This window comes from Triticum dicoccoides, chromosome 4B, assembly GCF_002162155.2.
Source record: "Triticum dicoccoides isolate Atlit2015 ecotype Zavitan chromosome 4B, WEW_v2.0, whole genome shotgun sequence".
In the NCBI taxonomy this organism is placed as follows: Eukaryota; Viridiplantae; Streptophyta; class Magnoliopsida; order Poales; family Poaceae; genus Triticum; species Triticum dicoccoides.
The window spans coordinates 48018654-48090742 of record NC_041387.1 but is presented as its reverse complement, the minus strand read 5'-3'; positions in this window follow the sequence as shown (position 1 = coordinate 48090742).

The following is a 72089-nucleotide window of genomic DNA, read 5'->3' as shown; positions in this document are numbered from 1 at the left end:
TCCACTCCACTGCTTCAAAGAAGCCGACATGTTACAAAGTTTGCTGCTAATCTGCTCAACAGTCATACCATCGGCTGATCCTTTCCACATTGCCTCAAGAGAAGAGCCAAAATCTTCTTACTTCTCCCAGTATACCTCATAGCGAAACAGTTTTGAGACCATCTGCTGTGGAGTGGTATGCTCTAGTTGCAACCTGATCGGACAATGGTCCGACGCCGCCCCCGTTTCATGGTGCAGGGTTGAATGTGGAAAGATTGAAAGCCACTCCATATTTGCTAGGGCTCGATCCAGACGTACCCTACAATATCCGCCTCCCGAAGTTTTCTTTTCAAAGGTCCATCGTTTACCATTATATCCTATATCAGTAAGAGCACATATATCAATCGCATCCCTGAATCCTTGAATTTGTGACCGCCTCCGTTGTCCTGCCCCTACATGCTCATAATTGTGAAGAACTTCGTTGAAGTCTCCTATACACAGCCATGGTAGGGAACTCACTGACACAAGCGACTTGAGAAGGTCCCAAGTCTTGTATCTCTCCGCGACTTGTGCTTCGCCATAAACACAAGTCAAACGCCATTCCTCCTGATTTGGAACGGAAACAGATTCATCAATATGGTACTCAGAATAACCAAACACATCAAGCTTTATTCCATCATTCCAGAACATACCCATGCCTCCACTACGGCCAACACTACTAACTGCATAAGCATAATTAAAACCTAAAGTACCAGCAAGGTTTTCGACACGTGCTTTCGATATTTGCGTTTCCACTATGCATAGCACCGTCGGGGCAAATTTCTTCGCGATCTCGCGAAGCTCGCGAATTGTCGAGGCTTTGCCTGCACCCCGACAATTGCAACATATGATACTCATTGCTCCCGGCGGTACTCCACAAAGGAGCCCGCCGATCTATGATTGTCTGCCATGTTACCTTTCATCCTGTCATCACTTATCACTTCACCACTGCCTCCCGCATCAATATCCAGACTCCTGCATTTGCCATCGCCCTTCTTTGGCCTCTTAACTTCCTTCCTCGGGGAAACATACACTGGAGGTGGAGGAGGCACTCCCTTTGGGGTTTCCGCAGCCACAAGTGCTGTAACCACCCCCTCTGCAGTTTTCCCTCCTTCTACATTATCAGCTGGCTCCGAACTAGGAGCAATGATGCTGTCCGCCGAGAAACGTTTGAGCGATGTCCCTGCAGTCTCATTATGCATGTCCACCATTGTGCTTTTGGTCACTTTTACCAGATCAAGACCTTCCGGGATACGACCCTTCTGCTTCTGAATTTGAGCCTGGGTTTGCTCACTTTGGTGTGGATTGGGCGCATCCTCTTCCCCTTCATCTTCCTGCGATCTCCCCATCGAACCAGAAGCGGCTACAGGGGTTTGCGGTGGCCTAGCGTTAAAACGCCAGCTTTGGTTCGGGTTGTACTGATCCCTCCCCCTCCCACGTCCCCCCATTGCATAGCCTCCTCTACCTCTCTGCGAGGTAGTTCCTCGCCCTGCTGTACGGCCCCTTACATTTTCTGCCAACACAAAATCGCCCCATTCAAAGGTTGTTTCATCATGCACTCCGTCTCCACACTCCTCATGCCAATGACCAAATTCACCACAGTGGTAGCAGAAGATAGGAAGTTTCTCATACTTAACTTGATATTTGACCCTCTCCCCACCTTTCCTTGCTGTCACAAATCTTTTGATTTTTGCATTCACATCAATCTTGATCCTGACTCTTACGAATTCACCGAAGAAACCAGCAGGCAATTTCAGCTGCACCTCCATCACCTCACCAATCCGTGACGCCATCCCCTTCACAGCCGGCTCAATCAGAAAGTTATCCGGCATGCGGTGGATCTGAGCCCATACTTCAATCTTATCTAGCTTGAACGAGTCTGGGTTTTTGAAACCATCATATTCCTCTAGAATCACCGCTTGGTCTCGGAATAGCCATGGTCCTTCAAGCATGGCTTTTTTCCAATCAGCAAGACAGCCAAATTGTGCCGTAAACAGATTCTCCTTGATCCTCCTCCATACAACCGTTTTGGCCGGATTCCAGGCCGCTCTCATGTCACCGTACAGTGCATTAGGGCTGAACGTTTTTGGCGTATGCACCCTCGCGATTGCCAGCCACTTCGCCGGCTCCATCTGATCCGGTAGTTCTTCCTCCCAGACAAAATCGTCCTCTTCTTCTTCCTGCAAAGTGAGACGAGCGAGTAGATCCTCCGCCGTCTCCTTCATCTTCTCCCTCTGAGTTCCTCTTTTATCCGCCATATCCGCGGTCCGATCTAGGGACAAAACCCCAGCGCTCCCAAAGAAATTCAGCTCTGTCTAAACCTCCTCGAAGGATCGCCCCGACCCTCCCGAGGCGGGAGGGAGCAATCGCCCGCGAGAATTGCGTCGCGAGGTAGAATTCCGGCGTAGATCGCCGGAAGACGTCGAAACCCTAGGTTCAAGCCCTAGGGGACTTACGAGCAGGCTCTAGAATCTAGATTGGCAGGCCCGATAGCTGCAAATGCTTCAGCGAGAGAAACTTCATGCGTAAATAGTCGCCACGGGCTTGCAGCCCCAGAAACCTTCTGTTTTGGGCTGAAAATTTACGCATCGAGGCCCAATAAGAATGCCACTCCTCTATAGGTGGCTATATGGCGTAATGGGCCGCCAGCCCACTCTGGCGATACATGACACGCTCTACTGAGCAGTTTTTTTTGTTTGTTCGTTTTTTCAGTCGATTTTGCTCCAAAACCCGGCTGTGTGAACTTTTATTAAAAATACTTTATAAATATATAAGAATCTATTAAAAATAGGAAATGTTTAGAAAACACAATTTGTTGAAAAATGTTCACTATGGCCTAAAAAATTAGTCTGTATTAGGAAAGTTTAGTGTATCATCATCATCACTAATATTAAAGAGGAGTTGGTAGTCTCGCCACACCTCCTCCAGTCCTCCTTATGCTAGGTTTTCCTATTTTTTTCTCAATCGTTCTCCCTATAAGTTTCCACTTTTAGGCCTTTTCCTCTTAATTTGTTCGCCGCCACGTTATCAATTCTTACCAATTTTCTCATAAGCTGCCAATTCGTAGAAAACAATCAACACTTGCCAATATTCTCATAAGTTGCCAATTATTAGAGACCAATCAACACTTGTAATTTTCAACTAAATGATACGTCTCCACTTTTTGTTTGTTCCCTCTTAATTCGTTCGCCTCCCCATTAACAAATCATCATCACTTACCAATTTTCTCATAACTTGACAACTCTTAGAAAACAATCAACACTTACCAAATCGTTTCAGTTGTTTTGTTTGCCCAACCTTCCGTAAGAGGTAAAACTGCACTTCATAGTTTCTTCCTCCTGTTACGATCCTCGCACACAAAACAAAGAAAGAGAAAACGAAGTTGGAACAAGAAAAGAGGAAAAAAAGGTCGTGGAGAATCTGATTTACATGTACCATCTGTTGAGGGAAAAGGGAAGACACAAACGAGATCGTCCACACACAAAAGGCCACGCAAGATCAGCTTGCCCGCTCGCCTTCCTCTTCTATGCTGATCTCGTCTATCCCAACACTACAACCCACTCCTCCTCCCCAATGCGGCAAGAAGTGGACCCGCTGAGGCAAGGTCGCGTATCCCGAAAGAGGTCGGATAGCATCGTCCGAGACCTAGTGAACGTCGGAAGTCTCCGGCTCGCGCATGCAAGCATCATAGTGACACCATCAAGCAGGAGCAATGCAGGAGATCGATCAATTGATGGGATGCTGGGGGTTGGGGCATCCTGATCAGCTTGTCGTTCACCACTCTCATTTTTTATAAGTGCGCCGCTGCCTCCCGCAGGCTGGCTCGCATCGTGCTGGTGGGTATGAGCAAGGCAAGGTGCATCTTTCTCTTTCCCGTCCATGGCGATGGCCAGGGGATAGTTCAAATCCTCCACGCGAAAACCCTAGACGACATGAGCATGTGCAACATCTCCATCGCCTCACCGAGGTGTAACACCCTGAATTTTTGTCCCTTTCCTTTCTTTCTTTTAAATCAATTTGGTTTCATTTAAAGTTTGATTTGAATCTTATTTGGATTGGCTTTCTTGGACTTAGCAAATTAAAAACCTAACCAGAGTCACTTCACTAGTGGTCACCCACCCCTAACACTTTAACATTTTGACCCCTGCCCATTTCCCAAACTTTTTCAAGTATATTTTCTTTTTATACAAGAATGTGTGCCCTTGAGCACTTGGGTAATGAAGCAACTAACATGTTTGCCACTCAAAATATTCCCAATAAAGGGTCATAATTTCATTAAACAAATAAACCCTAGAAATAACACTAACCCCCATAGAAACTTTTCAACTGAGCCCCCATATTCAAAGTGTGTTCTGGTTCAACCTTAGGTTTCTATAGCAAGTACTCTCTAACTTAGTGCAAATGACTCAAACTTGGCACACACACACACACTCACCCTAGCATCCAACCACAACGCACCAAAAATCCGGAATTCCTTACAAGACATGAACACTACCTACACACAACCCCTAAGCTACCAGACATGCTGCACTACCAAAATGCACCCAGGCCCCGGCACCATGGTGACCATGGTGTTGGCATGCCAGAGCGCGCGCTCTATGTGTCAGCTCGCTACTAACCCGACGACAACGTCATCTTCCGCCGTCCTCGGCATGCCCTGCCTCGCAGGTAGCCATGAACGTCCCCATTCATCGCCCACGACTGCCCACGACTAGACCACCACAGGCCGCTGGAGGGCACGCGTTGCACCGCCTGTGACTATCTGACCTTTTCGTCTTCCAATGCCCATGCGACCATGCCCCCACGAGCTTGCTTGAACTCCCAAGACACCCACAGACCCCTATCCACCACCTGCGCACGCCCAATATGATGCCAACTCCTCGAGCTTATCCATGACGGCTCGGCCAGCCACTGGCCTCAGTCGTTGCTATCAAAAAGGCCCAACCTGCCCCTCCTATCGATCGCCCCTCACTTCCTTCCCTCCCAATCGGGCTACCATGGCCAGAAGCAAGGCCAGGCAAGCCTCCTACCGCCTTTCGAGCCGCCTCACTACCGCTTGATATGTCTCCAACGTATCTATAATTTCTGATTGTTCCATGCTATTATATTATCTGTTTTGGATGTTTTATATGCATTAATATGCTATTTTATATTATTTTGGGACTAAATTATTAACATATATCCCAGTGCTAGTTTTTGTTTTCCCCTTGTTTTTGAGTTTTACAAAAAAGGAATATCAAACGGAGTCCAGACGGAATAAAATTTACCATGATTTTTCTTGGACCAGAAGACACCCACGGAACTTGGAGATGAAGTCACAAGAGTCCTAAGGGCACCACAGGCCCTCAAGGTGCGCCCTAGGGAGGGGGGCTGGCTTGTGGGCCCTTGGGAGTCCACCGACCTCCCTCTCAGCTCTATAAATTCACAAATATTCCAATATCAATAGAAGCATCCACCAAAATACTTTTCCTCCGCTGTAACCTTATGTTCCCGTGAGATCCCATCTTGGGGCCTTTTCCGGCATCCTGCCGGAGGGGGATTCGATCACGGAGGGCATTACATCAACTCTATTGCCCTTCCGATGAAGCATGAGTAGTTTACCACAGACCTACGGGTCCATAGTTAGTAGCTAGATGGCTTCTTCTCTCTCTTTGATTCTCAATACCATGTTCTCCTCGATGTTCTTGGAGATCTATCCGATGTAATCTTATTTTGCGGTGTGTTTGTCGAGATCAATGAATTATGGATTTATGATCAGCTTATCTATAAATATTATTTGAATCTTCTCTGAATTCTTATATGCATGATTTGATATCTTTGTATTTCTCTTTGAATGATCGGTTTGGTTTGGCCAACTAGATTGGTTTTTCTTGCAATAGGAGAGGTGCTTAGTTTTGTATTCAATTTTGCGGTGTCCTCACCAAGTGACAAAGTAGGGGTAGCGAGGCACGTATTTGTATTGTTGCCATCAAGGGGTAAAAGGTGGGGTTTTCATCATATTGCTTGAGTTTATCCCTCTACATCATGTCATCTTACTTAAGGCGTTACTCCGTTCTTATGAACTTAATACTCTAGATGCATGCTGGATAGCGGTCGATGTGTGGAGTAATAGTAGTAGATGCAGGCAGGAGTCGGTCTACTTGACACGGACGTGATGCCTATATGCATAGTCGTTCCTTGGATATTGTCATAACTTTGCGCTTCTCTATCAATTGCTCGACAGTAATTTGTTCACCCACCGTATTATTTTCCTTCAAGAGAGAAGCCTCTAGTGAAACCTATGGCCTCCGGGTCTATTTTCCTTCATATTTTTTTAGATGTATATACGAAAAATACTAAAAATACCTTGCTGCAATTTATTTACTTTTATTTTTTTTAATGTTTTAGTAATCTTTTATATCTATCTCTAGCAGATCTCACCTTTGCAAGTGCGTGAAGGGATTAACAACCCCTTTATCGCGTTGGGTGCAAGTGTTTGATTGTTTGTGTAGGTACATATATTGGGGACTTGCGTGTTTCTCCTACTGGATTGATACCTTGGTTCTTAACTGAGGAAAATACTTATCTCTACTTTGCTGCATCACCCTTTCCTCTTCAAGGGAAAAATCAACGCAAGCTCAAGAAGTAGCACCGCTCAATCCCCCCATTGCCACTTGTCGTACCTAGCCCACCATAGGCCACGCCACCACCACCACTAGGCCCCACACTCCACTGACCATGACCCGTAGCTTAGGCGCTTTATTTCATGACACATCGCTGGAGTTCACCAATGCCCGAAGACTACCGCCACTGGAAAAGATGGGGGCGACACTGTCTCAACACTTTCGGAGAAGCCACGAGTATGAGCATGGCTGTCGTCATCAAGCCGTTCTAACGAGCCCGCCCACGAGCACCGATGTGACCTCTATGCTGGTGAACCGCTGTCAGTGAGCCATTGACCCCTCGTTTTGTTTTAAAACTGACGGATGGGACACACTCGTCAGCGACTCTATGTGCGCCCGTAGCGGTATGTTAGTGGATGCGTATTTCTGAAATACGCCTTCGATGTGGCCGCCTATGGTTTTTTGGTTTAAACCATTTTGAATTTTTTCAATTAAATATGTTAACCAAACTTTAAACACCTCTAACTTTTAAACCATAAGTCGTATTGAGTTCATTCTTTTATATTATTTTTCTTTTGTGATTCTTTATCAGCTGATTTTTTGGCATTTGTTTGACTTGTCTCGATTTTCTGGACAGAAAATTTACTTGTGTTATTTACAATTTGCTTGAAAATTTATTTCCAATGGGAAATAATTCAGGAGGTGGAGACGAGGAGTTGCTTGACACTCCATTTGAGCAAGGAAAGCCACCATCTCCATTTGCTTGATGCAATTGCAAGGCCATTGGTTCCAACTTGCAATTTTATTAAATTTTAATTGTGGTTTTAGTTATACTTGTGTTAGATTTACTGCTTTATTTTGTTGCTTATGCTTGAACGTAGTTGATCATTAACAGTCACTGAATAGTTTTTTAAGTAGTGAAAAGTGTGGTGAAATAATGATCATGGTAGATGAAAGTGGGATTACTGAGAGACCAACCGTAGTGATAGAAGTGATCACCATTAGGAATGACTTTAGCATTAGAGGCAATCACTGTTAAGTACTACCTTCCGTCCTGGTTTACTAGTCACCCTCGTATTTTGGGTCATAGTTTGACCATGATTTCAAATAATAAAATATAAGTTATACGTAGCAAAAATAGTGTCACTGGAAACTACATTCGAACACGAATCCAACAATATAACTTTTGGTGGCATGCATTAACATTTTGCTAGTCAAATACATGGTCAAACTTTGACCCAAAATACGACGGGGACTAATAAACCAGGACGGAGGTAGTACCGATTATAACTTAGACATGATCATATTGGAGTACTTACTTTAGTGTTACAAATGATCATCTCCAGGGAAAGACTTTAGGAATTAAAATGACTATGATTTGATCGTAACGATATTAAAATCATGATGGGTTAATTGAAATAGAATTTGGTTCATTTAGTTAAACCTTCATGGATGGTCAATTCGTACTACCACTGAACCGGGTCTTTTTCATACGACCACATTTGCCTTTGTGGGAAGGCCCTAGTTCATTTATAGTTATGTCTCTTACGCATGTCACCAAATAGGGATGGCTAGATGGTTCATATCCCCTTAGCCAAGGGATTGTCGTCTAGTCATGATAGCATGGGTTGGTAGGTTGTGCATGTAAAGTTGATTGAATCCTAGAGTGGATGAGTTGTGCCATGGGGTGGTAGGGACCCGGTTTCTCTCACTCGGGGCTAGCCCGCGGGAGGTCAGTGATACGGTAGGTGGGCCATGTTGTAAGTGGGATTTGTTGGACTGTGGTCTATACTATTGATAAGTATACAATCTCTACAGAGTGTTTGAATCTATTCGAATAGTAGAGTCCCCGGTAATGGGACTGATATGTCTCCGTCGTATCTATAATTTTTGATTGTTTCATGCCAATGTTATACAACTTTCACATATTTTTGGCAACTTTTTATACGATTCATTGGACTAACCTTTGATCCAGTGCCTAGTGCCAGTTCCTGTTTTTTGCATGTTTTTTGTTTCGCAAAAAATCCATATCAAACAAAGTCCAAATGCGATAAAAATTTACGGAGAATTATTTTGGAATATATGTGATTTTTGGGACTTGGAATCAACGCAAATGAGGGCCCATAGTGACCACAACCCACCATGGCGCGCCAGGGGGTGCCCGGCGCGCCCAGATGTCTTATGCCCTCCTTGAATGTCGATTGGGGCCCTTCTTATGGCGCAAGAAAGATAATTTATGGAAAAAATGTGTAAAAATTTCAGCGCAATACGAATCTCTGGGAATTTAGGAAATGGTGAAGGGACCAATCTAGGGAACGCAAAACAGAAGAGAACAGAGAGGGAGATCCAATCTTGGAGGGGCTCCCGCCCCTCCGCCACCATGGAGGCCATGGACCAGAGGGGGAACTCTCCTGCCATCTAGGGGAGTCCAAGGAAGAAGGAGGAGGAGGGGGCTCTCTCCCCCTCTCCCCCGATGGCATCGGAGTGCCGCGGGGGCTAGGATCGTGACAACGATCTACATCAACAATCTTGCTGCCGTCAACACCAACTCTCTCCCCCTCTATGCAGCAGTGTAACACCCCTTCTCCTCACTGTAATATCTACTTAAACATGGTGCTCAACTCCATATATTATTTCCCAATGATCTATGGTTATCCTATGATGTTTGAGTAGATCCATTTTGTCCTGTGGGTTAATCGTGATCTTGGTTGGTATGATTGTATATTTTATTTATGGTGCTGTCGTACGGTGCCCTCCGTCTCACGCAAACGTGAGGGGTCCCCGCTGTAGAGTGTTGCAATACATTCATGATTTGCTTATGGTGGGTTGCAAGAGTGACAGAAGCTTAAACCCGAGTAGGTGGGTTGTTGCGTATGTGATAAAGAGGACTTGATACTTAATGCTATGGTTGGGTATCATGACCTTAATGATCTTTAGTAGTTGCAGATGCTTGCTAGAGTTCCAATCATAAGTGCATATGATCCAAGTAGAGAAAGTATGTTAGATCATGCCTCTCCCTCATATAGAATTACAAGAATTATTACCGGTACGTGTTATCGATTGCCTAGGGACAAATGACTTTCTTGTTGACAAAAGCTATCCACTTTTATTACCTTGCAATTTATTTGTAGTTTTATTCTCGCAAAATACTCGTAGTTTTATTCTTGCAGAATAGTTTCATACTTGTTATAGGTAAAGCAAATGTAAAGTGTGCGTAGAGTTGTATCGGTGGTCGATAGAACTTGAGGGGATATTTTTTCTACCTTTAGCTCCTCGTTGGGTTCAACACTATTATTTATTGAAGAAGGCTACAAACAATCCCCTATACTTGTGGGTTATCGGGGACACCGTTCGTATTGAGTCACACTACTCGATTACCCCATGAGCAAAGTAAACTTAGTGAGGGTTAGAACTGAGAGACATCAGAGAGAAGTTGGTTTGATCACGAGATGGTCAAGAGAAAGGGAATCGAATGATAGGGGATCATAGAGAGAGTTGGTCCAAGGAATGTTTAACAAATAGGAAAAGTATCCCCTATAGTTAAATTTTTGTATTTAACTTGCTTAAATACCATGTTGTTGCTTGCTTGCTTATTTTTGAATTGTTTGTGAGGTTGCGAGTACATCCAAAGTACTCACCTGACTTATCATGCCAGATGCAGGAGATGCTGTAGAGGAGTGCCCTGAGGATCCCAAGTACGCAAACTAGGATGTGTCCCAGCAGTGTCCCTTTGGATAGGAGTCCCACCATCGTCACAATGTCATGCTTTCCGCCGTATTATACCGCTTCCACCATTAGTATTTCAAGGAGAAGTCGGTCGAAGAATAAACGTAGAGAGTGTAGCCACTCAAGTAGTACTACCTTGCTTCACAAGAGTATTGAAAGGATCGATATGGTTGAATAGAGGGGTGTGTGTGTGTGTGTGTGAATAATCAACTACCAATTTTTAGCTCTTTTGAACAAATTAGGCTTGACAATAAAATAGGTTGTCTAGATATGCAACTAGGTGGACAACCTATATGAAAAGCACAATAACAAGCTCACAAGCAAGCACAAGATACAAACACAATATAGCTTGCACAAAGTAAAGGATAGAAATAACCACAAGTGGAGTCAGTGAGGACGAGGATGTGTTACCGAAGTTCCCTCCCTTTAGGGGGGGGGGTATGATATGTCTCCAACGTATCTATAATTTTTGATTGTTCCATGCTATTATATTATCTGTTTTGGATGTTTCATATCCATTAATGTGCTATTTTATATTATTTTTGGGACTAACCTATTAACCTAGAGCCCAGTGCCAGTTTCTGTTTTTTCCTTGTTTTCGAGTTATACAGAAAAGGAATATCAAACGGAGTCCAAATGAGCTAAAAATTTATGGACCAGAAGAAGCCCACGGAGCATCGGAGTTGGGCCAGAAGAGTCTCGAGGTGACCACAAGGGTAGGGAGCGCGCCCCTAGCTTGTGGGCTCCTCGGGAACCCCCATGACGTGAAACCGATGCCAAAAATTCCTATAAATAGAGAAACCTCCAGAAAGGAACCTATATCGGGAGTTCCGCCGCCGTAAGCCTTTGTAGCCACGAAAAACCAATCGGGAGCCCGTTTCGGCACCCTGCCGGAGGGGGAAACCATCACCCGGTGGCCATCTTCATCATCCCGGCGGTCGCCATGACGAGGAGGGAGTAGTTCGCCCTCGGAGCTGAGGGTATGCACTAGTAGCGATGTGTTTGATCTCTCTCTCTCTCTCTCTCTCTCCCTCTCTCTCGTGTTCTTTATATGGCACAATCTTGATGTACCACGAGCTTTGTTATTATAGTTGACTCATATGGTGTTTCTCCCCCTCTACCTTGTGATGAATTGAGTTTTACCTTTGAGGTTTCACTATTATTGAATTGAATACTATTATGGATTTGAGAACACTTGATGTATGTCCTGCGTGGGATATATACCCGTGGTGACAATGGGGTGTTCTATTGATTCACTTGATGTATGTTTTGGCACTCAACTCGCGGGTTCCTGAGGTGACATTGGGGTAATCTATGCATAGGGGTTGACGCATGTTTTCATCCTTGTTTCTCCGGTAGGAATATTGGGGCACTCCTTGAGGTTCTTTATGTTGGATTGAATATTATGGATCTGAAGTTGTTTGATGCATATCGTATAATTGACCCACAGATACTTGTGGTGACATCGGAGTATCTAGGTGACATTAGGGTTGATTGATGTGTGTCATATGGTGTTATTTTACTATGAACTCTCAGGTTGTTTGTGACACTTATAGGAATAGCTCAATGGATTGATCGAAAAGAATAACTCTGAGGTGGTTTCGTACCCTACAAGCAATTTCATCTTCTGTTCTCCTTGGTAGGAACTTTGGAGTGACTCTTTGTCGCACGTTGAGGGATTGCCATATGATTTAATTATGTTATCATTGTTGAGAGAACTTGCACTAGTGAAAGTATGAACCCTAGGCATTGTTTTCAAGCATTGCAATACCGTTTTTTGCTCACTTTTGTTGCTAGATACCTTGCTATTTTTATATTTTCAGATTACAAAAACCTATATCTACCATCCATATTGCACTTGTATCACCATCTCTTAATCGAGCTAGTGCACCTATACAATTTACCATTGTATTGGGTGTGTTGGGGACACAAGAGACTCTTTGTTATTTGGTTGTAGGGTTGTTTGAGAGAGACCATCTTGTCGGTGTACAAAAGTATGGGTACTTCTGTACCCCTTACTAGTGCACGGGCAGTCGTATCCACTCGTGCGGCAGGGCTTCGCGAGGCATAGGGAGGCAAAACCCCAAAGACTACCAAGGCAGATACTCGAAGAACAAGAAGCAGAGAGCAAGCTTGACCTTCCCTGGCAACACCCTTGCCGGGGCGACCTGCACAGCGCCAGCAAGACCATCACCCTTGGAGCTGAGAGCTCTGATACCATCGACAATGTTAAGACCAAGATCTGAGAGTGCATGCTTGGTAGCATGCAGATCCTCATAAAGATTGCAGCCCAAGGGTCCATGTGGGACCACAAGACGAAGACCCCCGGCAAGACCCTTGTCGGGGTCAACTCCAAGACCCCCGACAAGCCTTCCCGGGGACGATCGCTGGGCCGCGGCCAGACCCACGCCTGGCAAGGGCCCGCCACCTCACCACCACTCTAGTGCAATGATCGGCGGGCCAACTAAGCAGGCGCCTGCATGGCAGCATGCAGATCTTCGTGGAGGCTCTACCATTGTGCCAACACAGCAGCTAGTTAGCCAGCATGGCGCTGCATGCCTCGTTAGCCCAAACGCGTGTCGAAGAAAGGAGGAGCAGTGACAGACGGGATGGATTCTATTGCCGTCCCTGATAAAGCTAGAGGGCACGTAGGCAACGCATTAAATGTGTTTGTCCTACGTTGCCGAGCGATAAGCTCGTACACCATAGCTTGGCACCTCCTGGGTGCCAGTGTGGCAACCCCTTTACGTATAAAAGGAGGCCCAAGGCATACAGAGAGAGGATTCAGACACATTATTGGCCATGCCAATAGGGATGGCCATCGGGATGCAAGTCCCTCGCGGTGTCGGACTGACGAGTCGATGCGTATGGACAGTGGAAGGGCTGGGGGCGCCGCAACCACGATGCACTCCCTTCCACCACGGCCGGCTCACCGGGCTGATGCCCATGATAACGTGTCCACGGCATCGTCAGACCCACAGACGCGTCGTGACCAACATCAAGTTCTTCGAGAGCGCCTCAAGGAGGACGCCCGGACTACTATCGAGCGGCAACGGGAGGCACTTCACCAATTTGATAGGCGTGCTGGGCCTACTGCGTACAAGCCTGCGCCGGGGGACGCTGGCGACTTGCCCTATGCAATAACTTGTCAAGCGTTCACCCATGATCTGCGGCAGTTCCAGTGGCCCAACACCCGCGTGTTCAAACCGGAGGTCCCGGAGAAGTATGATGGCAAGACTCATCCGTCCGACTTCTTGAGTGTTTACACCATTGTGATGCAAGCTGCCGAAGCACGAGACGACAAGGTACTTGCCAACTATTTCCCTTTCGTGCTCAAGCCCAATGTCAGGTCATGGTTGATGCATTTGCCAATAGACTCCATCTCCTCTTGGTCCGATCTGTGCCACGAGTTTGTTGGTGCCTTCACGGGCGGCCACGTAGCTCCTGGATAGGCGAGTGATTTGCATGTGATCCCCCAGAGGGACAGCGAATCCTTGCACAAGTACATACATAGATTCAGTCGTGTGTAGTACAACATCCCCGACGTTCATCCCGCCACTGTCATCAGCGCGTTCCATCAGAACATGCGCAATTGTAAGATGCGTGAAGAGCTGGCGATGAACAAGGTTGTAGATGTTGCCGAACTGTATGTTCTGGCCGACGGATGTGCCTGAGCTGAAGAATGAAGAAAGTACCCCGGCGAGGATGCCAATGTGGGAAGTGACTCTGAAGATGAAGACGTCGTCGCCCCGGTGAAGAAGGGCCGACGATGTAACATGAAGCACAAGGGCAATACCGTGCTTGCCGTAGAAGAATCCGGCAATCCCGAGGTGGATTACCCCGGCAAGGAGATCACCGGGTGCAACGCCTACTGGGCCTTGGCGGCTGCTGGCAAGTCGGAGGGCTCTGACAAGCAGTACTGCAAGATTCACTGTACCAAGGGCCACGACCTCCAAACCTGCTGCCAAGTGGAGCTACTGATGGAGAAGCAAAGGGCTGAGTATGAGAGACAAGACAAGGAGAAGGGCCAAGGAGGCGCTAAAGGATCCGGCAAGAAGCGCGGCGGCCGAGGAGGGCGCGGCAACAAGGAAATACAACAAGAGAGGCCTGCTCGAGGCCATGACAAGAAAGAGGAGGATGACGATCACGATGATGATGATGAATCCATCGAGCATGAGTTTCAGAAGGCAACATAAGTCATGTGTGTTGGTGGAGGTGCCTCGTTGCATTCCTACCACCGCCAACTAAAACAATGGGTGTGAGATTAATGCAACGGAACCGATGGTCGACGCCCAGAAGCCACTAAGGTGGTCCCACACACCTATCATTTTTGACACCGAGGATCACCCTAATCGCACAACTGCGGTCGGGTGTTTGCCGTTGTTGGTATCACCAAGAATACGCAGCCTCAAGGTGACAAAGATGTTAGTTGACGGTGGGGCCGGCCTGAACTTGATCTCGCCCAACATGATCAAGAGCCTGCAGATCCCTGACGAAGATCTTGAGGAAACGGGTACGTTCCAAGGGATCAATCCGGGGAGGAGCCAGCCCAAGGGAAAGGTCATGCTACCAGTCATGTTCGGTGGCGACCTTAACTATAGGATGGAGAGAATCATTTTCGATGTTGCCGAGATCCCGTTGCCATATAACGGGATCCTTGGCCGCCTAGCCCTGACCAAGTTCATGGCGACATCACACTACACATATAACAAGCTGAAGATGCCTGGCCCAATGAGCATCATCACCATCAGCTGCGATAAGAAGGACGCACTCATCTGCGCTGATCAGCTCTATTGAGAGGCGATTGCAGCATCTGCCACCAAGGCACCTGCTCCCAACACCGAGAAGAAGACCAGAAAGGCCTCGACCGCCAACAAGACTCCTGGCTCCGACAAGGGTTCCTGCATTCACTCTGGCAAATGCGCCTCTTCGGAGTGTTGTGTTCCCATTGAGGACGTGCCAGAGAGGTCTACCGGCAAGAGCAAGAGGTCTAAGGTGGCCCCGCCGGAAACCAAGAAGGTGTCCGTCAAGGAGGATGGCACGGGAGGAGCTTTTACCATAAGCTCCACCCTTGATAGCAAATAGGAAAGCACACTTATCGCCTTCCTGCGGGCGAATATCGACGTGTTTGCATGGCAGGCATCTGACATCCCCGGCGTTCCCAGGGAGGTGATTGAGCACCATCTTGCTATGTGCCCCCATGCACGGCCCGTCAAGCAGAAGGTCAGAAAGCAAGCTTTGGAACGACAAGAGATTATCATCGAGGAGATCAGGAAGTTGGAGGCGGCAGGCTTGGTCAAGGGAGTACTCCACCCGACATGGTTGGCCAATCCAGTAGCAGTACGTAAGGCAAATGGGAAGTGGAGGCTATGTATCGACTATACTGATATCAATAAAGCCTGTCCAAAGGATCCTTTCCCATTGCCACGTACCGACTAGATAGTGGACTCCACTGCTGGGTGCGACATGCTGTCGTTCCTTGACGCTTACTCAGGATATCATCAGATCTTCATGATGAAGGAAGATGAAGAAAAGACTGTGTTCATCACCCCATGTGGTACGTACTATTTTGTACGGATGCCTTTCGGGTTGAAGAGCACTGGTTCGACGTTCGCCCGAGCGGTCCAAATCGGTTTTGAGCCCCATCTCCATAGGAATATGGAAGCCTACATGGATGATATAGTGGTCAAAACCAAAGACAAGGCCATGCTCATGCAGGACCTGGAATTAACCTTTGCAAATTTGCGCAAGATTAACCTCAAGCTCAACCCAAAGAAGTGTGTGTTCGGCGTCCCATCCGGCAAACTTCTTGGGTTCTTTGTGTCTCAATGTGGAATCGAAGTGAATCTCGAGAAGATCAAAGCCATTGAGCAGATTGAGGCACCCCGATGAGTCAAGGACATCCGTAGGCTTGCCGACCGCGTTGCCGCCCTGAGTAGGTTTATCTCCAAGTCTGCTGAGCGCGCCCTCCCCTTTTTTAAAATTTTGAAAAAGGCAGATCCAATGAAATGGACTTCGGAGGCAGAGGGACCGCTGCAGGATTTAAAGAGGTACCTCTCCTCTACGCCAATACTAGTCGCGCCCAAACCACAAGAGCCGTTATTGCTGTACCTGGCAGCAACAAATCAAGTGGTCAGCGCTGCGCTAGTGGCGGAGAGAGATGCTGAGGAAGAGACAGCGGCGGCGGCAGAGCCATCGGATGAGGAACCAAGGCCGGCAGGGCCCGATGCCGGCAAGACAAAATCCCCGGCAGAGCCCGGTGCCGGCAAGATAGAATCTGTGCAAATGAGTGAAGTAAAGCAGAAGAAGAAGGTGGTGCAGCACCCAGTCTACTTTGTTAGCTCCCTCTTGCACGAGGCTAGGCCAAGGTACTCTGGCATGCAGAAGTTGCTTTTCGGCCTTCTTATGGCCTCAAGAAAGCTACACCACTACTTTCAAGCACACGAGATCACTGTCGTCACTCGCCTCCCATTGCAACGAATCTTGCACAACCCAGATGCAACTGGGAGGATTGTGGAGTGGGCGTTGGAGCTGTCAAGCTTTGGGCTCAAATTTTGAACTACTTCGACGATCAAGAGTAGGGCTTTGGCAGAGTTCATAGGAGAATGGACGTCCATGCCCGACAAAGAAGTTCAAGATACCACCCTCCTCGGCAAAGAGGCAAGTAGTCATTGGATTATGTACTTTGATGGGGCCTTCTCGTTACAAGGTGCTGGTGCCGGCGTGCTGCTCGTCACGCCCACCAAAGAGCGCCTCAAGTACATGGTCCAGATGCACTTTCCCCGGGAGAGGTCGACAAACAACACCGCATAGTACGAGGGGCTGCTCGCCGGTCTCAGGATCGCGGCGGACCTCGGAATCAGGAAGCTTATTGTTAGAGGAGATTCACAACTTGTCATCAAGCAAGTCAACAAGGATTATCAGAGCCCGCTGATGGAGGCTTACGTGGATGAAGTAAGGAAACTGGAAGAGCGCTTTGATGCTTTACAAGCAGAGCATGTTCCTCAAGCAGAGAACAACATTGCCGATGACTTGTCAAAGCGCGCTGCCCTCAAGCTACATGTGGAACCAGGTACCTTTGTGCTTCAATTAACTCAGCCATCTGTTGAACCATCAGCAGAGAAGAACAAGCAAACGAAGTCGGGCCCTGGCAAATACTTTCCCGCAGAGCTCCCAGGAGCCGCCGGCAAGGAAGTTACCGGGTACCCCAAGCTTGCCGGGGAGCAGCAGCCTCCGGCAGAGTCCCGAGCTCTTACCGTCGAGACAGTTGCCCCTGCAGCAGAAGACATGCCTTTAGTCCTTGCCGTCGAGCCTCGGGCTCCGGCATGGGCACAACATATAGTCCATTTCCTCCAAATAGGGGAGCTCCCTGAGGAGCAGGAAGAAGCAGAGAAAGTAGCCCGTCGGTCTAGCATGTACCAGTTCATGGATGATGTCCTTTACAGAGGGAGACCGAACAACGTGAAATTGAAGTGTATTCCTGGGGAGGACGGACTGGAGCTGTTGGTAGAGATACACAGAGGCATATGTGGCTCCCATATAGGGTCAAGAGCCCTTGCCGGCAAGGCATTCCGGAAAGGTTTCTTCTGGCCCACTGCCCTCCAGGATGCGATGGCACTAGTAAGCAAATGTGAAGCGTGCCAGTTTCATTCAAAGAAACTTCATCAACCAGCTCAAGCCCTTCAGACAATCCCTCTCTCCTGGCCATTTTCGGTCTGGGGGCTCGATATACTGGGCCCCTTTCCCCATGCCGCCGGGGCCTTTGAGTACTTGTACGTTGTGATTGACAAGTTCACAAAGTGGCCGGAAGTAGAGCCAGTGAGAAAGGTGACAACGCAGTCGGCCGTCAAGTTCTTCAAGGGACTCGTTGCCGTTTTGGTGTGCCAAACAGAGTCATCACCGACAACGGCACACAGTTCATGAGCCGCACCTTCATGCAGTATATCCCAGACCTTGGCAGCAAAATTTGTTTTGCTTCTATAGATCATCCAAGAAGCAATGGCCAGGCGGAAAGGGAAAATGCTGAAGTGTTGCGAGGCTTCAAGCGAGAACTTTCGACAGGCTGCGCAAGTGTGGAAGGCGCTGGATTGATGAATTGCCAACAGTTCTTTGGTCGATCAGAACGACACCAAATCGAGCCACTGGCCAGACACCCTTTGCCCTGGTATACATGGCAGAAGCAATTCTCCCCATGGAACTCATATATGGGTCACCTCGAGTGCTCGCTTATGATGAGCTTGAGCAAGAGCAGTTGCGCCAAGATGATGCAACGCTCCTTGAGGAATATCATCGTTGAGCTGCTGTGCGAGTCGCTCGCTATCAGCAAGCCTTGCACCACTACCATAGCCACAAGGTTCACGCTCGAAGCCTTGAGGAAGGCGACCTTGTTCTTCGGCGTGTTCAGTCCGCCAAGAATTCAAACAAGTTGACGCCAAATTGTGAAGGCCCCTATCGGGTAATACGAGTCATCAGGCCCGACGCAGTCCGCTTGGAGACCAAAGATGGCATTCCAGTGAGCAACTCCTGGAATATCGAACATCTTCGCAAGTTGTACCCATAGGGCGCGGTTGCCGGAAGCTCCGGCAACCCCCTTTTGTACTAGCCTTGCCGGAAAGGCATGTAACCCTATGTACAGAGCCAGGCACATATCCTATGCACAGTCAGATAGCTTCTAGTATGTACAGTTTCCTGCTAGTTTCCATGTCTATATACATATGTATGCATGCCTTGCTTTCCCATGATATTGTGCTACTTTAGGTTCTAACGAGTATTGGGGAACTATCAAGGCTCCATGCCACTGTCCTTTCTTCTTTTATGCCACCGTGACAACGCTCCAGCAAGAAATTGAGAAGACCGCCCAGCATGTCGTCCTCGATAACCCAACCAGATAAAGTTCATCTCCTGCCCATTCATGTTCTAACTTGTGACTTGTGCATTAGAAAACCTCGCCGCTCTGATTAGACTTAGGTGCTCCCATCCCCGACTCGAACACTGTTTCGGCCGGGGTGGTTGTAGTAACCTTTAGCAAAAAAAGAGATTGGCAGGGGGCTGGACCCTGCATCTATAACCCGGCAGATGTGATTCTCTGGCAGGCACCGAGGGCGCCGACAAGGTAGCTTGCCGGGGAGACTCATTTATTTTTATTAAAGGGGCGTTTCGCCTCTGCATGAATGATTACGTGCATGAGCTCCTGGCAAAAGCTTATCTTTTTCATTGATATGCTGATACATGTACAAATATTACAGAACATAAGTATGGGCTCGGAAGATTACATTTTCTAGAAAGTTAAAATTCGGCAAGTGCCTATAAATTGAGAAAAAGATAAGTGCCCCATAATCCCCGTTCTCGCCCCTTTTCTCCCAGGCACGACAGACGAAGAAAGGTGACAGGCATGGGGAACGGGGCGATGGAGAGCTTGGCGGGGAAGCCCGTCGACCACCGACGCCAGAGCCAGCATGACATGGAGCAGATAATGGTCCTGCCACTGATGGTCACCTGGAGTCAGAGTCATCGTCCTCCCGCCCCCTACCGTCGTCATCGCTGGTGCTGTCCTCCTCGCCACTATCATTCGAGGAGGAGCTTTCGTCGTCAATGGAACTCTCCATGCAGCACCCTAAGCGGATTCCTGACCTCCCAAAGACCTTGATGGAGAGCCGGCCGTTCTCCATTAACTTAAAATGGAGAAGGTGCCCCTCCGACAAGCTATGGTCGCGTGAAAAAGTTTTCCACCCGTGGCGGAGGTACATGACATGAGGGCGTGGGAAGCCAACATTCACCCACGTGCTGCCATTCCCGCAGCCCCTCATGTGTAGCCTGAAAGCCTGCAACGGATCCTGCTCCATCACTCATGCGAACGGGGTAGGGAGATGAATATGGCCGCTCACGCGCTTGTACAGGCGGATGAAGAACTCGAGGGGCTGGTCTCCAACATGGCCATCCATCGGAGGAGGGGCCGCCAGTGGAAGCGCAGCCGGCGCGCCGCCCCTTCCTCCTCTTTCCCGAGCACCGCGGCGGCCTCCACCTCGTCCTCTTCCTCTCCCCTCGTGGCGGGCTCCGCCACCGGAAGCTCCAGGGGAGGAGGAGCGCGTTGTCGAGAAGAAGCCCTCGTCGCCACCATCGAAGCGCCGACGCCCCCCTCACCATGGCGAATGGAAGAAAGATGCCAAGAAGGAGGAGGAGACGAGGACGAGTGTGGAGAAACACCGTCCCTCTCCCTTTTTATAGAAAAGCAAAGTCGGAGCCTGGCCATCCAGCCCAAGGGGCAACCGCCCGGCACGACCAATACGACCTCATGAAGTACAGGGAATCAGAACCGACCTGCTGCTCCAAATAGCGGCGCCTAGTTTCCCGCCTTAGCATTAATTCCCATGTCCATCGCTTGCCCTTGCCAAAGCATGCGGGACATGTGGCAAGTGAGTCAGAGGCATGGGAACAGGTGGGGCGACCATTTTCCACCCCGTGATCGTGGGGTGTGGCGCCATGCAGGTTGCGACCCAAGTACTCTTAGTAAATGAGTAGCACCCCTGCAAATCCCTGTTTTTAATAATAAGGGGAGCACGGGCCGCCTCTTTACTGTCAACTATGGATGACGCAAGCATGCTGAGGCCATCCCACGCATGACCCCCACGTCACGCGCCCAATGCAGGTCGTGGGGAAGCGTCATACGTCCATTTTGCATAATGCTTTTATATCAATATTTATTGCATTATGGGCTGTTATTACACATTATATCTCAATAATTATGGCTATTCTCTCTTATTTTACAAGGTTTACCATGAAGAGGGGGAATGCCGACAGCTGGAATTCTGGCTGAAAAAGGAGCAAACGCTGGAAACCTATTCTGCACAACTCCAAAAGTCCTGAAACTCCACGAAACCACTTTTTGGATTTATTAAGAATTTATGAGCGAAAGAAATAGGCCAGGGGGCCCACACCCTGTCCAGGAGACAGGAGGGCGTGCCCCCCTATAGGGCGCGCCCCCTATCTCCTGGGCCCCCTGGTGGGCTTTCGGCGACCATCTTCTGCTATATGAAGGGTTTTGTCCTGGAAAAATTCGTGGGAAAGCTTATGGGACAAAACTCCGTCGCCACGAGGCGAAACCTTGGCGGAATCAATCTAGGGCTCTGGCGGAGCTGTTGTACCGGGGACACTTCCCTCCGGGAGGGGTGAGGGACACTTCCCTACATCGACGGTATGGACGACGATGCCGGAGACGACCAAGAACCAGCGCCTACTGGGCACTGGAAAGCCACCTCATCATATGACATATACATGGTGGATATCCCAAAGGATGGGAATGGCGAAGGAACAACGGAGGATGACCCCTCCAAGAAACAGCCCAAGCGCCGGCGTCAGCGGCGCCGCTCTAAATCCCGCCACAGCAAGAATAGAGATTCCGGCACCAGAGATAATAATACCCCAGACAGTGCCAAAGACAACCCCCTCCAGCAAGATTCAACACAGGAGGACGGAGAAGCCAGCCCTCATGAGAGAGCGGCAGACGAAGAGGTAGAGGATGATAATTACATGCCTCCCTCCGGAGACGAGGCAAGCCTCGACGACGACGAATTTGTCGTGCCTGAGGATCCCGTCGAACAAGAGCGTTTTAAACACAGGCTTATGGCCACGGCAAACAGCCTCAAGAAAAAGCAGCAACAGCTTAGAGCTGATCAAGATCTGCTAGCCGACAGATGGACTGAAGTCCTTGCGGCCGAAGAGCATGAGATTGAACGCCCCTCCAAAAGCTACCCCAAACACAAGCTGCTCCCCTGATTAGAGGAGGAGGCATATAAACCTGCATCACCAGCGCACAATACGGCTGACCGACCACCCCGTGGCCGCGATAGAGAGGCCTCTTGGCCCTCCACTAGAACCGTACCCCGACATCGCTCGAAAAGCACAAGGCCACAGGGGAACGCTTTGGACTTGCGAGATATATTGGAGGATAAGGCAAGGCAATCAAGATCGATCTACGGATCGCGTGGGCGCCCCATGATACGTGACGACAACCGTCGCGCTGGACACAGCAAGTCCGGCCGGGCCGAACACAGTAGACAAAGCTCTTTTGAGCTTCGTCGTGATATAGCCCAATACAGAGGCACCGCACACCGACTATGCTTCACAGATGAAGTAATGGATCATCAAATCCCCGAAGGGTTTAAACCCATGAATATTGAATCTTATGATGGCACAACAGACCCCGTGGTTTGGATCGAAGACTATCTCCTTCATATCCACATGGCCCACGGTGATGATCTTCACGCCATCAAATACCTCCCACTCAAGCTTAAAGGACCAGCTCGGCATTGGCTCAACAACTTGCCAGCATAATCAATTGGGTGTTGGGAGGACCTGGAAGCCGCATTCCTTGATAACTTCCAGGGCACGTATGTGCGACCACCAGACGCTGACGACCTAAGCCATATAATTCAGCAGCCAGACGAATTGGCCAGACAATTCTGGACACGATTCTTAACTAAGAAAAATCAAATCGTCGACTATCCGGATGCGGAGGCCCTCGCGGCCTTCAAACATAACATCCGCGACGAGTGGCTTACCCGGCACCTGGGACAGGAAAAGCCGAAATCCATGGCAGCCCTCACATCACTCATGACCCGCTTCTGCGCGGGAGAGGACAGCTGGCTAGCCCACAGCAACAACCTCAGCAAAACTTCTGGCAGTCCGGATATCAAGGACCGCAATGGCAGGTCGCATCACAACAAGAACAAACGCCGCATTAACGGCGACAATAATGAGGATACGACAGCCAATGCCGGATTCAGAGGCTCTAAACCCGGTCAGCGGAAAAAGCCATTCAAAAGAACTACTCCAGGTCCGTCCAATTTGGACCGAATACTCGATCGCTCGTTCCATATACACGGCACCCCCAAAAAGCCAGCTAACCACACCAACAGGGACTGTTGGGTATTCAAGCAGGCAGGCAAGCTAATTGCCGAAAACAACGACAAGGGGCTGCATAGCGATGATGAGGAAGAGACCTGACCACCGAACAATAGAGGACAGAAGGGTTTCCCCCCACAAGTGCGGACGGTGAACATGATATACGCAACCCACATACCCAAAAAGGAGCGGAAACATGCACTCAGGGATGTATACGCGATGGAGCCAGTCGCCCCGAAGTTCAACCCATGGTCCTCCTGCCCAATCACTTTTGATCGAAGGGACCACCCCACCAGCATCCGCCATGGCGGATTCGCCGCATTGGTTTTAGACCCAATCATCGATGGATTTCACCTCACCAGAGTCCTGATGGACGGCGGCAGCAGCCTGAACCTGCTTTATCAGGATACAGTGCGCAAAATGGGCATAGACCCCTCAAGGATTAAACCCACAAAGACGGCCTTTAAAGGCGTCATACCAGGTGTAGAGGCCAATTGTATAGGCTCAGTTACACTGGAAGTGGTCTTCGGATCCCCGGATAACTTCCGAAGCGAGGAGTTAATCTTCGACATAGTTCCGTTCTGCAGCGGCTATCATGCTCTGCTCGGACGTACCGCGTTTGCAAAGTTCAACGCGGTGCCGCATTACGCATACCTCAAGCTCAAGATGACAGGCCCTCGAGGAGTCATCACGGTCAATGGAAACACTGAACGCTCTCTCCGAATGGAGGAATATACAGCGGCTCTCGCGGCAGAAGTACAGTGCAGCCTCTTAAGGCAATTCTCGAGTCCGGCGTTAAGCGACCGGACACGGCTAAACGCGCCCGGAGTAACCTACAACAAGACCACCTGGCATGTTCCGAGCACGCGTAGCAATGCGGCCCCAACCCCAGCCCCTGCAAAATTGCAAGACTGGTCCTTCGCGTACATCATTACACTCTGGAGATACCATGGGCATAGGGGGAGGGGCACGACCACGATAGGCCCAAAATGCGGCTTAACCACACCAGGGGCTCTCAAGTGTGCCATTCTTTTTTTTTCTTCTCTTTTTCTTTCTTTTTTTACCCACAGGACTCCGTTCATCAGAGGCCCTGTCCGGCAGTAGACCTGCCGAACTCACGATGCAACAGCCAGGGAAGGAGAAATGCTACGACGAATATCCAGGTGGTCTCCATTACGAGCATTAAATCTGTTTTATACACCATTCTGCAGCCTACCCCTGGAGGGGGACATGTTTAATAGTCCCATCCCTTGCTTAGCGCACTATTTGTATCGTTCTGCATTCTCGACAGTATTTCTTGAATAAACAATGCAACACCTTTTTGCTTATAATTGCATTCCTTTCTTATACATATGTTCATTTATGACATGTTGCATCCGTACACTTTGGTACGGCTAAATACACCAGGGGCTTATGTTTCCAGCATCATGGTGTGATAAGTCCGAACACTTTCACAAGTGCGGCACCCCGAACTTATAGCATTATATGCATCGGCTCCGAATCATGTCTTGGGTCAATAGTTGGGTTTGCCCGGCTCCCATGTTTTGGTACCTTACGTTCCGTTGTATCGGCTAAGGTAGCACTGGGAGAACCACTGCGATTGCGCCCCAATTGAGCTGGGCGAGCGCCTCAGTGGAGAAAGCTAAAACTGATCGTCATGATGAGGTGAGAGCCGGTCGCTGTTCGAGAGATTTTTGTCGAGTCTCTAAAGACTTATGCCGCTTAGAGCGAGGAACCGGCTTTGTCCGGCCCAGGCATGGATAGCACCCCAAACTCGGCCTTCCGAACACTAGGGGCTTCGCCGAAATTTAAAATTATAGAATTCTATGGCTAAGTGAGAGTGTTCAAGCATTATAAGTCCGGTCGCCTCGTTCCTTGTGTTGAGCGCCTCCCTAGATGGACCCAAAAATGGGAACAAGAGTGCTCAAATTTATCCCAAACACCCCCGCACTCGTGGCATGGGGGCTGAAGCTGACGACTTGCCATCTCTCAAATTTGATAAACGGCCACACAGAAGGTAATATTTTAAATTAACAAGCGTTGCTTAGCGCATATGAACAAAGTTTTCAGCGCACAGGATAACAAAATGCGAGTCTACTCAAATATTACATCTTTGGAGCACTCACGCGCAATAATGCGGGCACCCTTCAGGACACTCTTATAATACATCTCGGGCGTGCGATACTCCTTGCCCGGCGGTGGCGCGTCCGTCATAAGCTTCTCAGCATCCATCTTGCCCCATTGCACCTTTGCGCGGGCAAGGGCCCGACGGGCACCTTCAATACAGGCGGAGTGCTTGATGACTTCAACCCATGGACAAGCATCCACCAGCCGCCGCACCAGGCCGAAGTAGCTCCCAGGCATGGCCTCCCTGGGCCACAGCCGAACTATGAGGCCCTTCATGGCCTGTTCGGCCACCTTGTGGAGCTCGACCAACTGCTTCAGCTGGTCGCTAAGGGGCACCAGATGTCCGCCCTCAGCATATTGAGACCAGAAGACCTTCTCCATCGAGCTCCCCTCCTCGGCCCTGTAGAAAGCGGCAGCATCGGACACGCTGCGGGGCAGATCTGCGAACACTCCTGGAAGAGCTCCGAATTCGGGTAAGTGATAGGTAATCCACACTCACATGCTTGCTTTGCATGAAAAATGCCTTACCCGCCACTATTTTCTCCAACGCCTCGATTACCTGGAGGGCCTTGTAGGCTTCGGCCTTAGCGGCTTTGGCACTCTCAAGAGCCGATGCAAGCTCGGACTCTCGAGTCTTCGAGTCGCGCTCCAAACTCTCATGTTTTTCCACGAGAGCCTGGAGCTCTTGCTGTACCTCCGCCACCCGCGCCTCCTGTTTCTCTCGCTCGGTGCGCTCCACGGCCGCATTGCGTTCGGCCGTGGACACCGCCTCCTTCAGGGTCGCCACCTCGTTCGTGGCCCCTGCAATACCCACGTTATCCTTGTCATTCTTCTTGCAACCAAATCCTTTTCTGTAAGGTACAACTTTAATAAGGTGTTACTCACCTTCCTTGTCCTCGAGCTGCTTCTTGGCATGGCCGAGCTCGTTCTCGAACCGCTCGAGGCTTTGCTTCAAAGTATTGACCTCCGCAGTCAGTGCGGCAGAGGTTAGCAGCACAGCCTGCAACCCCATATTGACATATTTTTTATGACTCCTGCGTATATCTTTTTAGATCCTCAGTCCGACTTTTCTTTCCGAACACCGAACCGAGCATCAGGGGCTACTGTCTATGCGGTACTATTTTACATATATCAAAATTCTTACCTCAAAGCCTGTTAGAAGGCTGCTGCAGGCTTCGGTCAGCTTGCTCTTGGCGAGCTGAACCTTCTGAATCACCGCACTCATGACGGTGCGGTGTTCCTCTTTGATGGAAGCGCCGTTGAGCGCCTCCAGCAAGCTATCCGGCGCCTCTGGTTGGACGGAGGCCCCCGGTGTCACGGTCTTGCCCTTCTTACGAAGGGGCCGCCCGCCGGAATTCGGAACCATTACAGGTTCCGGTGCGGAGTCCGGTGCAAAGTCCGGGAGGTTGCCCTGCGGCACCTCCGGGGCATCCTCCTCCTGGCGGGTCCCTTCCCGGGATCCTACCTCGGCATCGTCCGCATCACGGGGGGTGGAGGCGGTCGGAAGGGAATCCATATCCGACGCACCCAAGGACCCGCTCGACGAAGCGGGAAGTTCATCCCTGGGCGGACTGCAGGGTTGTATGCGGCATTAGAAAGACACCATGTGGCGAAAAGAAAAACCATGAAGTTATTCGGGAGTTCGGATACTCACGATCTCGCCAGGGGCTTGGCCCTTGAAGGCCAGTCCTCGTCGTCATCGCCGGCGTTGGCAGAGCAGTCCGGGGGAAGAGTCCTTCCCTTCTTGGACCCTTCGGCCTCCCTCGTTGGGGAGGCCTTCCTTTTCTTCCCTCCCCCCGCTGGGGGAGAGGCCTCTTTCTTCTCCTCCTCGCCTTCGTGGGAGGAGTCCGCCTCGGAGTCACCAGACGATAAGTCCGATGACACCTGAAAACGGGAACTCTTTCGAGTGTCCATGGCCTTCTTCTTGGCCTTCTTCTCCGGCACCACGTGGGGTGCCGGAACCAGCAGCCCCGTTAAGCGGGCGTCCGCTGGGTCTTCTGGCGAAGGGGCCGGACAGTTAGTCTGCTCGGCCTTCTTCAGCCAGTCCTGTCAAAGGAGAGGGAGTTTAGATCCCGCATAGAGTCAAACTATGGAAAACAAGTGTCCCGTAAAGGGTAAAATCGCTTACCTCGCTAGCTGGACGCTGCGAGCTGAATCCGCGATCTTCGATAGCGGATGCGGGAGCCTCGGCGCCCTTAAACAACACCCTCCAGGCCTCTTCGTACGTAGTGTCGAAGAGCCTGCTCAAAGTCTGGTGCTACGCCGAATCGAACTCCCACATATTTAAGTCCCGTTGTTGGCACGGGAGAATCCGGCGGATGAGCATGACCTGGACTACGTTGACAAGCTTGAGCTTCTTGTTCACTAGCTTTTGGACGCAGGCTTGGAGTCCAGTCAGCTCCTCCGAATCACCCCATGTCAGGCCACTCTCTTTCCAGGAGGTGAGCCGTATGGGGATGCCAGATCTGAATTCGGGGGCCGCTGCCCATTTAGGGTCACGCGGCTCGGTGATGTAGAACCACCTCGATTGCCACCCCTTAATGATTTCCATGAAGGTGCCCTCAAGCCAAGTAACGCTGGGCATCTTTCCCACCATGGCGCCTCCGCACTCCGCTTGGCTGCCCTTCACAACCTTTGGCTAACACTGAAGGTCTTGAGCCACAAGCCGAAGTGGGGTCGGATGCAGAGGAAGGCCTCACACACGACGATAAATGCCGAGATGTTGAGGATGAAATTCGGGGCCAGATCATGGAAATCCAGGCCGTAGTAGAACATGAGCCCCCGGACAAAGGGATGGAGTGGGAAGCCCAGTCTGCGGAGGAAATGGGAAAGGAATACTACCCTCTCATGGGGCCTGGCGGTGGGGATGAGCTCCCCCTCGTCAGGGAGCCGGTGCGCGATGTCGCTGGACAAATATCCGGCGCTGCGCAGCTTCTGGATGTGCCCCTCCGTAACAGAGGAGCCCATCCACTTGCCTCCCGCTCCGGACATAGTTGGAGAAGGTTGAGGTGGATGTGCGGACTTGGGCGCTGGAGCTCGAGTTCGCGGAGATGGATAAGCAAAGGAGGAAGAAGGCGTAGGTAAAAGGGTGGATCTTTATCCCCTTATATGGGCGGACGAAACCATGCGTCCCCACCGGCCTGATAAAACTCGCTCATCTCCCAAGCGCCGCAATCAATGGCGCGGTTGGGTTACCCACATCCGTATTGATGGGAATCCCGGAATAAGGGGAACACGATCTCTGCTTCGACAAGACGTGCCAAGGAAACCGCTTCGCTAAACGCGCGGAGGTGGTATAATAAAAACGATTCGAGTAAAGGCTTGGTGGTGGTGTGACGTCACGCCACAAAATACGTCAGCAGATTGAACTTGTGTAAATATTATTCTCTCTACGGTGGTATGTGGAATTTATTTTGCAGAGCCGGACACTATCCTGGTGTTCACGATCTTCTATGAATTATTCGGAGGAGGAACCCGCCTTGCAATGCCGAAGACAATATGCACGCCGAACTCGTCGTCATTGAAGCCTGGTTCAGGGGCTACTAAGGTAGTCCTGGGCTAGGGGGTGTCCGGATAGCCGAACTATCATAATCGGCCGGACTCCAAGACTATGAAGATACAAGATTGAAGACTTCGTCCCGTGTCCGGATGGGACTTTCCTTGGCGTGGAAGGCAAGCTTGGCGATACGGATATGTAGATCTCCTACCATTGTAACCGACTCTGTGTAACCCTAGCCCTCTCCGGTGTCTATATAAACCGGATGGCTTTAGTCCATAGGACGAACAACAATCATACCATAGGCTAGCTTCTAGGGTTTAGCCTCCTTGATCTCGTGGTAGATCTACTCTTGTAATACCCACATCATCAATATCAATCAAGCAGGACGTAGGGTTTTACCTCCATCAAGAGGGCCCGAACCTGGGTAAAACATCGTGTCCCTTGTCTCCTGTTACCATCCGCCTAGACGCACAGTTCGGGACCCCCTACCCGAGATCCGCCGGTTTTGACACCGACAAGGGGGAAATCATCACCAACGTCATCAACAACGATCCTCTCATCGGGATGGGGTCAATCTCCATCAACATCTTCACCAGCACCATCTCCTCTCAAACCCTAGTTCATCTCTTGTATCCAATCTTGTATCCAAAACCACAAATTGGTACCTATGGGTTGCTAGTAGTGTTGATTACTCCTTGTAGTTGATACTTATTGGTTTACTTGGTGGAAGATTATATGTTCAGATCCTTAATGCATATTATTACACCTCTGATTATGAACATGTTTATGCTTTGTGAGAAGTTACTTTAGTTCCTGAGGACATGGGTGAAGTCTTGCTATTAGTAGTCATGTGAATTTGGTATTCGTTCGATATTTTGATGAGATGTATGTTGTCTCTCCTCTAGTGGTGTTATGTGAAAGTCGACTACATGACACTTCACCATTATTTGGGCCTAGAGGAAGGCATAGGGAATTAATAAGTAGATGATGGGTTGCTAGAGTAACAGAAGCTTAAACCCTAGTTTATGAGTTGCTTCGTTAGGGGTTGATATGGACCCATATGTTTAATGTTGTGTTTAGGTTTACCTTAATACTCCTTTTTGTAGTTGCGAATGTTTGCAATAGGGTTTAATCATAAGTGGGATGCTTGTCCAAGTTATGGCAGTACCCAAGTGTCGGTCCACCCACATATCAAATTATCAAAGTATCGAACGCGAATCTTATGAACGTGATGAAACTAGCTTGACGATAATTCCCAATGTGTCCTCGGGAGCTCCTTCATTATTATTAGAATTTTTCCAGGCTTATCCTTTGCTACATAAAGGATTAGGCCACCTTGCTGCACCCTATTTACTTTATTTACTTTTGCTCGTCACTATTTATCTTATCACAAAACTATCTATCACCTACTATTTCAGTGCTTGCAGAGAAAACCTTACTGAAAACCGCTTATCTTTTCCTTCTGCTCCTCGTTGGGTTCGACACTCTTACTTATCGAAAGGACTACGATAGATCCCCTACACTTGTGGGTCATCAAGACTCTTTTCTGGCGCCGTTGCCGTGGAGCGTAGCGCTCTTGGTGAGTGGAACTTGGTAAGGAAACAATTATATAGTGTGCTGAAATTTTCTGTTACTTGTCACTATGGAAACTAATCCTTTGAGTGGCTTGTTTGGGGTATCTTCACCCCCAACCAGAGGAGCAAAGAGATGTTCCTCAACCTACTGAACTTTATGAAAATATTCACTTTGAGATTCCTTCGGGTATGATAGAAAAACTGCTAGCTAATCCTTTTGCAGGAGACAGAACTTTGCATCCCGACTTACACCTTATCTTTGTGGATGAAGTTTGTGGATTATTTAAGCTTGCAGGTATTCACGATGATGTTGTCAAAAGGAAGGTCTTCCCTTTATCTTTGAAGGGAGATGCAATGACATGGTATAGGCTATGTGATGATACGAGATCTTGGAATTATAAGCGATTGAAATTGGAATTTCACCAGAAGTTCTATCCTATGCATCTTGTTCATCGTGATCGTAATTACATATATAATTTCTGGCCTCGCGAAGGAGAAAGCATCGCTCAAGCTTGGGGGAGGCTTAAGTCAATGTTATATTCATGCCCCAATCATGAGCTCTCTCGGGAAATGATTATTCAGAATTTTTATGCTCGACTTTCTCTTGATAATCGCAACCTGCTCGATACTTCCTATACCGGTTCCTATATGCTGAAGACTATTGATTTCAAATGGGACTTATTGGAAAGAATTAAACGCAACTCTGAAGATTGGGGTTCCGACGATGGTAAGGAGTTAGGTATGACACCTAAGTTTGATTGTGTTAAATCTTTTATGGATACCGATGCTTTCCGTGGATTTAGCTCTAAGTATGGACTTGACTCTGAGATAGTAGCTACTTTTTGTGAAACTTTTGCTGCTCACGTTGATCTCCCTAAAGAGAAGTGGTTTAAATATAATCCTCCTGTTGAAGTGAAAGTAGTTGCACCTATTACAGTCGAAGAAGAGACTATTACATATAGTGATCCTATTATTCCTACTACTTATGTTGAAAAACCTCCTTTTCCTGTTAGGATAAAAGATCATGTTAAAGCTTCGACTGTTGTTTGTAAGAGTAATACTAGGACTTATACACCTCCTGAGCAAATTAATGTTGAACCTAGTATTGCTATGATTAAAGATCTCTTGGATGAAGACTTAGATGGGCATGTTATTTCTTTCGTGGGTGAAACTGCTAATATTGCTAGACCCGATACTAAGACACGTGGACCTGTTGTAGGCACGCCTGTTATTTTTGTTAAAATAGGAGATCATTGTTATCATGGCTTATGTGATATGGGTGCTAGTGCTAATGCTATACCTTACGATCTTTATAAAGAAATTATGCACGATATTGCACCTGTTGAATTAGAAGACATTGATGTTACTATTAAGCTTGCTAATAGGGACACCATTAAACCTATTGGGATTGTTAGAGATGTTGAAGTCTTGTGTGGAAAGATTAAATACCCTGCTGATTTTCTTGTTCTTGCTTCCCCACAAGATAATTTTTGTCCCATTATTTTTGGTAGACCTTTCTTGCATACTGCTAGTGCTAAGATTGATTGTGAAAAGAATTTTGTCATTGTTGGTATAGATGGTATGTCTCATGAGTTTAATTTCGCTAAGTTTAGTAGACAACCTCGTGAAAAGGAACCATCTAGTAAGGATAAGATTATTGGTCTTGCTTCTATTGTTGTTCCTCCAACTGATCCGTTAGAACAATATTTGCTAGACCATGAAAACGATATGTTTATGAAGGAAAGGGAAGAAATAGATGAAGTGTTCCTTAAACAAGAACCTATGCTAAAACATAATCTTCCCGTTGAAATTCTTGGGGACTCCCGTCCACCCAAGGGTGATCCCGTGTTTGAACTCAAACCCTTACCTGATAATCTCAAGTATGCTTATCTTGATGAAAAAGAAATATATCATGTTATTATTAGTGCTAACCTTTCAGAGAAAGAAGATGAAAGGTTATTGAAAACTCTGAAGAAGCACCGAGCTGCTATTAGATATACTCTGGATGATCTTAAGGGCATTAGTCCCACATTATGTCAACATAAAAAATTTCAGTGGAGAAAGATGCCAAACCTGTTAGAGATCCTCAAAGACGATTAAACCCCAAAATGAAGGAAGTGGTAAGAAAGGAGATTCTAAAACTCCTTGAGGCAGGTATTATTTAACCCGTTGCTGATAGTGAATGGGTAAGCCCTGTCCATTGTGTCAAAGGGAGGTATTACCGTTGTTCCTAATGATAAAGATGAATTGATCCCGCAAAGAATTATTACAGGCTATAGGATGGTAATTGATTTCCGTAAGTTAAATAAAGCTACTAAGAAAGATCATTACCCTTTACCTTTTATTGATCAAATGCTAGAAAGGCTATCCAAACACACATATTTTTGCTTTCTAGATGGTTATTCTGGTTTCTCTCAAATACCCATGTCAGCGGGGGATCAATCTAAAACTACTTTTACTTGCCCTTTTGGTACTTTTGCTTATAGACGTATGCCTTTTGGTTTATGTAATGCAGCTGCTACCTTTCAAAGATGCATGATGGCTATATTCTCTGATTTTTGTGAAAAGATTTTTGAGGTATTCGTGGATGACTTCTCCGTCTATGGATCCTCTTTTGATGATTGTTTGAGCAACCTTGATCGAGTTTTGCAGAGATGCGAAGACACTAGTCTCGTCCTGAATTGGGAAAAGTGTCACTTTATGGTTAATGAAGGCATTGTATTGGGGCACAAGATCTCCAAGAGGGGTATTGAAGTTAATAAAGCCAAAGTTGATGCTATTGAAAAGATGCCATGTCCCAAGGACATAAAAGGTATAAGAAGTTTCCTTGGTCATGCCGGTTTTTATAGGAGGTTCATTAAGGACTTTTCTAAAATCTCCAGGCCTCTGACTAATTTATTGCAAAAAGATATTCCTTTTGTCTTTGATGATGATTGTGTAGACGCATTTGAAACACTTAAGAAAGCTTTGATCACAACACCTATTGTTCAGCCACCTGATTGGAATTTGCCTTTTGAAATTATGTGTGATGCTAGTGGTTATGCTGTAGGTGCTATTTTAGGGCAAAGAGTCAATAAGAAATTGAATGTTATCCATTATGCTAGTAAGACCCTTGATACTGCCTAGAGAAATTATGCTACCACTGAAAAAGAACTCTTAGCAGTTGTGTTTGCATGTGATAAGTTTAGACCTTATATTGTTGATTCCAAAATTACTATTCGCACTGATCATGCTTATTAAATATCTTATGGAAAAGAAAGATGCTAAGCCTAGACTCATTAGATGGGTTCTCTTGCTCCAAGAATTTGACTTGCATATTATTGATAGAAAGGGAGCTCAAAACCCCGTTGTAGACAACTTGTCTAGGTTAGAGAATGTTCTTGATGACCCACTGCCTATTAATGATAGTTTTCCTGATGAACAATTAGCGGTTGTAAACTTCTCGTACGGCTCCTTGGTATGCTGACTATGCTAATTACATTGTTGCTAAATATATACCGGCTAGTTTCACATACCAGCAAAAGAAAAAGTTCTTCTATGATTTAATACATTACTTCTGGGATGATCCACACCTTTATAAAGAAGGAGTAGATGGTATTATTAGACGTTGTGTGCCTGAGCATGATCAGGAACAAATCCTTCGCAAGTGTCACTCTGAATCCTATGGAGTACACCACGCTGGAGATAGAACTGCACACAAGGTACTACAATCTGGTTTTTATTGGCCTACTCTTTTCAAAGATGCTCGTAAGTTTGTCGTATCTTGTGATGAATGCCAAAGAATAGGTAACATCAGTAGACGTCAAGAAATGCCTATGAATTATTCTCTTGTTATTGAACCGTTTGATGTTTGGGGCTTTGATTATATGGGACCTTTTCCTGCCTCCAATGGTTATACACATATCTTAGTTGCTGTTGATTACGTTACTAAGTGGGTAGAAGCTATTCCAACTAGTAGTGCTGATCATAACACTTCTATTAAAATGCTTAAAGAAGTAATTTTTCCGAGGTTTGGAGTCCCTAGATATCTTATGACTGATGGAGGTTCACACTTTATTCATGGTGCTTTCTGTAAGATGCTTGCTAAGTACGATGTCAATCATAGAATTGCATCTCCTTATCACCCGCAGTCTAGTGGTCAAGTAGAGTTGAGCAATAGAGAGCTCAAATTAATTTTGCAAAAGACTGTGAATACATCTAGGAAGAATTAGTCCAAAAAACTTGATGATACATTATGGGCCTATAGAACTGCATACAAAAATCCTATGGGTATGTCTCCATATAAGATGGTTAATGGAAAAGCATGTCATTTACCTCTTGAACTTGAACATAAAGCATATTGGGCTATTAAAGAGCTCAATTATGACTTCAAACTTGCCGGTGAGAAGAGGTTGTTTGATATTAGCTCACTTGATGAATGGAGAGCCCAAGCTTATGAGAATGCCAAGCTCTTCAAAGAAAAAGTCAAACGCTGGCATGATAAAAGGATACAAAAGCATGAGTTTAACGTAGGAGATTATGTGTTATTATTCAACTCTCATTTAACATTTTTTGCAGGAAAACTTCTCTCAAAATGGGAAGGTCCCTACATTATCGAGGAGGTCTACCGTTCCGGTGCTATAAAAATTAACAACTTTGAAGGCACAAATCCGAGGGTGGTTAATGGTCAAAGAATCAATCATTATATTTCAGGTAACCCTATCAATGTTGAAACTAATATTATTGAAACCATAACCCCAGAGGAGTACATAAGAGACACTTTCCAGAACGTTCCAGACTCCGTAAAGGCATAGGTACGTGGTACGGTAAGTATACCGACTCGAAAACAACTCTAATGGCAATTTTCATCAGTTTTGGATTATTTAAGAATTTTAGGAAGAAAGAAATAGTCCGAAAGGGACATGAGGCTCCCACGAGAGAGGAGGGCACGCCCCCCCTGTAGGGCGCGCCCGCTGTCTCGTGGGCACCTCGTGTGCCTCCCGGACTCCATTTTCTTGTATGTTACATATTTTGGTCGGTAAAAATTCATTATATATACTCCCAAAGGTTTTGACCACCGTATCACGCAATTATCCTCTGTTTTCATTTCAAGCTGTTCCTGTTGCAGAATTAAGCAAGATGTCTTCTCAGGAATCAGTTGGGGAGAGCCGAGTGTCTCACCCAACGCCAGGTCCGGGAGCGAACGGCGATGCCTATCACTTTGGACCATCAACGGAGGATGATATGGAGGCTGATTTGAAAAGGATAGATGCCATGGAGGAAGATCAAGAAGTTACCTCCCTTCTCCAAGCAGATTTCACTATGGGGGAACTACCTAGCGTGGTTGCCCCTGCTTCGGTTATCCCTTCCAACTCCAGATTTCTTTCTTATGAAAATATGAAAAAGAGTTTCATGTGTAATAGGAGCCTTGGCCATTACGGGCAAGGTCCATAAAGAAATTTTGGACCTCAAACGACAAATCAATAAGCTCGAGGAGGAGAACTGTATCCTGAAGGGCATCATCGCCAAGAAGATTACAACACCAACCGTGAAGAAGGAGAAATAATCACATGGGTACGGGCACTCCCCTTGGCAACTGCCAAGCTTGGGGGAGGTGCCCCGGTATCGTATCACCATCACACTCCTTTCTTTACCGCTTTATTTAGTTCGATCCTTTTAGTAGTATCTTGATCTATTAGTTCGAAGTTTTGATATCAAGTAGTTTTGAGTTTTCATTGTGATCTCTTTTTGTAAGCGAGTCCGTGTGCTATCTATAATAAAGATTAGTGTTGAGTCAAGGGCTTTGCTATGTTGCTATGATCTTGAGAAAGTAGAAAGAACAAAAGAGTTCATATTGATCTTATGGATAGTGATAACTTCACACATAGAAAGTATGAGGCTAAAAATTGTTGAGAGTTGATGAACGTAGCCTTGGTCATCATTGCAATTAATAGGAAATGATAAGGAAAGAGGGGTTCACATATATATATTATCTTGGACATCTTTTATGATTGTGAAGCACTCATTAAGTATGACATGCTAAAAGAGTTGATGTTGGACAAGGAAGACAACGTAATGGTTTATGTTTTCCGACATCTCAGTTAAAGTATATTGTCAGTGACCTTCTGAGCATGTCGAGCTTGCCTTTCCCCCTCATGCTAGCCAAAACTCCTTGCACCAAGTAGAGATACTACTTGTGCTTCCAAACTTCCTTAAACCCAGTTTTGCCATGAGAGTCCACCATACCTACCTATGGATTGAGTAAGATCCTTCAAGTAAGTTGTCATCGGTGCAAGCAATAAAAATTGCTCTCTAAATATGCATGACTTATTAGTGCAAAGAAAATAAGCTTTGTACGAACTTGTTGTGGAAGTAATAAAAGCGACAGAGTGCATAATAAAGGTCCACATACAAGGGGCAATACAAAGTGACGTTCTTTTGCATTAAGATTTTGTGTATCCAACCCTAAAAGCGCATGAAAACCTCTGCTTCCCTCTGCAAAGGGCCTATCTTTTACTTTATGTTTTTACTTTATGCTTGAGTCAAGGTGATCCTCACCTTTCCACTTTTTCATTTTATCCTTTGGCAAGCTCCTCGTGTTTGAAAGGTCATGATACATATATCAAATTGAATGTAAGTTGGCATAGGCTATTATTGTTGACATCACCTAAAGGTGAATACGTTGGGAGGCAACACAATAAGCCCCTATCTTTCTCAGTGTCCGGCTAAAACTCTATAACCACAAGTATTGTGTGAGTGTTAACAATTATGCGGACTACGAGATATTTGAGTATGTGATCTTGCTGAAAAGCTCTATTATTGACTCTTTCTGATATTAGGATAAATTGCAATTGCTTGAATGACTGAGATTATAGTTTGTTAGTTCCCAATGAAGTTTATGAACCATACTTGACATTGTGAATTGCTTATTACTTGAACATAGGAAATCATATGACAAAAAATATATATATGTTGCTGTTATTAGAATGATCATGATGCCCTCATGTCCGTATTTTATTTTTATCGACACCTCTATCTCTAAACATGTGGACATATTTCTCGATCTCGGTTTCCGCTTGAGGACAAGCGAGGTCTAAGCTTGGGGGAGTTGATACGTCCATTTTGCATCATGCTTTTATATCAATATTTATTGCATTATGGGCTGTTATTACACATTATATCTCAATACTTATGGCTATTCTCTCTTATTTTACAAGGTTTACCATGAAGAGGGGGAATGCCGGCAGCTGGAATTCTGGCTGAAAAAGGAGCAAACGTTGGAAACCTATTCTGCACAACTCCAAAAGTCCTGAAACTCCACGAAACCACTTTTTAGATTTATTAAGAATTTATGAGCGAAAGAAATAGGCCAGGGGGCCCACACCCTGTCCAGGAGACAGGGGGCGTGCCCCCCCCTATAGGGCGCACCCCTATCTCCTGGGCCCCCTGGTGGGCTTCCGGCGACCATCTTCTGCTATATGAAGGGTTTTGTCCTGGAAAAATTCGTGGGAAAGCTTACGGGACGAAACTCCGCCGCCACGAGGCGGAACCTTGGCGGAATCAATCTAGGGCTCTGGCGGGGCTGTTCTGCCCGGGACACTTCCCTCCGGGAGGGGGAAATCATCACCAACATCATCACCAACGATCCTCTCATCGGGAGGGGGTCAATCTCCATCAACATCTTCACCAGCACCATCTCCTCTCAAACCCTAGTTCATCTCTTGTATCCAATCTTGTATCCAAAACCACAAATTGGTACCTGTGGGTTACTAGTAGTGTTGATTACTCCTTGTAGTTGATACTTATTGGTTTACTTGGTGGAAGATTATATGTTCAGATCCTTAATGCATATTATTACACCTCTGATTATGAACATGTTTATGCTTTGTGAGTAGTTACTTTAGTTCCTGAGGACATGGGTGAAGTCTTGCTATTAGTAGTCATGTGAATTTGGTATTCGTTCGATATTTTGATGAGATGTATGTTGTCTCTCCTCTAGTGGTGTTATGTGAACATCAACTACATGACACTTCACCATTATTTGGGCCTAGAAGAAGGCATAGGTAAGTAATAAGTAGATGATGGGTTGCTAGAGTGACAGAAGCTTAAACCCTAGTTTATGAGTTGCTTCGTTAGGGGTTGATATGGACCCATATGTTTAATGCTGTGGTTAGGTTTACCTTAATACTCCTTTTTGTAGTTGCGGATGCTTGCAATAGGGGTTAATCATAAGTGTGATGCTTGTCCAAGTTAGGGCAGTACCCAAGTGTCGGCACCCACATATCAAATTATCAAAGTACCGAATGCGAATCTTATGAACGTGATGAAACTAGCTTGACGATAATTCCCAATGTGTCTGTCGGGGAAACTGATCCACGAACACCTATGGGACTGGCGGACCGAGCCCCTTTCGGTTCGGCGGGGGGCGGAGGTCGCACGAAGAGCAGATCGGGGCAAAGCACACGAGCAGTTTACCCAGCTTTGGAGCTCTCCGGAGAGATAATACTTCTACTGCTGCTTGTCTGATTGTATTGTATTCTTGCTCTAGAGAGCTAAGTGTTTTATGGCTTCGAAATGATCTGAACCTTCCGAACCAGTCAAACCTCCTCTACGTTGCGCATGGGCCTCCTTTTATATGCACAAGGGGTCACCGACAGGTGGCAACGCAGAGAAGGGTAAAAACGTAAAAAGAGAGGTGGTTGGTACAGCTACTTGTACAGTGCTCTCTACCTAACCCTAACGGCAGGGGACAAGGGCATTAAATGCCCATCTGTGTCGCCTAAACAGTGTAAAAAAGGACCGTCAGGGGCGCCACCACCTGCCACGATGGCGATCTTGTCAGCATCGCATGCCACCGCTTACCGCTGGCTGCACAGCCTTCCGCCACGCGTGCCTGGAAAGGCCCCCAGGGCGACACGTTGGTGGATGCGCTGGAGCGTGGGCATAGAGTGGCCGCTTGCCGCGGCAAGCGTCTTGCCGCGCCCGGAAGCTTGTCGCTCACCGGGCCTTGCCGGGACGCGTGGCGCGTCGCGGCAAGTTCCTTGAGATGCCTCGGTTGGCCTTCCCGGCAAGCTCCTCTTGCCGGGGCCTTATCCTCTTGACTTGAATACTTTGTTCTTGAATGGCTCCAAAGGAGCCACGGAGTATCTTGGCGGTAACCCGGCAAGCCCTTGCCGCGGGGCGCTGCAACTGCCCGTGCACAAGTTCGGGGTACTGGGGTACCCCTACTCTAGTACACCGACAGGAGCCCCCGGGCCTGGGCCACACACGGTGCTGAGCGCTGTTGGGCCAGGCCCAAAACAGGGCATGGGCACGCGCGGCCCGGGTAACGCCGAATCTTGCTCCGTATCCACCGCGCCCTCCCCCAACGGCACGCGCTGAACGCGGCATCGTGGGAGAGATCGTGGGGGGTTTCTTTATTCGGAAGGGCGAAACGTTCGCCCCCTCCCTCTTTATAAGCAGGGGCAACAGGGGCAGTTTCCCCACTCCGCCGGTTGTTACTCCAAGTCCAGAAATCTCCGCCGCTCCCCCTCCTTCTTGAAGCAGAAAGAGAGCAGCGCTCCGCCCCCCGTCGCCACCAGCACCACCAACGCCGCCGATCTCCCCTGCCACTTCCGCCATGGCTCCGAAAGCCGACAAGGGGAAGGGCGTGAAGTCGGCCGAAGCGCAGCGGCTCGCGGCGCTGCGGAAGGAGCGGGCCATCTTCCCCCCTCAGCTCGGCGCCCAGGAGCTGAGGGAGTACTATTACCTCTTCTGGTCGACGGGGACGCGTGCGCACCCGCGCACGAGGGTACTCCCGGCCACCGCTTCGGAGCTGGCTCCAAACGGGTACCCATTCTTCGTGCTATTCTTCTATTGCGGGCTCTGCCCGCCCTTCTCGGAGTTCTTCTGCGATATTATGAACACGTACGGGCTCCGCCTCCTTGATTTCACCCCCAACGCCGTCCTGACGATGGCAGTTTTCGCACACCTGTGTGAAAACTTTGTCGGAGTCCATCCAAACGTAGCCCTCTTCCACCACTTCTTCATGCCCCGAGTCGAGATAGGAGAGCCCCTTGTCGGAGGAATCGCCTGGATCTCGAGAGTCGGCAAGAAAGAAGCCTATCTGGAGGGAGAGCTTCGCAGCAAATGGGAGGAGTGGAGAGCGGAGTGGTGCTGGATCGTCGAGGAGAACCCGCAGCCGTTCATTGCCATGCGCCAAGCCCCAATAGTACGCGGCAACGATTGGAGCAACGTGGCCCCGGAAGACGACAGGCTGAAGATCGCAGTCACCCGAATCCTTCGCCGTAGGCTTGCCGGGCTCACCGTAGGCGCTGTCGGCGCAGATTTCCTTCGTCGCCGCATCGCCCCCCTACAGGAGAGAGGGAGACCTGCCTGGGAGTTCAAGAACTCGGCGGACATCATGAGGCTGCGCCCGGGCCTCAACTTCAATTTTACTGTCCTGGAGCTGGATGCAATGCTCCTGGAGCTGTTCAAACGCGACCCTCAGCACCCATTCCTGTTGCCGAGGAGCGTCGTTCCGTTGTGCAACAATTCTTCACTCGACCGGATCCGCGCGATGATGCCGTTGTGCGATTCGCACGGAATCGCCCCAACTTGGCAAGAGCCGGCGGATGATGTCGTGCGGGCGTTCTTCGACAGTCTGGAGGAAGTGCCGATCCGCGCCGACGAGCAGAAGAGCCTCACCCGTGAGACTACCGACGCGGAGCTGCAGCGCATCGCCACTAGGACGGAAGAGGCTGCGGCAGCAGCCACCGTGGGCGAGTTCGGGTTCACTAAGGAGGAGGCAGAGGCAGCAAGCCTTGCCGAGCGCGAGGAGTTTGCCGGCGAGGAAGATCTTGCCGGCCCCGAAGCTGAGCCGAGCGAGCCCGGCGAGGAAGAGCCCGAACCTTCAGACAGCCTGCCACAAGTGGAGCCCCCGACTGCACCAAGAAGGCGTCTCCGCAGGGCCGGGGACGCAGCGGGGCGGCAAACGGGTCAACAGCCGCCGAGCCGCGTGACACGCTCTACCGCGGCAAGCACCGTTGCCGCGGGAGCGCCTCCCGCCGCTGCGGCAACTGGAGCAGGACCTTCCCGGTCCACCGCTGCTGCTCCTGCCAAGCAGGCAAGGGAGCCCACTCCTCCGCCTCGTCGCATCGGAGGCGAGCCGGACTTCGATCTCTCCGCGCTCAGCTCCGATGATGAAGAAGAGTAAGCTTTCTTGCTGTCCTCGCAGTTCTTCAACCTTGTCGCTTTTATTCTGTATCTGATTTGCTTCGATCTGAATCCATTCCTTTTCAGGACGCTGGCCCAGAGAGCAGTGAAGAGGGCCAAGGCCTCGGTGATTGTCATCGAAGACGATCCCACCGTGTCAGCAGGGGGCGTGTCTGAGCCCACCTTAACAGACCTGGCAACTACTCCCCAAAGCAGCCCCCAGCGCAGCCCCCAGCGTAAGTTTATAATTTACTTCCCGCCGTTAGATGCGCATGGGTGCTCTTTTCTCTTACTGATATCTTGATTGTTGGATTTGTGTAGGAGCAGAGCAGCCCCACCAGGAGGGCCCGGAAGCCGCCCCCGAAGCGCCATCTGCTTCGACTACACCGCCAAGGGAGGAATCCCCGGCAAGGGAGCGCTCTCCGGCAAGGGAGAACTCTCTGGCAAGGGCCAATTCTCCGGCAAGGGACGACACCAGTGATCCTCTGGCGGCTGAGACCGCGACCGCAGATCCCAGCACAGGTAATCCACTTGCCTAAAAACTTGCCCTTGGGCTTTTCTTCTTCTGACTTTCTTTTTGCATATTTGCTTGACTTCTCTCCCTTCTTCGTTCTTCAGATCCATCCACCATAGAGCCGATGGAAACCGAAGCCGCTGAAGGAGAGGCCGGCGTTGATGAACCCGCCGGAGAAGAGGCTGCCAAGGCTGCCGCCGCAGAAGCCGGTGAGGGATCCGACGATCGTACTGACGGCCCTGAGGCCGCAGGAGCGCCAGGCGCTACACCGACCTCCGATCCTCCCGCCGCTGCCGCAGAGCCAGACTCCGAGGAGCCCCAGCCCGGCGCCTACTTGAAGGCCAGCGATGGCGTCTTCATCAAGCTCCCCTGGGCTTCGAGCTCTAGGGCGCCGGTCGAGGGAGAAACCTTTGACGGAGAGGTGCTCGCTTCTGCCGGATTGGCGCTGGTTGACGCGCCAAGCAGCAGCGAGGAGCCCGAAGAGGAGCGGCTGCTGCGGAAGCTGATGTCGCTCTACCGCGCCCGACAATCCAAGTTGGCCTCCCGAGAAGCGCTTATCGCGAGGGCGGGAGTCGATATTGAGAAGCGTGCAGAGGAGCTCCGGGATCTCAGGCAGGAAACTCTCCGAAGCTTGGCGGAAGAGCGGGAGCAACTTCTCGAGGAGCGGAAAGCTTTCCTCCTCGAGAAGGCTGAAGCCGAAGAGAAGCAACGGCTTGCCCTTGAAAGCCTGTTTGCGCAGGAAGGAGAGTTGGCGCAGCGCAAGGTGAACCTTGACAGCCACGAGGAGGAGCTCGCCGCGCGGGAGATATCGATTGGCGGGGCTCTCAAGGAGTCAAAAGACGCTGCCGCAGCTACCGAGGCCGCCAAGAAGGAGCTGGAGGCGAAAGTGGCACAGCTGGAGGCCAATCTCAGGACGAGCAGCGAGGAGCTTGCCGCGCTCAAGCGCGAGCGCGAGAAGGATGCTGCTGCCCACGGTGAGCTGCAAGGTCTTCTCGCTAAGAGGAGCAAGGAGCTCAGCGCCGCCAAGGACTCCAACGCGGATCTCGAGCTGAAGCTGGCCACGCTGACGCAGACGCTGGACGCCGCCAAGGAGCGAGAGGTGACCTTGTCGGAGAAGATTAAGGCCGACGAGGCGCTGCTGGCGAGTATTGCCGTCACCCAGAACTCGTTCAGGGAGACAGTGGAGCACTGGACCGAGGGTCTGGTGAATATCGCCGCAGTCATCGACGGGGAGCTGGCACAGCTGGGGATGGAGGACTTCGGGTACTCTTCCGACGAGCATCTCCAACCCAGCGCCAAGCTCAGCCTGTTCTTCAAGGGCGTGGCGACGGCCCTCCAGCGGCTTCGGGAGAAGATCCCAAAGCAGCTGGCCGACGAGTCGCGCAAGATTTGCGCGGGAGTTCTTCAGAAGGTGCTAGTGAAGGTGGCCTTCCACAACCCAGGCCTCAACCTCACCAACGTGCTCAGGTCCCTGCCGCCCGACGCCGATCTGGAAGCGCTCAAGGCCCTTGTCGCACCCATTGTGGACAAGGTGAGCGGGATCAAGAGGGTTGAGGGCGATCGCGTAGACTAGGCCGCCCATTTTATCTTTTTCCTTGTCGCTGCTAGTCATGCCATGGGAACAATGTGTTAGAGCTGCGACAAGTTATCTTGTAATATAACTTTATTTTGGATCATGATTGCTATGTTATTTCCTTTACTAGATCCCTTGCTTTGTATGTTTTTACCCTACGCTTTTAGGGAACTTGTCGGCGCAAGCACCTGAGCCGCGAGCGCTGAGTGCGGGACGTCAGCAGCCTGCTGGCGGTGCCGCTCCGACAAGAAACCTTGTCGCGACTAGTTGCAGCACACTTAAGTTGTTGAGCGGACTCGAAACAAAGTAAGGGCGCGACTAGCTACGAGTTGGTTCCTCCGCGCACAGGTTTTCCATACAAAGCACAGTCGTTCGAGGAAGATAACTTTAAAAATTAAAACTAATTGCTCAGACTTTGGCAACTTAGCTTTTCTGTTGTTTGCTTCCCGGCAAGGCGAATCTTCCTTAAACGACGCCTGGTCCACACCATTATCTTCTCCTTCCCCCCGGCAAACTTGTGTGCGAGGGAACCTTCCTTTCCTTTGTTTGAGAAAAAAGAAAGAAGAGAAAATAAAGACATGGAGCCTTTCGGCTCGTTATTGCTTACCGGGGGTGGGTGCTGCACAAAGTGTCAGATAAAGCATGCAAATGTAGAGTAAAAAGCATGAAATTGACAAGATGTGCGGAGCACATGAGCTTTACTTATGCACAGGATCTGCGCCCGGCTTTGTACAAAGGATTACATGCAACATCGGCAAGACTTGTACAAAAGGTGGTTGCCAGAACAGGTTCCGGCAACCGCGCCCTACGGGTAAAACTTACGAAGATGGTCAATGTTCCAGGAGTTGCTCACCGAAAAGCCATCTTCGTTCTCAAGGCGGACAGCGCCAGGCCTAGTGACTCATTTCACCTGGTAAGGGCCTTCCCACCTCGGCGTCAACTTGTTGGAATTCTTGGCAGACTGAACGCGCCGAAGAACAAGGTCGCCTTCCTCGAAGCTTCTGGCATTAACTTTGCGGCTATGGTAGCGGCGCAAAGCTTGCTGGTATCGAGCAGCTCGTATAGCAGCCTGAAGACGATCTTCCTCAAGGATGAGTGCGTTATCTTGTCGCAGCTGCTCTTGCTCAAGCTCATCATAAGCGAGCACTCGAGGTGATCCGTATACGAGTTCCGTGGGGAGAACTGCCTCTGCTCCATAGACTAGAGCGAAAGGTGTCTGGCCAGTGGCTCGATTTGGCGTCATTCTGATCGACAAAAGAACCACCGGTAGCTCCTCGATCCAGTTTCTTCCACACCTGCGCAGCCTGTCGAAAGTCCTGGTCTTGAGCCCACGCAGCACTTCAGCATTTGCCCTCTCCGCTTGACCGTTGCTTCTCGGATGAGCAACAGAAGCGAAGCAGACCTTGGCGCCAAGATCTTGGATGTACTGCATGAAGGTGCGGCTCGTGAATTGCGTGCCGTTGTCGGTGATGATCCTGTTAGGGATCCCAAAACGGCAAACAATCGACCTGAAGAACTTGACTGCTGACTGTGCCGTCACCTTCCTCACTGGTTCCACTTCCGGCCACTTCGTGAACTTGTCAATTTCAACGTACAAGTACTCGAAGCCCCCGACAGCTCAGGGGAAAGGGCCGAGGATATCGAGCCCCCAGACCGAGAATGGCCAGGATAAAGGGATCGTCTGGAGAGCTTGAGCTGGCTGATGAATCTGCTTGGAATGGAACTGACACGCTTCACACTTGGTTACTTGTGCACTTGCATCCTGGAGGGCTGCCGGCCAAAAGAAACCTTGCCGGAAAGCTTTGCCGGCAAGTGCTCTTGCGCCAATGTGGTGACCACATATGCCTCCATGTATCTCTTCCAACAGCTTCTATCCGTCTTCCCGGCAAATACACTTCAATTTCACACCGTTGAGTCTTCTTCTGTACAGTATGTTGTCGACAAACTGGTACATACTTGACTGCCGGGCTACTTTTTCCGCTTCTTCTTGCGCTTCGAGAAGTTCTCCTGTCTGAAGGAAACAGACAATTTGCTGTGCCCATGCTGGAGCTTGTGGCTCGACAACAAGGACTAAAGGCACCTCTGCTGCTGCGGGAACATCCGCTTCTACGGCGAGAACCTGCGGCTCAGCCGGAGCTTGATGTCCCCCGGCAAGCTTGCCGGAGCAAAACTTGTCGGGAGCGTCTGCTTCGACGGAACAAGCACTAAGACTTGCCGGAGCAAACTGCTCCTCAGCATCTTTGGTGTTGATCTTGGGGACCTTTTTGGCGGCGGCTTCGGGAAGCTCTGCCGGAAAATAGTCACCAGAAATCAACTTTCTCTTCCTGCTCTGTCCAGTCAATGGTTTCACAGATGGTTGAGTCAGTTTGAGCACAAAGATCCCTGGTTCCACAGGTAACTTAAAGTGCGGCGCACTTTGACAGGCCATCAGCAATGTCATTCTGAGCTCTCGGAACATGTTCCATTTGTAGGCCGTCAAAGTGCTCTTCTAGCTTTCTCACTTCATCAACATAAGCTTCCATCAATGGACTCTGATAATTCTTGTTCACTTGGCGGACGACAAGCTGTGAGTCTCCCCTGACAATGAGCTTCTTGATCCCAAGGTCTGCCGTGATCCTGAGACCGGCAAGCAAACCTTCATACTCTGCAGTATTGTTTGTTGCTTGCTCCTTGGAAAAATGCATCTGGACTACGTACTTGAGGTGCTCTCCGGTGGGTGCGACAAGTAGCACGCCCGCACCGGCGCCTTGCAGCGAGAAGGCACCATCAAAGTACATCAGCCACTCTTTACTTGCTTCCTTGACGGGGATGCTCGTCTCTGGAATTTCTTCATCTGGTGTCGGCGTCCACTCTGCTATGAACTCTGCCAATGCTCTGCTTTGGATAGTTGAAGTGCTTTCAAACTTGAGGCCAAAGCTTGACAGTTCCAGTGCCCACTCGACAATCCTGCCTGTTGCTTCTGGATTTTGCAGTATCCTCTTCAACGGAAAGCGAGTGACGACTGTGATCTCATGTGCCTGGAAGTAATGGCGCAGCTTTCTCGAGGCCATGAGAAGGCCGAAAAGCAACTTCTACACACCAGAGTACCTTGTCCTAGCCCCTTGCAAAAGGGAACTGACAAAGTAAACTGGGCGCTGCACCATTCTCTTATGTATCTCCTTATGCATCTGCGCAGATCCGTCTTTGTCGGGACCAGAGCTTGCTGGATCAGATCTTGCCGGACCAGAGCTTGCCGGACCAGAGCTTGTCGGTGAAGCCCCCTGCTTGTCGCTGGATGCCTCTGCCGTGGTTGCTGGCTCATCATCTGCCTCCCTCTCCGCCACTAACGCAGCACTAACCACTTGATTGGTTGCCGCTATATACAGCAGCAACTTCTCTTGTGGCCTAGGTGCGACAAGTGTTGGAGCAGAGGACAGGTATCTCTTCAAGTCCTGCAGCGCAGCCTCCGCTTCCGGAGTCCATTTCATTGGACCTGCCTTTTCAATATTTTGAAAAACGGCAGGGCGCGCTCAGCAGATCTAGAGATAAACCTGCTGAGAGCAGCCACGCAACCGGCAAGTCTTCGTACATCCTTGACGCGCTTTGGTGCTTCAATCTACTCAATGGCCTTGATCTTGTCGGGATTGGCTTCAATCCCCCGCTGAGACACAAAGAACCCGAGAAGCTTGCCGGAAGGGACTCCAAACACACACTTCTCGGGGTTCAGCTTAAGGTTGATCTTGCCCAGATTCGCAAAGGTTTCATCTAAATCTTGGATCAGGGTCGCTTTGTCCTTGCTCTTGACCACTATGTCATCCATGTAGGCTTCCACATTTCTGTGCATTTGCGGCTCAAAAGCATGATGGACTACCCTTGCAAATGTTGAACCAGCATTCTTCAAACCAAAGGGCATCCGTACAAAACAGTATGTGCCACATGGGGTAATGAACACGGTTTTCTCCTCATCCTCTTCTGCCATGAAGATCTGATGGTATCCTGAGTATGCATCAAGAAATGAAAGCAAGTCACATCCGGCTGTGGAGTCGACAATCTGGTCGATGCGCGGCAAGGGAAATGGGTCTTCGGGACAAGCTTTATTGACATCGGTAAAATCGATACAAAGCCTCCATTTCCCATTGGCCTTGCGTACGACAACAGGATTGGCCAACCACGTAGGATGGAGCACTCCTCTGACAAGGCCTGCTGCTTCCAACTTCTTGATTTCTTCCACGATGAATTCTTGGCGCTCCACTGCCTGTTTCCTAACTCTTTGCTTGACGGGCCACGCATGAGGACAGACGGCAAGGTGGTGCTCAATTACTTTCCTGGGAACACCGGGGATGTCAGACGGTTGCCGCGCAAACACGTCGACATTCGCCCGTAGGAAAGTAACGAGCGCGCTTTCCTATTTAGGGTCGAGCGTGGCACTGATGGTGAAGGTACCACCAGTGCCGTCCTCCTTGGCGGACACCTTCTTGGTCTCTGGTGGAGATGCCATTGCCTTCTTACACTTGCCGGTGGAGCTCGATGGTGCGTCCTCGACGGTAGCGCAGCACTCCGAAGAGGTGCGCTTGCCGGAGTGGGCATCAGAACTCTTGCCGGACTTGGTCTTCTTCTTTCCCCCGGGAGCTTCAGCGGCAAGTGACTTGCGATCTGTTGCGGCCGTTGCCTCCCGGTAGATCTTGTCGGCGCAGATAAGAGCATCCTTCTTGTCGCCAGGGACAGAGATGACGCTTATCGGGCCTGGCATCTTCAGTACGTTGTATGCATAGTGAGAGGCTGCCATGAATTTGGCGAGTGCTGGACGGCCGAGTATCCCATTGTAAGGTAATGGAAAGCCGGCAACGTCAAAAGTGACCCTCTCAGTCCTGAAGTTCAGCTCGCTGCCAAATGTTACCGGCAACGTGATCTTTCCCTTCGGCTTGCTCCTTCCCAGGTTGATTCCTTGAAATGTGCCGGTCTCTTCGAGCTCGCTGTCAGGGATCTGGAGTTTCTGGAGCACCGCGGAGGAGATCAGGTTCAAGCCGGCCCCGCCGTCAACTAGCATCTTTGTGACCTTGAGGTTGCGGATAGGTTGTGAAACCAACATCGGCAAGCACCCGACCGCAGTTACGCGATCTGGGTGGTCCTCAATATCAAAGATGATAGGCGTGCTGGATCATTTCAGAGGCCTGCGTGACTCGACGGGTGGTTCTGCCGCATTGACTTACCGCACCCATTGTTTGAGCTGGCGATGTGAAGTATGCAGAGAAGCACCGCCATCAACACAGAGACCTCTGTGGCTTTCTGGAACTCCTGCTCATCAGTCTCGTCATCATCCATGTCTTCGTCGTCCTCGTCATCTTCATCCTTGTCGCGGCCGCGGGGAGGTCTATCTCCTTGCCACTGCTTGGCCTTGCCGCGGCGTCCTCCTCGGCCGGGACGTTTCTTGCCGGATCCTCCAGCACCTTCCTGGGCCTTCTCCTTGTCGCGCCGCTCGTATTCAGCCTTTTACTGCTCGACAAGCTGCTCGACTTTCTTGCAGCTCTGGAGGTCATGGCCCTTGGTGCGGTGGATCTTGCAATACTGCTTGTTGGTGCCGTCCTGCTTGTCGGCGACCGCCACAGCCTCTGCGGCAATCTCCTTGCCAGAGCCACCAGCTTTGGCTTTCTTGGCGCCACCTCCGTTGCCGGACTGCTCGACAACTAGCACCTCTTTGCCTTTCTTCTTTCTGTGACTCCGCCGCCGGTTTTTCCTTGCCGGGGCAGTATCCTCACTGTCAGATCCTCCTGCTCCTATATTCTCTCCGGGGAGTCTCCTCCCTTCCTCAGCACGTGCACACTTGTCGGCCAGAGCATATAGCTCACTGACATCTCCGATCTTGCACATCGCCATCTCCTCCCGCATCTTGCGGTTCCGCACGTTCTGATGGAACGCACTGATTACCGCGGTAGGGTGGATGTCTGGGATGTTGTGCTGTACGTTGCTGAATCTCTGAATGTACTTGCGCAGGGGCTCTCCTTCCTTCTGGGCGAGCAGGTGAAGGTCACTCTCTTGGCCATGAGGCTTGTGGCCGCCTATGAAGGCGCCGACAAACTGATGACACAGATCCGCCCAGGATGAAATGGAGTTGTCCGGCAAGTGCATGAGCCAGGATCTGACATTGGGCTTGAGCACCAGCGAGAAGTAGTTGGCAAGGATCTTGTCGTCTCGCCCCCCGGCAGCTTGCACCTAATGGTGTAGATGCTGAGGAACTCTGACGGATGCGTCTTGCCGTCGTACTTCTCCGGTACATCTGGCTTGAAATTCTTCGTGCTGGGCCACTGGACTTGCCGCAGCTCACGAGTGAATGCAGGGCAACCTACTGCGTACGGCAAGTCGCCTGGTTCCCCTGGCGCATGCATGTCAACAGAGGGCCTAGCGCGCTTGTCGGATTGACGTCGCGCTTCTCTTCCGCGCTCGATGCGAGTTCGAGCGTCTTCTTGCTGTCGTTCGTGAAGAACTTGGCGCTGATCGCGACGAGCTCGTGGATCCGACGATGCGGTGGAGTCGCTGTCGAGGTGGATCCGGCGAGTCGGCGATCTTGGCCTTCGGGGTGGATAGTGCACGGTGGTTGCACCCCCACCAGTTTCGTCGCCACCGGCTCGTGCTTGGCAGTCCTGCCGCGGCAGCGATGTATTCGGCTGCCGTGGAGTGTTGCCGTTGGCGTAGCCGATGAGGCTCTGAATGGTGGCCCTCCATTCGTCGATCTTGTCCGACGTCGGAGGGTAATCCAGGAGCAGTTGAGCTCGCGCTAAAGCTTCCGCTGGAGTGGTGGGCGGCAGTGGTGAACGGCGCGAGGAGCGAGATGTGCTCGGACTCCTAACTATGTTAGAAGGAGCAGTATCCCGTCCAAGCGACCGTGCCTCACTCGTGCCAGCATGTTGGCATACATGCTGGTCTTGAGTACCCCGAGACCCACCAGCTTGATCTTGGTCCAACAAGCGTATGGTACTGCGAATACCATGACGCTGTCGGTCCTGCGCCTCCTGAGAGGGACGCGGCGGATGCGAAGACACCAATGTTTGTGCAGCCTTGTCCTTGGACCTGGCAGCACCGCGAGCTTCCTCGTCGATGTCTGTTCTTCCACCAGCGTCAACCCCACCACCCGTTTGTTCTGGTGGCGGTGAGATCGACGCGAACGGAGCAGCTGCCTCCGAAGCCTTGTTCTTCGGTGGCATGTTGATGAAGAAAATGAAGATCTAGCTCATGTGAATGCCGGATCAGGTTCATACAATCTCGACGCCCCCTACCTGGCGCGCCAAAGATGTCGGGGAAACTGATCCACGAACACCTATGGGACCGGCGGACCGAGCCCCTTTCGGTTCGGCGGGGGGCGGAGGTCGCACGAAGAGCAGATCGAGGCGAAGCACACGAGCAGTTTACCCAGCTTCGGAGCTCTCCGGAGAGATAATACTCCTACTGCTGCTTGTCTGATTGTATTGTATTCTTGCTCTAGAGAGCTAAGTGTTTTCTAGCTTCGAAATGATCTGAACCTTCCGAACCAGTCGAACCTCCTCTACGTTGCTCATGGGCCTCCTTTTATATGCACAAGGGGTCACCGACAGGTGGCAACGTAGAGAAGGGTAAAAACGTAAAAAGAGAGGTGGTTGGTACAGCTACTTGTACAGTGCTCTCTACCTAACCCTGACGGCAGGGGACAAGGGCATTAAATGCCCGTCTGTGTGGCCTAAACAGTGTAAAAAAGGACCGTCAGGGGCGCCACTGCCTGCCACGATGGCGATCTTGTCAGCATCGCATGCCACCGCTTACCGCTGGCTGCACAGCCTTCCGTCACGCGTGCCTGGAAAGGCCCCCAGGGCGACACGTTGGTGGATGCACTGGAGCGTGGGCACAGAGTGGCCGCTTGCCGCGGCAAGCGTCTTGCCGCGCCCGGAAGCTTGTCACTCATCGGGCCTTGCCGGGACGCGTGGCGCGTCGCGGCAAGTTCCTTGAGATGCCTCGGTTGGCCTTCCCGGCAAGCTCCTCTTGCCGGGGCCTTGTCCTCTTGACTTGAATACTTTGTTCTTGAATGGCTCCAAAGGAGCCACGGAGTATCTTGGCGGTAACCCGGCAAGCCCTTGCCGCGGGGCGCTGCAACTGCCCGTGCACAAGTTCGGGGTACTGGGGTACCCCTACTCTAGTACACCGACAGTGTCCTCGGGAGCTCCTTCATTATTATTAGAATTTGTCCAGGCCTATCCTTTGCTACATAAAGGATTGGGCCACCTTTCTGCACCTTATTTACTTTATTTACTTTTGCGCATTACTATTTATCTTATCACAAAACTATCTATCACCTACTATTTCAGTGCTTGCAGAGAAAACCTTATTGAAAACCTCTTATTATTTCCTTCTGCTCCTTGTTGGGTTCGACACTCTTACTTATCGAAAGGACTATGATAGATCCCCTACACTTGTGGGTCATCAAAGCGCAACTGACAGAAAGATCGTGGCGATCCATCTCTGCCACGCCCGCCTGCGCACTGCCTTGGGCCTGTCCCAACTACGCCTTGTGCTTATATGTGGCCTAGGCCCGGGGGCTCCTTCGGTGTACAAAAGTATGGGTACTTCTGTACCCCTTACTAGTGCACGGGCAGTCACAATCACTCCTGCAGCAGGGCTTGGTGAGGCAAAAGGGAGGCAAAAACCCAAAGACTACCAAGGCAGATACTCGAAGAACAAGAAGCAGAGAGGCGAGCTGGACCTCCCCCGACAACACCCTTGCCGGGGCAACCTGCACAACGCCAGCAAGCCCACCACCCTTGGAGCTGAGAGCTCTGACACCATCGACAATGTTAAGACCAAGATCTGAGAGCACATGCTTGGTAGCATGCAGATCCTCATAAAGATTGGCAGCCCATGGGTCCACGTGGGACCAGAAGACGAAGACCCTCGGCAAGACCCTTGCTGGGGATGACTCCAAGGTCCCCGAAAAGCCTTGCCGGGGACGATCGCTGGGCCGCGGCCAGACCCACGCCCAGCAAGGGTTTGCCACCTCACCACCACTCCAGTGCAACGATCGGTGGACCAACTAAGCAGGCGCCTGTGTGGCGGCATGCAGATCTTCGTGGAGGCTCTACCATTGTGCCAACACATCAGCTAGTTAGCCAGCATGGTGCTGCATGCCTCGTCAGCCCGGACGCGTGTCAAAGCAAGGAGGAGCGGCGATGGATGGGATGGCTTCTGTTGTCGTCCCCGATAAAGCTATAGGGCATGTAGGCAACACATTAAATGCGTTTTTCCTACATTGTCGAGTGATAAGCTCGACAATGTAGCTTTCCACCTCTTGGGTGCCAATGTGGCAACCTATTTATGTATAAAAGGAGGCCCAAGGCATACAGAGAGATGATTCGAACTTTTGGACCAGGCACGCACCGTAGCTAGTTCTAAAGCTCAAGAACACATATATCCAGACAAGCAAGACTAGGGTATTACGCATCTTTGTGGCCCGAACCTGGGTGAAATCCCCTGTGTGCTAATGGCTCGACCTGCTCTTCATGCAGCTAATTCCCCACCGAACATAGAAGGGATCTTTGTGACCCATATGTGTTTGTTTTCCTCGACACATCTTCATCCCATGCCTCCCATGGATTGATAAACCTTAGGTCATCCACTTGAGGGAAATTTGCTACTGTTCTACAAAACTCTACGCGTGGAGGCCCAACACAAGTCTACAAGAAGAAGGTTGCGTATAGACATCAAGCTCTTTTCTGGCGCCGTTGCCGGGGAGATGAGTGCTTGAAGGTATATCTTTAGATCTTGCAATTGAATCTTTTAGTTTCTTTTTTTATCACTAGTTTAGTCTATAAAAGAAAACTACAAAAAAATGGAATTGAGGTTGCCTCATATGCTTCATCTTTTTAATGTCTTTCGTGAAAATGATGGAAAGAAAAATTGTGCTCAAGTGTTAGAAGAAGAAGTCAATAAAATGTTTGGCATAAAATATTTGAATGATGAGCATGATTGGAATGTTGTTAGTATGGGTTATTTGAATATCCATGATGGTAATGATATGCAAAGCCATAAGCTTGGGGATGCTATGTTTGATGAAGACGATGTTTTTTCCCCCCAAGTTTCGATGAGAAAAGTTATTATGATGATAGCACGCCTCCTATTTTTGATGATTATATTGATGAAAGTGGGTTTGGAAGATTGTCAACTCAAGGTAGTATTGATCCCACTATTTTGGAGGGTGTTGATTCTTATTTTAATAATTATGAAAGTGGATTTGGAGAGGTCATGCCTTTATCTAATGATGATTCCACTATTTTGGAAGAGGTTCCAATTGATTATTAGAACAAAGTTGCTATCTATGATGATTATTGTGATGACATGTATGCTATAAAGAATAATGATAACCATGAAACTTGTCATCATGATTTTAATTTTCAATTGGATTATGCCTCACATGATAGTTATTTTGTTGAGTTTGCTCCCACTACTATTCATGAGAATAATTTTGCTTATGTGGAGAGTAATAAATTTCTATGCTTGTGGATCATGAAAAGAAAGCTTTATGTGATAGTTATATTGTTGAATTCATTCATGATGCCACTGAAAATTATTATGAGCGAGGAACATATTGCAATAATATCAAGTTTCCTCTCTGTGTGTTGAAAATCTTGAAGTTTTGCTTGCTTTACCTTCCTATGATAGTTGATTCTTGCTCCCATAAATTGTTTGCTCACAAAATCCCTATGCATAGGAAGTGTTTTAGACTTAAATGTGCTAGTCATATGCTTCATGATGCTCCCGTTATGTTTCAATTCTTATCTTTTATGTGAGCATCATTGAAATCATCATGCCTAGCTAGAAAGGCATTAAAGAAAAGCGCTTGTTGGGAGACAACCCAATACTTATACCTACTATTTTTGTGTGTTCACATGATTATGCTACTGTAGTAATCATGTTTTATATCTTTTGTTTCAATAAATTTCGAAGTAAGACCTTTGGGATGGTCTATGGTGATATTTGATTTGATCTTGCTGAAAAACAGAAACTTTTGCGCCCAGAAACATAATTGATCTGAGATGCTGGAACGTGATAAAATCTTGAGTTTTTTTTACACAAGATTGATATACAAATTTCCTAGATTGTCCTATTTTTTCAGATTTTTTGGAGTTACATAAGTATACGAAGTTTCCAGATTACTATAGACTATTCTGTTTTTGACAGATTCTATTTTCATTGTGCTGTTTGCTTATTTTGATGAATGTATGGTTAGTATTGGAGGGTATGAACCATGGAGAAGTTGGAATACAGTAGATATAACACCAATATAATTTAGAATGAGTTCACGACAGTACCTAAGTGGTGATTTGCTTTATTATACTAACGGAGCTTACAAGTTTTCTGTTGAGTTTTGTGTTGTGAAGTTTTCAAGTTTTAGGTAAAGAATTGATGGACTATGGAATAAGGACAGGCAAGATCCTAAGCTTGGGGATGCCCAAGACACCCCAGGGTAATATTAAAGGACAACCAAGCATCTAAGCTTGGGAATGCCTCAGACGGCATCCCCTCTTTTGTCTTCAATTCATCGATAAATTTACTTGAGGCTATATTTTTATTCACCACATGATATGTGTTTTGCTTGGAGCGTCTTGTATGACAGGAGTCTTTGCTATTTAGTTTTCCACAATCATCCTTTCTGTAAAGACCTTTTGAGAGTGACACACATTAATCGCGAATTTATTAGAATACCCTATGTGATTCACTTATATCTTTTGAGCTGGGTAGTTGCTCTAGTGCTTCACTTATATCTTTTTAGAGCACAAAAGTGGTTTTATCTTGAAGAAATTGTTGAACTCTCATGCTTCACTTATATTATTTTGAGAGTCTTTAAACAGCATGGTAATTTTCTTAGGTTATGAATTTAGTCCTAATATGATAGGCATCTAAGAGGGATATAATAAAAACTTTCTTATAAAGAGCATTGAATACTATGAGAAGTTTGATTCCTTGCATTTGTTTTGAGATATGAAGATGGTGATATTAGAGTCATGCTAGTGAGTAATTGTGGATTGAGTGAGTAATTGTGGATTGGTAGAAATACTTGTGTTAAAGTTTGTGATTCCCAAAGCATGCACGTATGGTGAACCGTTATGTGAGGAAGTCGGAGCATGATTTATTTATTGATTGTCTTCCTTATGAGTGGTGGTCGGGGATGAGCGATGTTCTTATCCTACCAATCTATCCCCCTAGGATCATGCGTGTAGTACTTTGTTTCGATGGCTAATAAATTTTTGCAATAAGTATGTGAGTTCTTTATGACTAATGTTGAGTCCATGGATTATACGCACTCTCACCCTTACACCATTGCTAGCCTCTAGTACCGTGCAACTTTCCTCGGTGTATTAAACCCATCATATAACCTTCCTCAAAACAGCCACCACACCTACCTATTATGGCATTTCCATAGCCATTCCGAGATATATTGCCATGCAACTTCCACTGTTCCATTGATTATGACACATACCATCAATGTCATATTGCTTTGCATGATCATGTAGTTGGCATAGTATTTGTGGCTTGGCCACTGTTCATATTTTTATACATGTCACTCTTGATCATTATACATCCCGGTACACCACCGGAGGCATTCATATAGAGTCATATTTTGCTCTAAGTATCGAGTTGTAGGTAAATAAAAGTGTGATGATCATCATTATTAGAGCATTGTCCCATGTGAGGAAATGGATGATGGAGACTATGATTCCCTCACAAGTTGGGATGAGGATCCAAACGAAAAATAAAAAATAAAAAAAGAGGCCAAAGATCCCAAACAAAAAGACAAAAAAAGAGCCCAAAGAGCCCAAAATAAAAAATTGAGAGAAAAAGAGAGAAGGGACAATGCTACTATCCTTTTTCCACACTTGTGCTTCGAAGTAGCACCATGATCTTCATGATAGAGAGTCTCCTATGTCGTCACTTTCATATACTAGTGGGCATTTTTTGTCATATAACTTGGCTTGTATATTCCAATGATGGGCTTTCTCAAATTGCCCTAGGTCTTCGTGAGCAAGCGAGTTGGATGCACACCCACTTAGTTTCATTTTTAGCTTTCATACACTTATAGCTCTAGTGCATCCGTTGCATTGAAATCCCTACTCACTCACATTGATATCTATTGATGGGAATCTTCATAGCTTGTTGATACGCCTTGTTGATGTGAGACTATCTCCTTCTTTTTATCTTCTCCACAACCGCCATATTCTATTCCACCTATAGTGCTATATCCATGGCTCACACTCATGTATTGCGTGAAAGTTGAAAAAGTTTGAGAACAACAAAAGTATGAAACAGTTGCTTAGCTTGTCATTGGGGTTGTGCATGATTTAATACTTTGTGTGATGAAGATGGAGCATAGCCAGACTATATGATTTTGTAGGGATAACTTTCTTTGGCCATATTACTTTGAGAAGACATGATTGCTTTATTTGTCTGCTTGAAGTATTATTGTGTTATGTCAATATTAAACTTTTGTTTTTAATCTTATGGATCTGAATATTCTTGCCACAATAAAGAAGATTACATGGATAAATATGTTAGGTAGCATTCCACATCAAAAATTCCGTTTTTATCATTTACCTACTCGAGGACGAGCAGGAATTAAGGTTGGGTATTTATAGGTATGTTTTATATGCATTAATATTTTATTTTATATTATTTTTGGGACTAACCTATTAACCTAGAGCCTAGTGCCAGTTTCTATTTTCCCCTTGTTTTTGAGTTTTACAGAAAAGGAATATCAAACGGAGTCTAATTGAGCTGAAAATTACGGTGATTTTTTATGGACTAGAAGAAGCCCACAGAGCATCGGAGCTGGGCCAGAAGAGTCCCGAGGTGACCACAAGGGTAGGGGCGTGCCCTTGGCTTGTGGGCTCCTCGGGACCCCCCTGACGGGAAACCGATGCCAAAAATTCTTATAAATCTAGAAACCTCCAGAAAGAAACTTAGATCAGGAGTTCCACTGTTGCAAGCCTTTGTAGCAATGAAAAACCAATCGGGAGCCTATGCCGGCACCTTGCCGGAGGGGGAAACCATCACCGGTGGCCATCTTCATCATCCTGGCAGTCTCCATGATGAGGAGGGAGTAGTTCACCCTCGGGGCTGAGGGTATGCACTAGTAGCTATGTGTTTGATCTCCCTCTCGTGTTCTTGATATGGCACAATGTTGATGTACCGCGAGCTTTGTTATTATAGTTGAATCATATGGTGTTTCTCCCCCTCTACCTTCTTGTGATGAATTGAGTTTTACCTTTGAGGTTTCACTATTATCGGATTGAACACTATTATGGATTTGAGAACACTTGATGTATGTCTTGTGTGGTATACCTATGGTGACAATGGGGTGTTCTATTGATCCACTTGATGTATGTTTTGGCACTCAACTCGTGGATTCCCGAGGTGACATTGGGGTAATCTATGCATAGGGGTGGATGCATGTTTTTGTCCTTGTTTCTCCGGTAGGAATCTTGGGGCACTCTTTGTGGTTCTTTATGTTGGATTGAATATTATGAATCTGAAGTTGTTTGATGCATATTGTATAATTGACCAACAGATACTTGTGGTGACATTGGAGTATCTAGGTGACATTAAGGTTAATTGATGTGTGTCATATGGTGTTATTTTACTACGAACTCTAGGGCTATTTGTGACACTTATAGGAATAGCTTAATGGATTGATCGAAAAGAATAACTCTGAGGTGGTTTCGTACCCTACAAGCAATTTCATCTTTTGTTCTCCATGATAGGAACTTTGGAGTGACTCTTTGTCGCACGTTGAGGGATTGCCATATGATTTAATGATGTTATCATTGTTGAGAGAACTTGCACTAGTGAAAGTATGAACCCTAGGCCTTGTTTTCAAGCATTGCAATACCCTTTTTGCTCACTTTTGTTACTAGATACCTTGCTGTTTTTATATTTTCATATTACAAAAACCTATATCAACCATCCATATTGAACTTGTATCACCATCTCTTCGCTGAACTAGTGCACCCATACAATTTACCATTGTATTGGGTGTGTTGGGGACACAAGAGACTCTTTGTTATTTGGTTGCAGGGTTGTTTGAGAGAGACCATCTTCATCCTACGCCTCTGATGGATTGATAAACCTTAGGTCATCCACTTGAGGGAAATTTGCTACTGTCCTACAAAACTCTGCGCTTGGAGGCCCAACACGAGTCTACAAGAAGAAGGTTGCATAGTAGACATCAGGGTACATCTCCGTTGGAGCTGTGTGGAGGCACAATGCTCCCCAAGAAACCACTAGGGCCACCGTATTCTCCTCACGCCCTCGCACAATGCAAGATGTCGTGATTCCACTAGTGGTGCCCTTGAAGGCGGTGACCGAACGTTTACAAACAAGGTCGGGGCTCTCTCCACAACTTAATTGGAGGCTCCCAACACCACCTTGAAGCTTCACCACAATGGATTATGTCTCCAGGTGACCTCTTCATTCTAGGTTGCCCAAACACCCAAGAGTAACAAGATTCGTGCTACTTGTGACCTAGGTTGGGATTTCCCCGAAGAGGAGGGGATGATATAGTACAGTAGAGGTAAGTATTTCCCTCAGTTAAGAATCAAGGTTATCAATCCATTAGGAGAACCACGCAACACCTCGTTAGCAGCACCTACACACAAAATAACAAATCCTTGCACCCAACGGGAACAAGGGGTTGTAAATCCCTCGGCAATTAATTGCAAGATTAAATTGTGTAGTGATAGATAGATAGAACAAAAATAAAAAATAAAATAAAGTAAGAAAAATTTCAGCAAGGTATTTTTAGGATTTTAATATATGATAAAAGTAGACTCGGGGGCCATAGTTTTCACTAGAGGCTTCTCTCTTGAAAATAGCATATGGTGGGTAAACAAATTACTGTTGGACAATTGATACAAAATCGAATAATCATGATGATATCCAATGCAATGATCATGTATATAGGCATCATGTCCGAGATAAGTAGACCGACTCCTGCCTGCATCTACTACTATAACTCCACACATTGATCGCTATCGAGCTTGCATCTAGAGTATTAAGTTCATAAAGAATGGAGTAATGCTTTAAGCAAGATGACATGATGTAGGCAAAGTAAACTCACGCATGAATAAACCCCATCCTTTTATCCATAATGGCAATGATGCAAATACGTGTCATGTCCCTTTCTGTCACTGGGATTGAGCACCGAACCCATCACAAAGCACCTTTCCCATTGCAAGAAAAAACAATCTAGTTGGCCAAACCAAATGAATAGATCGGAGTGAAATACAAAGCTATAACAATCATGCATAAAAGAGTTCAGAGAAAATTCAAATAATATTCATGGATAATCTGATCATAAACTCACAATTCATCGGATCCCAACAAACACACCGCAAAAAGTGATTACATCGAATATAACTCCAAGAACATCAAGGAGAACATTGTATTGAAGATCCAAGAGAGAGAATAAGCCATATAGCTACTAACTATGGACTCGTAGGTCTGTGGTAAAATACTCACACATCATCGAAAGGGCAGCAAGGTTGATGTAGAGCCCCTTCGTGATTGATTCCTCCTCCAGCAGAGTGCCAGAAAAGGCCTCCAGATTATATATCGTGGTATAGGAACTTGCGGTGGCGGAAAAAGTATTTTGGGTGGCTCTCTGTTTGTTTCCTGATTTTTGAGAATTTATAGAGGCGGAATTAGGTTAACGGAGTGAAGGTGGGCCCATGAGGCACCAGGGTGTGCCCACCCCCTGGGTGCTCCTTGGTGGCTCGCGGCCACCTCATTTGTCTTCTGGCCTTGTCCCGAAGCTTCTAGTGTCTCTTATGTCCAGAAAACATCTCCAAAAAGTTTCGTGGCATTTGGACTTCATTTGGTACTGATATTCTGAAAAACCGAAAACAGGCAAAAAAACAACAACTGGCACTGGGCACTAAGTTAATAGGTTAGTCCCAAAAAATGATATATATATATATATATATATATATATAATTGCTTGTAAATGCATACAAAACATCCAAGATTGATACTATAATAGCATGGAACAATAAAAAATTATAGATACATTGGAGACGTATCAATCCACAAGGGGTTAGTGGCGAATATCAAATATCTCTTGGTGGAAGTGTAGATCGAGGCCTTCTCCTCCAAACCCTAAAACAACAACAAGTTTGTTGGCTAGGGAGAGGCAAAAATGAGCTTTAGGACAACAATGGAGCTTGGGGGGATAAGATGTGGTACTTCTTGGGGAAGAAGACCCCCTTTATATAGTGGTGGCAAATCCAATAGTTATCTGCTCCGCACACAAGCGGTACTACCGCTCGAGGGAGCGGTACTACCGCTTAGTGCGTTAGTTCCACGAGTAGCATGCGAGTGAGTGAACACAAGAGTGGTAGTGCCACCGGAGCGGTACTACCGTCCTCACCAGCTCTACTACCGCTAGGTGTCTCAAGACTTAGTGAAACTACGGTGGTAGAAAGTGGTAGAGCGGAAGTACCACAGCAAGCGGTACTACCGCCCTATAACCGCTCTACTACCATGATTGTGGAAATGGGTTAGAGAAGCACTTTGATATATAAGCGGAAGTGAGTGTGGTAGTAGACAACGGAAGTACCGCTCAAGAAGTACTACCGCCCTACTATCGGTAAATCCTCTAGGCTACACAGAGTGTGCGGTAGTGAGGTAGTACTAGCGTCGTAGTACTGCTGAAGCGGTACTACCACCCTACTACCATAAGCGTGAAAACGACCACAGTAGCCCCAAAACAAGCGGCAATGACCGCATCACTGGAATGCGGCAGTACCAAAGTGGTACTACCGCTACCCAGGGTGATACTGTCACTTGGGTGCTTCAAGATAGCCCAAGCAGAGAACAGTAAGACCTCCAAAGTTGCAGGAAGGGTATGCGGGTGCATAGGGTATGTGTATGTCTTGATTCCACCATAACCTTTACAGTGTGGACCCCCTCATAATATTACGACTTCCTTATGACTCAAATCCACCAAAAAAGAAACATCAGAAACAACCGTCTTCACTCTATCACCCAAGGGAATAAACCGTCTCATGCCATATGATGTAATATCTGAAATGCTCAATGCACATGGTTAGTCCACAAAATGGATTGTCATCAATCACCAAAACCACTAAGAGATAAATATGCCCTAACAAGTATTGTACCCTATGACTTTGTAACCATAGTACTTTAATATATTGTGTTTTATTCTGTAACAAGCTATATCGTGTTCCAAAAGACATGGATCTCTGGGCTGGGACACGAGGCCTCCAGTGCTGTGAATCGGGGTACCACGCAAGGCCCATCTCTCCCCTGAGTTGGCTTGGCTCACGGGCATGGAGCATGACATGCCGCCCATCCCTTTGCACCATACCCTAGACGACATCATCGTGGATGACTGGGCATGTGACAACGCGGAGTTCTCCCATCCCTATGACGCTGAGATTTGAGATCATTCTTAGAACAATGAATATTTTTTTCTAAGACTTGGATACGTTGTTAAGGTGAACTTATTTGTGTAGCCTTTTGGTTGATGCTTCAGTATATCCAAATACTTGATATTTTTCATGTTCTTCTGCAAGAATTTTCATGAGTCTACCTGCTAGACTTGTGATTCGTTTTAGTTTTTAACTATTAAAGAACAACACTTTACAGTATATTTTTCATTTTACTATGTAAGATTGTTGTCGTACATAGATCAGCATGATAATGTCTATTTTTGCAGGCATTGAGCTGATCTATGGTACTTACATTCTGAACTTCAATATCCCCTTAAAAGATGAAGGACCTCCATGTAAGAATAATAACACCTTTTCCGCTTCACTAAAGTTACATGGCGCTTATCCCTCTTAATGCATGTTGTATGATGCATAGAAAAAATTTAAAAGCATGATTCATGAGTTGCATATCTTTCTTGTGCTCTGGATGTTCTCTCTCCCCCCCTCCTCTCTCTATGTGTGTGTGCACTTTCTGTGTAAGCTCTTTGTTTATGGCTTGTTCTTCAATTTTTAATTATTACTTTTTTTAGAATGTGACTATGTTATTAGCATAGTTAAGTACGCTTAAGAAAGAATCTCTCTCTCTCTCTCTATGTCTCTCTCTCTTTTCTACCATGGTTGTTTGCTCCCTAGTGTGTAGTCTACATTAGAATTTTAAAGGTTAGTGCACCATAAAATATATTCACCGACAAAGAAAAATGGCACAACAGTTCAAAAAAGTGAAACATCGGAGGTCAAAAGGCAAAGTAGGGAATAAGATTTCTCTATTTTGTCAAATATCATGGGAGAACTGCTAAAGAATCAATACTTAAGTTCCTACTTAGATCAGTTTAGCATTGAAAGTGAAAGATTGGGCATAAATCTTGCTCTTTGGGGTAAACATTGAACTTTAATGCTTTCAACCATGGTGCAAGTTGGGGATCTTTATTAATGTTTTAAAAATTACTTTAAACTACTTCCTCACATTTTTAGTATTTTCATGCATTGCAGATTCATCAGGTACTATTAAGTTATTTTTGTGATGATGCAAAACATGATTTAATTACCTTTTACACTACATGTTTTGCATATTCTTTCATTAATACCAGATTTCTTCCAATGTCAGCTACCTAGTTTGCTTAGCATCACAGACTGAATGCTTGTGAAGGATTTTGGTGGTCTTTTCAGTGAATGATCGAATGCCCAATTATTATTATTTTGAACTTTAAACAACAGGAGAGGCTCCTACTACATTATATTGAACAAAAGGTAAATAATTACATGGGTATTTACAAGGTCATTACCTGACCAACAGATGATTTATGTAGTCTAAAAGCATTACAAAACTAGAAGTAGGGTCTAAATTACAATACTTGGAATGAAAGACTCAATACAATCAGAGACTTGTTTTGTGACTGTCGATGTCCAAACCGGCGGATCCTGGGTAGGGGGTCCCGAGCTGTGGATCTCGAATCAATGGGGAACAATGAATGCAAGGACAATACTTACCCAGGTTTGGCCCTCTCAAAGAGGTAAAATCCTACGTCTTGCTTGATTATATTGATGTGTGTATATGATGGTTACAGAGTTAATCTACGTCGAGGTCGGATGAACTAAACCCTAGACGAGTAGGATGATGGTTCTTCTGAATATAAGATCATATATTGACTAGTCGGCCTTGGTTTATATAATGCACCAGAGGCCTAGGATTTAGAGGAGTCCTTGTCTTGTGCGCCAAGTCTTGTGGAATCCTCCTAGTATGCATCATGGGCTATCCGAAGTGGCCCATGAGTGAACCACATGGGGGTCCTCGGCCCGATCCACTTGGTCGGGAGATGATGTGGTGTGTACCCCCTAGTCCAGGACACCGTCAGTAGCCCGCTAAACCGGTCTTCAAGTTGGGGCCGCTCTTCGATTCTTCTAAACTGTTCTTCATCTTCGATCGTCGGTCTTGAAAACTGGTTCAACAAATCTTTCCATCTTCGATCTTGAGGATTGCCAAGCTAAATCCGAAGAGTTTACACGTCGGGCATCCAAGGACCCCTTTAAGTCTTCGGCCTTTATCAATGACTTATTATTTCTTATGCCACACCTCGGGTTTGAAGTGTTTCCCGTACAGCGGTTTCCTCTTGTGTCCGAGCTATACAACATCGTACTGCATCCGTGGTGTCTTTTTGTAGCCGAGCTCCAACGCCGATCAGCATCTGAGGTGTCATAAATTACCTCCTTCTTGAAAAACTCTAAAGGAGTTCAGCCGGGCTTAATACCAGAAATGCCCTCTATGGAGCCAGCTATTTGCATCCGAGCTTTATGACAGACTTCTTCCAAGGTGGTGCACCACCTCGGTCTTGGGCTAATTTTTTGCGAATTTTTTTGACTGGTGCAATTTATTCTCTGTTGCGATATATAGCCAGTAGCCCCTGAGACTCAGGTTGGGTGCGTCCGACCAACCTGAGGACCGAATCTCCTCGGGAACTGTTTCATCTATTGAATGTGTTTTGACAACACTGAGGTGCAGCTCGGCAGGAGAGATGTCGAACTGCGGGTCAGAAAATATTTCCTGAGCAAAACCATCACGCAAAACACCTCGATCAAGAGGATGTCCCGCCTCCTAAAAGGAAAACATAAAATAGGTTAAAAGTGTTATAAACTGTAAAAACCAAAAAACTTGTGCGAAAAGTTTATATCTGAAGTAACTCAAGTTTTTTTGGTGCCAATCCGGACATCGGTCTAAAAATTAGTTTGTGCTTTTGTCGTGCTTTAACATGACACATCCGATCTCAAGACTTCAAGTGGGTCATCCTTCGGCTTCAACCTCCTATCCCGAAGGTGGAGTGCTTCTCAGGAAGGTTTAGCAAACTAAACTCGAGCGGCTTTTAGAGAGAAACCAGGTTATCCGGTTATTGACCACACACTCGAGTCGAGAAAGGAGTGGTAGAAAAAGAATTTGCAATGACTTAGATAAAATTGTTATTATAAAATGACTCATACAAATTTAAGAGCCCTCAGTTAACTTGGGTAAAAGAACTGTTTTGACAAACTAAGTTTTTAACAAACAATTTTTTTTGCACAAATATAGTTTTTGGTTGAACCAAACAAGAATATTTAAAAAAAAAACTCAGCATGGAAGCGACTTAGCTGGTTAATGTGATCGATGTTGTTGATGAGGTTTGAGCTTGTGGTAGGACGAAGACGTAGTCGTCGGCTTGGCTGAGGTCCTAACCCACAAGTTCGAGGTGACTGAGCGAGGAGCTTGGCTTGATGAAGTGGTGATGAAGCAAGGTTGATGCAGCGAGGCGAAGCCCCCGGTCCAGCTAACGTGACGAAGTTGGTCGGCTGGTGATGCTGAAGTCCCGAGAGTAGGTTGATGAAGAGATGGCAAAGCCCCCTGTCCAGCCGAGGTGATAGAGCAGGTCAATAAGTTGACGTTGCAACCACCATACAAGTCGAGGTGTCGAAGCAGGTCGGCGTGGTGGACATCGGCTTGAATAAGCAATGGCGCGGCGATGCCAAAGCAGGTCGGATATTGTGACGTGGTCGATGCCGGCTTGATGAAGTGACCGTGCGGAGATGCTGGTGTGCCCGCTCCGTGTAATTCATGGGGCGATGATGTTGGTGATGATTTAGCCTTCGCAATTCCGAACTCTTGGTCGGCTCGCGGGGGTGATGATCCGATGAGGTTGACCTCGACTCAATCTAGGGATGACCTATCTAGTGCAGGCCGGCAGCCATGGAGCAACATTGTCGGGCTGGTTTGACACCGGCGTGACGGTGAAGATTGCCTTGGAAAAGGCTCAAAATTCATGGGCACGTGTTTGAGAGCAACACACAATACCTTAGAAAGAAATTCCTCCAAAAAGGTTGTCCAATATCCCATTAATGAAGAACGATGAACTCGAGTCGGATTCGTATTCGCACATAAAACAGATTTGGAAATTGATCCACTCGTCAGAAGTTTCCCAGAGTTTGAACAGTCGGGTTGAGCTGAAATTTGGGTGGGTGGTCAATATATGATTTCCGCAGCCAATGAACGATTGGATCTTCCAAACGATGTCTGAGATGGACCCTGAACTCCTCGCCCTAAACTCATCTAGATTCCCTTCTAGATTTGGCAAGGCTCCTGTATATCGGAGATCGCCAGAGAATCCTCCATCGGAACGCGATGAAATTTTATAGGGTTGTTGTAGAATCAATTCTGTGCAATTCCACCAAAGCAATCATCAAAGTGACTTTCGAGGAGGCGGTGGTGGTGGATACAAGTTCGATATCCAGAAAAACAACACAACCACTCGAGGCCAATGTTGACATTGAGCCCCTGAGCTCCATGGATGGTTCCTCCATGATCTTGATAGAGATCGGAGTTGACGTTGATGAAGGCCCTCGTCCAAACACGACGATCTGAGGTGGAGTGCAGTCCTCGGTCTAGCCAAGATGACTAGTCGAGCCGACAAAGATGCCGACGTCGCATTTGATCTGTAGGCAAGTCATTGATCCTTCGTCGATCTCATAGTGGAACTTTCAATGAAAGCACCAATGTCGGTGTCCAAACCAGCGGATCTCGGGTAGGGGGGTCCCGAGCTATGGATCTCAATCAACGGGGAACAATGAACGCAGTGATAGTACTTACCCAGGTTCGGGCCCTCTTGAAGAGGTAAAACCCTACGTCCTGCTTGATTATATTGATGTGTGTATATGATGGTTACATGGCTGATCTACCTTGAGATCGGATGAACTAAACCCTAGATGAGTAGGATGATGGTCCTTCTGAATATGAGATTGATACGTCTCCAACGTATCTATAATTTATGAAGTATTCATGTCATCTTAAGAACAATTTTATATGGTTCTGGCATGATTTGATTAGAACTAACCCGGACTGACGTTGTTTTCAGTAGAACTACTGTGGTGTCGTTTTTTGTGCAGAAATAAAAGTTCTCGGAATGGGCTGAAAATTTAAGGTGATTTTTCATGGACCAAAAGAGACCCCCGAAGCACCAGAGTTGGGCCAGGAAGTGATCGAGGCCACCACAAGCCGCCAGGGCACGCCCTGGGGGGGGGGGGGGGAGGGCGCGCCTTACGGCTTGTGGGCCCCTCAAGCACCTCCTTGACGTGAGACCGACGCAAAAACTTCTTATAAATGCCAAAACCCCCGAAAAGAACCCTGGATCAGAAGTTCCGCCACCGCAAGCCTCTGTAGCCATGAAAAATCAATCTAGGCCCTCTCTGGCACCCTGCCGGAGGGGGCTATCATCACCGGAGGCCATGGAGGAGGAACCCGAAGGGGGTCATCATCACCATGGAGGCCAAGGACTAGGGGGAGAACCTCTCCCCATCTAGGGGGAGGCCATGGAGGAGGAAGCACAAGGGGGAGACCTTCTCCCCATCTCTCTCGGTGGCGCCGGAGTGCCGCCGGGGGAACCATCACCGCGGTGATTGTCTTCATCAACATCACCATCTTCATCACCTTCCTCATTTCTTTTAAGCGGTCTACTCTCCCGCACCCCGATGTAATCCACTACTTGAACATGGTGCTTTATGCCACATATTATGATCCAATGATGTGTTGCCATCCTATGATGTTTTGAGTAGATTTCTTTTGTCTTTTGGGTTGATTGATGATCTAGATTGGTTTGAGTTGTATATTTTATTTTAGTGCCGTCCTATGGTGCCTTCCATGCCGCGCACACATGAAGGATTCCCGCTGTAGGTTGTTGCAATACGTTCATGATTGACTTATAGTGGGTTGCTAGAGTGACAAAATCTTAAACCTGAGTAAGGGGGTTGTTGCGTATGGAGGGGACTTTATACTTTAATGTTATGGTTGGGTTTTACATAGTAGTTGCGGATGCTTTCTAGAGTTCCAATCATAAGTGCATATGATCCAATTAGAGAAAGTATGTTAGCTTATGCCTCTCCCTCATATAAAATTACAATAATTATTACCGATCTTGTTAACAATTGCCTAAGACAATTCCGCACACCGTTCCATCATTATTCCACACTTGCTATTTGTAATATATTGTGATATTTTCTAACTTTATGATAACAACACCTATTTTTATATTTTATCTCTCTGATATCATGCAAAGCTATCTTCTTCATACCCACAACGTAGTTTTATTTCTCGTTTCTAGATGGAAGCAAACGTTCAGTGTACGTAAAGTCGTATCAGTGGCAGATACGACTTGACAGAATATTGATCTTACCTTTAGCTCCTTGTGGGTTCGACACTCCATGCTTATCACTTCCACCTTTGGAAATTGCTACGATGATTCCTTGCACTTGGGGGATTATCAAGCTCTTTTCTGGTGCCGTTGCCAGGGAGCAATAGCATGGGGTTGATATTCTCGTGTATGCTTGTTTGCTTTCTTCACTAAGTAGATTTTGTTTTTCCTTTTTTTTTCTTTAGTTGTGGGTGAAACAAACAAAAAAATTATTAAAATAATGCAAAATACAAAAAAAATTACTTGCCTCTTATGCCTAAAAACGTTTTCAACAGAGAAGTGATTGGAAGGTTATGCATTGGACAAGTAAGGGTTGACATTGAACACTTGTGTTCATGCTCATGGAAACAACGTACAATCTTTCATGGAAGTTTCTCAAAAATAATTATCCCCTTGTATATATTCATTGTATTATAAAAATAATGTTCCAAGTTTTTCCTTTAGGATGATTAGATTGCTTGTTTGGTATGTGCGGCGCAAAAAAAACCCAGAAACTTTTGCGCCCAGTAATAGAATTGATCTGAGCTACTAGAACATAATTGAAGGAAATATGCCCTAGAGGCAATAATAAAGTTATTATTTATTTCCTTATATCATGATAAATGTTTATTATTCATGCTAGAATTGTATTAACCGGAAACATAATACATGTGTGAATATATAGACAAACAGAGTGTCACTAGTATGCCTTTACTTGACTAGCTTGTTAATCAAAGATGGTTATGTTTCCTAACCATAGACAAAAGAGTTGTTATTTGATTAACGGGATCACATCATTAGTTGAATGATCTGATTGACATGACCCATTCCCTTAGCTTAGCACCCGATCGTTTAGTATGTTGCTATTGCTTTCTTCATGACTTATACATGTTCCTATGACTATGAGATTATGCAACTCCCGTTTACCGGAGGAACACTTTGGGTGCTACCAAACGTCACAACGTAACTGGGTGATTATAAAGGAGTACTACAGGTGTCTCCAAAGGTACATGTTGAGTTGGCGTATTTCGAGATTAGGTTTTGTCACTCCGATTGTCGGAGAGGTATCTCTGGGCCCTCTCGGTAATGCACATCACTATAAGCCTTGCAAGCAATGTGACCAATGAGTTGGTTACGGGATGATGCATTACGGAACGAGTAAAGAGACTTGCCGGTAACGAGATTGAACTAGGTATTGGATACCGACGATCGAATCTCGGGCAAGTAACATACCGATGACAAAGGGAACAACGTATGTTGTTATGCGGTCTGACCGATAAAGATCTTCGTAGAATATGTAAGAACCAATATGAGCATCCAGGTTCCGCTATTGGTTATTGACCGGAGACGTGTCTCGATCATGTCTACATTGTTCTCGAACCGTAGGGTCCGCACGCTTAAAGTTTCGATGACAGTTATATTATGAGTTTATGAGTTTTGATGTACCGAAGGAGTTCGGAGTCCCGGATGAGATCGGGGACATGACGAGGAGTCTCGAAATGGTCGAGACGTAAAGATCGATATATTGGACGACTATATTCGGACATCGGAAAGGTTCCGAGTGGTTCGGGTATTTTTCGGAGTACCGGGGAGTTACAGGAATATGGGGGAGAAGTATTGGGCCTTATTGGGCCATACGGGAAAGAGAGAGGGGCTGCCTAGGGCAGGCCGCGCGCCCCCCAAGGCCTAGTCCGAATTGGACTAGGGGGAGGGGCTGCGCCCCCTCCTTCCTTCCCTTCTCTTTTCCCCTTCCTTGTCTCCTACTCCTACTACATGGAAGGACTCCTAGTTGGACTAGGAAAAGGGGAATCCTACTCCTGGTGGGAGTAGGACTCCCTAGGGCGCGTCATAGAGAGGGCCGGCCCTCCCCTCCTCCACTCCTTTATATACGGGGGCAGGGGGCACCCCATGGACACACAAGTTGATCTTCGTGATCGTTCCTTAGCCGTGTGCGGTGCCCCCCTCCACGATATTACACCTCGGTCATATTGTAGCGGTGCTTAGGCGAAGCCTTGCGACGGTTGAACATCAAGATCGTCACCACGCCGTCGTGCTGACGGAACTCCTCCCTGAAGCTTTGCTGGATCGGAGCTCGGGGTGCGTCATCGAGCTGTATGTGTGTCAAGAACTCAGAGGTGCCGGAGTAACGGTGCTTGGATCGGTTGGACCGGGAAGACGTACGACTACTTCCTCTATGTTGTGTCAACGCTTCCGCTTCGGTCTACGAGGGTACGTAGACAACACTCTCCCCTCTCGTTGCTATGCATCACCATGATCTTGCGTGTGCGTAGGAATTTTTTTGAAATTACTACGTTCCCCAACAGTGGCATCTGAGCCAGGTTTTATGGTTTGATGTTATATGCACGAGTAGAACACAAGTGAGTTGTGGGCGATATAAGTCATACTGCTTGCCAACATGTCATACTTTAGTTCGGCGGTATTGTTGGATGAAGCGGCCCGTACCGACATTACGCGTACGCTTACGCGAGACTGGTTCTACCGACGTGCTTTGCACACAGGTGGCTGGCGGGTGTCAGTTTCTCCAACTTTAGTTGAACCGAGTGTGGCTACGCCCGGTCCTTGCGAAGGTTAAAATAGCACCAACTTGAAAAACTATCGTTGTGGTTTTTATGCGTAGGTAAGAACGGTTCTTGCTCAGCCCGTAGCAGCCACGTAAAACTTGCAACAACAAAGTAGAGGACGTCTAACTTGTTTTTGCAGGGCATGTTGTGATGTGATATGGTCAAGACGTGATGCTATATTTTATTGTATGAGATGATCATGTTTTGTAACCAAGTTTTCGGCAATTGGCAGGAGCCATATGGTTGTCGCTTTATTGTATGCAATGCAATCGCCCTGTAATTGCTTTACTTTATCACTAAGCGGTAGCGATAGTCGTAGAAGCAATAGTTGGCGAGACGACAACCATGCTATGATGGAGATCAAGGTGTCGCGCCGGTGACGATGGTGATCATGATGGTGCTTCGGAGATGGAGATCACAAGCACAAGATGATGATGGCCATATCATATCACTTATATTGATTGCATGTGATGTTTATCTTTTATACATCTTATCTTGCTTTGATTGACGGTAGCATTTTAAGATGATCTCTCACTAATTATCAAGAAGTGTTCTCCCTGAGTATGCACCGTTGCCAAAGTTCGCCGTGCCCAGACACCACGTGATGATCGGGTGTGATAAGCTCTACGTCCATCTACAACGGGTGCAAGCCAGTTTTGCACACGCGGAATACTCAGGTTAAACTTGACGAGCCTAGCATATGCAGATATGGCCTCGGAACATGGAGACCAAAAGGTCGAGCGTGAATCATATAGTAGATATGATCAACATAATGATGTTCACCATTGAAAGCTACTCCATTTCACATGATGATCGGTTATGGTTTAGTTGATTTGGATCACGTGATCACTTAGAGGATTAGAGGGATGTCTTTCTAAGTGGGAGTTCTTAAGTAATAAGATTAATTGAACTTAAATTTATCATGAACTTAGTCCTGGTAGTATTTTGCAAATTATGTTGTAGATCAATAGCTTGCGTTGTTGCTTTCATATGTTTATTTTGATATGTTCCTAGAGAAAATTGTGTTGAAAAATGTTAGTAGCAATGATGCGGATTGGATCCGTGATCTGAGGTTTATCCTCATTGCTGCGCAGAAGAATTATGTCCTTGATGCACCGCT